Below are 60,948 nucleotides of genomic sequence, written 5' to 3' on the forward strand. Positions count from 1 at the left end.
CACATAAACTAGGAAACCTAGAAGAAATTGATACAGTTCTGGACATATACACCCTCCCAAGACTGAATCAGGAAGAAATTGAATCCCTGAACAGACTAATAATGAGCTCGGAAATTAAATCAGTGATAAGTAGACTACCAACCAAAAAAAACCCTAGGAACAGAATAACTCACAGCTGAATTCCGCCTGATGTACAAAGAAGAGCTGGTACCATTCCTGTTATAATTATTCAAAAAAATTGAGGAAGAGGGATACCTCTCTAACTTATTCTATGAGGCCAGCATCATCCTGATACCATAACCTGGCAGAGACACACACAAAAAAGAAAAATTCAGGCAAATATTATTGATGAAGATTGATGCAAAAATCCTCCACAAAGTACTGGCAAACCGAATCTAGCAGTACATTAAAAAACTAATCTACAATGATCAAGTGTGCTTTATCCCAGCGATGCAAGATTAGTTCAACATATGCAAATCAATAAATTTGATACATTACATAAACAGTACTAAAGACAGAAGCCACATGATTAGCTCAACAGATACAAGAATGACTTTTGATAAAACTCAATATCCCTTCGTGTTACAAACTCTTAATAAACTGCGTATTAAGTGAACATAACTTAAAATAATAAAAGCCTTCTGTGACTACCCCACAGCTAATACGGTACTAAATGAGAAAAAGCTGGAAGCATTCCCCTTGAAAACCAGCACAAGACAAGGACACCCTCTCTCACTTCTCCTATCTAACATAGTATTGGAAGTCTTGGCCAGGGCAATCATGCAAGAAAAATAATTAAAGGGCATCCAAACAGGAAGAGAGGAAATTGAACTATGCCTATTTGCAGATGGCATGATCCTTTATCAAGAAAACCCCATAGTCTCAACCCAAAAGCTCTTTAAGCTAATGAACAACTTCAGCAAAGTCTTGGCATACAAAATTAATGTGGAAAAATTACTAACATTCCTATACACCAACAACAGTCAAGCTGAGAGCCAAATCAGGAACATAATCCCATTCACAATTGCTGCACACACACAAAATACTTAGGAATACTGCTAACCAGGGAGGAGAAAGATCTCTACAAGGAAAACTACAAACCATTGCTCAAAGAAATCAGGGATGACACAAATAAATGGTAAAAAGAAAATATCACGTTCATGGAAAAGGAAGAATCAATATTGGCTGGGCGCGGTGGCTCATGCCTGTAATCCCAGCACTTCGGGAGGCTGAGGCAGGTGAATCACCTGAGGTCAGGAATTTAAGACCAGCCTGGCCAACATGGTGAAACCCCATCTCTAGTAAAAATACAAAAAAATTATCCAGGTGTGGTGGTGTGCACCTATAATCCCAGCTACTAGGGAGGCTGAGGCAGGAGAATCGCCTGAACCCAGGAGGCAGAGGTTGCAGTGAGCCAAAATCGTGCCATTGCACTCCAGTCTGGGCGACAGAGCCAGACTCTATCTCAAAAAAAAAAAAAAAAAAAAAAAAAAGGAAAAATCAATGTGATGAAAGTGACCATACTCCCACAAAGCAATTAGAAAATAGTTTATCAGTTTTCTCTTTCTTTCTTTCTTTCTTTCTTTCTTTCTTTCTTCCTTCCTTCCTTCCTACCTTCCTTCCATTCTTTTTCTTTCTTTCTTCTTTCTTTCCTTCCTTCCTTTCTTTCTCTTTCTTTCTTCTTTCTTCCTTCCTTTTTCTCTCTTTCTTCCTTTTCTTTCTCCTTCCTTCCTTTTTTCCTTCCTTCCTTTCTCCCTCCCTCCCTTCCTCCCTTCCCTCCCTCCTTCCCTTCTTCCTTCCTTTTCTTTCTGCTTCCCCTTCCTTCCTTCCATCTTTCCTTTCTTCCTTCCTCCCTCTCTCCCTTCTTTGTTCCTTCCTTTCTTCTTTCCTTTCTTTTTTCCTCCCTTCCTTCCTTCCTCCCTCCCTCCCTTCTTTTTTCTTCTTCCTTCCTCCCTCCATCCTTTCCTTCCTTTTGGAGACAGGATCTCACTCTGTCAGACAGACTAAAGTGCAGTGACTCACTGCAGCCTCGAATTCCTGGGCTCAAGCAATCCTCTCACCTTAGCCTCCCAAGTAGCTGTGACTATAGGGGCATGCCACCACATCCACCTGATAAAAAACAAAAACCAAAACAAAACAAAACAAAAATTTGGCTGGGCACGGTGGCTCATGCCTGTAATCTCAGCACTTTGGGAGGCCGAGACAAGCAGATCACAAGGTCATGAGATCAAGACCATCCTGGTCAACATGGTGAAACCCTGTCTCTACTAAAACTACAAAAATTAGCTGGGCGTGGTGGTGTGCACCTGTAGTCCCAGCTACTCAGGAGGCTGAGGCAGGAGAATTGCTTGAACCTGGGAGGCGGAGGTTGCAGTGAGCCAAGATCACGCCACTGCACTTCAGCCTGGCGACAGAGCGAGTCTCTGTCTCAAAAAAAAAAGTAGACACTGGGGTCTTGCTGTGTTGTCAAGCTGGTCTCAAATTCCTGGCCTCAATTTATCCTTCCTCCTTGACCTCCCGAAGTGCTGGGATTACAGGTATAAGCCATCATACTTGGCTAAGTTTGGCAGTTTCTTGAAAAACTGAACATTTATTTCCATATGACCCATGAATTATATCCCAGACATTTATACCAGAGAAATGAAAACTCATGAACTCATGCTCATAGAAAAACCTTACACACATGTTCAAAACAGCTTTATTTGTAATGGCCCCAGACTAGAAACAGCAAAAATGTCCTTCAATAGGCAAATAGTTAAGCGAACTGTGCTACATTTAGACCATGGAATACTACTTAGCAATTAAAAAACCGGATTGTCGATATATACAGCAGCTTGCATGGACCTCAAGGGTATTATGCCAAGTCAAAAACACCAGTCACATACTGCATGATTCCATTTAACTAGTATTTTCAAAATGACAGTATTCTGGAAATTAATAGAGAAGAAATCAGTGGTTTTAAGTTGTTAAGGTGATTGTGTTGGGGAATTTGGCTAGAAAGGGAAACACGACAAAGATCTCTGTGATACAGAATAGCTCTGTGCTTGATTGTGGTGGTGGTGACATGAATCTACAAATGTGATAATACATATGCATAAAACTATACACACATTGTATTAAAGTATTATCTTGGTTTTCCTACTGTGCTATAGTTACTTAAAATATAAACATTTGGAGAAACTGGGTGAAGGCGCATGCAGAATGTCTCTGTACTGTCTTTGCAATTTCCCATAATCTATAATTATTTTTAAATAAAAAAATACTAAAATGGCTTTCTTGCTGAAATCTCAAACCCCAGAATACCAAATGCTGGCAAGGATGTAGAACACAGGGACTCTCATTCATTGCTCACAGGAATGCAAAATGATACAACCATTTTGGAAGATATTCTAGTCGTTTCTTACAAAGCTAAACATACTCTTACCATATGATCCAGCAATTACACTTCTATGTATTTATGCAAAATGGAAAACTTATGTCTGCACAAACATCTGTTCATGGATGTTTATAGCAGTTTTATTCATAATTGCCAAAAATTAGAAGCAACCAAGATGTCCTTCAATAGATTAATGGGTAAATAAACCATAGTACATTTATACAATGGAGTATTATTTAACATTAAAGAAAAATAAGCTATCAAGCTATGATAATATATGCAGGAAATCTGTATGCATATGGCTAAGCAAAAGAATCTTATCTGAAAAAGCTCTATACTGTATGATTACAAGTATGTGACATTCCAGAAAAGGCAAAATAATAGTAAATAGCTCAGTGAATGCCAGTGGTTCAGAGGGAGGAGGGAAGGATGAGTAGATGCAGCCTAGGGCATTTTTAGATCAGTGAAGCTATTTTGTATGATCCTGTAATGGTGGATAGATGATATTATGTATTTGTCAGAACCCATATAACTGTGTAATACAGAGTGAACCCTCGTATAACTATGAACTTTAGTTAATAATAATTATCAGTATTGGTTCATCAATGGTAACAAGTGTACCACATTAATACAGGATGTTAAGCATTGTAGAAACTGGGGATGGGGGAGCTCTGTATAAACTTTCTGCAATTTTTCTGTTAATTTAAAACAGCTCTAAAAATAAAAGTCTATTAAAATTGTTTTCTTTCTTTCTTTTTTTTTTTTTTTTTTTTTTTTTTTTTGAGACAGAGTCTTGCTCTGTCGCCCAGGCTGGAGTGCAGTGGTGAGATCTTGGCTCACTGCAAGCTCTGCCTCCCAGGTTCACACCATTCTCCTGCCTCAGCCTCTCAAGTAGCTGGGATTACAGGTGCCCACCACCATGCCTGGCTAATTTTTTGTATTTTTAGTAGAGACGGAGTTTCACCGTGTTAGCCAGGATGGTCTCCATCTCCTGATCTCGTGATCCTCCCACCTTGGCCTCCCAAAGTGCTGGGATTACAGGCGTGATTACACCATGCCTGGTCAAAAATGGCTTTCTTACTTGGTAGTATATGGGTTTACTTTTTGCTTTCTTAATCCATGCTTGTCTAAGTTTTAGTGTATTCTCTGTGTTAAGCTATTTATTTTATAATAAAGTTTGTAGTCATGTGAGAAAGACACTTGTACCTATTCTACCTTCAATAGTCTCAGGATTCTGCTTTCATTCTCTGAACCAACAGTAGAGGAACAACTTTTTTTTTTTTCTTTTTTTTTTTTTTGAGACGGAGTCTCAGTCTGTTGCCGGGCAGGAGCGCAGTGGTGCGATCTCAGCTTACTGCAACCTCTGCCTCCCGAATTCAGGAGATTCTCCTGCCCCAACCTCCTGAGTAGCTGGGATTACAAGTGCCTGTCACCACACCCGGCTAATTTTTGTATTTTTAGTAGAGATGGGGTTTCACCATGTTGGCCAGGATGGTCTTGATCTCCTGACCTCGTGATCCACCTGCCTCAGCCTCCCAAAGTGCTGGAATTACAGGCGTGAGCCACTGGACCCAGCCGAGAAACTTCTTATTTATTAGTGAATCTTAGAAGGTCATGATGCTTTGGTTTACCCTTGTTTTGTTTAGTTTATCTTAGATTTTTATCACCAGGCTGTAGACATTTTGAGAAAAACAACAGAACGTATAATTTTTTGCAATATTTTATTATCACTAAGCATGTATCTAATTACTTTACTTGCGTTTTCATTTTAATTCTGATATTAATTAATGTAGTAAAAATTAACACCAGTATTTTCATGAGTAATGTGAGGCTAAGTAAGATACCAGTGAAAACACAGCTAGTAAATGACACAGCCAAGATGAAACCCAGGCCTAGCTCATTTCAACAGCGTTTATTTGCAGTCTACCACACTGTCATAAATAGTTTATCTTTATGGTTTATGGCAGGTTCTGGAAACCATTTTGGAAATAAGTATCAAGTCATGGCTTTATAGACAAATGAGCAATAGTTCATTGTGTTTCAAATATTCTTTCCTCTCATCTTAATGTCATATTTTTCTCCCCAACCCCAAATTTCACTCAGCTTTTTCACTCAAAGACACATCTTCAAATATAAGACGGTTTCAAGAATCAGTCAGACTACTCTCCCAGTAATAAAATAGGCATCTGAAACTGTGTCTAACAGAATGGGTAAGGTCAATCTTCAGTGTACAATCTCTTTGCTCATTAAGTCTGGAATGAACAACATTGATGTGTAAAATCCTGTAATGTTTGTGGATCCTCCTCTCTTCCTTCTCCCCACTCTAACCCCATCTGCTTCCCTCCATCCCATGCATTCTGAAACCTTGGAGTTTCAGATTCACTCTACTGAAGATACTGTTAGGTCATTGCTCAGTAGAGCTCTCCCAACAAACCAATCCTACTTCAGGTTTTCCTGAAGGACTAGGCCACAACAAGAGGGTTGCCTGCAGATGCACAAAATGAGACTAAGCCCAAATGAACTGATGAATATGTCTGATGAATTCCAGAATTTATAAGATAAATTCAACATTCAGATATTTTACCAGGAAAGGATCACATATATTTCCCAATATATTTCCCAGCACCGACTCCCCACTCCCCACCGCCACCCAAAGAACTGGCTTAAACACCAAAAATTCCACCCAAGATCATCAAAATATTTTATTGTGTTCAGAAAAAATCACAGTTTGAGGAAACCTTAAACAAAAAGTACACAAGAGATGTCCCCGTGGGATGTTCAGAAAGTTCCATAGCCGAGACAGTCTCCAGTATGTTTTATTCCAGAGGCGTTGCATGATGATAATAAAATGTGGGAAATAGAGGAAAATAGATAGCGGAAAAGGCAATAGACAGGGAAGCCAGCTAGATGTTAGAGTATGGAGCAATCGAGGAGGCATAACCACACTTGGGGTGGCTATAGGGCTGGAAAATGCTGAAGATGACTGCCTTCACTGAGGTCAAGGACTGGAATATTGCCAGCTTTGTGAAGTCATTAAAGCAGAAGTTTCTTCAGTGATCTTCTCTCTAAGAAACACCGTCACCTATAGCAAGACACACATAGTTACTAAGGAGTTTAAGATGAGTTCTGAGCTCTTTGCTTCAGATTCCTTCCTCTTCTCTCTTAATCCTTTGACTTTGCAAAAGTCTTTTAATGTTCGTCTAAACTTTCCAACATGAATTAACTGTATACCCTACTCTCCATCTGAACATAATAAGCAACCACGCTTTACCATTTTTTAGAGTTTCTGATACTACATTTGAGACTAAAGGAGCAAAAGCAGGCATTGGCCTCTAAGAGATTCCCATTTCATACAATGGATCTACCCTAAACCCAAAGGAGCCAGGATCTGGAAATGCTTCTGAACTGATGACCTGTCCCATGAAATACAAGCTAGGATGTGCCTAAATCTTGAGGCTTATTTTTCTAGATCCCTAGACTCAGTATTCTAATGTGAAACAATGGTTTTAGGTTCTGGAGATGATTTCTAAGACCGGAGCCATGACTGAAGTGCCCATCTATGGAAAGGGATGACAGATCCTGAAGCTTTGGGATACCAGATGATACCAGTGTCTGATTCGTTCTAGCAAAGAGAAATCAATAGCCACATCTGTTCCTGCCTTGTCTCTTAAATGCATTACATTTCCTTTCCCCACCCTGTTTTCCTCCCTCAGATACCTCCATATATGTCTTCCTCTGGCCACACCTAACCCACCTGCATATGTCTCACAGAGGCCCCCTGCGTTCTGCAGCATTGCTTTTGCGCACACCCTTGATGATGAAGACGGTCCCAACGATGATGCCCACCAGACCCACAATCAGGCCCAGGGCACACACCACGTTCTCTGTAGTCTCTGGGAGAGGGCTTGGTGCATCAAACTCTGGGGGGAAATAAGGCAGAGTACATGGTAATGAGTGTGGGAAGAAGTAACACTCAGAATCAAATGTAGGGTACTTAATAAAGAGAAGAGTTATTCATAGATTAAAGAAGAGGAAGACAGAATGATGTGTTGAGAGAATTACAGATTAAAAAGAGGAGGAAGCTGGGTAGTAGGAGAAGACAGTTATATTAATTGTAGCAGGTATTATGAAACAGTTAGAACACTGAGTTCCACACAAGCATCATAGGAGGAAACTTTGAAATAAAGGAGATTGAGTGATGGTCCATACCCCAGTGCTTGAGAAGAGGCGCATCCAAGCCCCAGTGCTCCACCTTGCAGTCATAAATGTCTTCAGTTGAGGGCAGGAAGGGGAGATAGTGGAACTTGCGGAAAAGGTGGTCTTCCCTGGGCAGGAAGACTGTCTCTGACACTCCTGTGGTGACAGGTTTTCCATTTTTAAGCCATGTAACTTTGACCACTGGTGGAGAGAACTTGTCGATGAAACAGATGAGGACGTTGGGCTCTCCCAGTTCCACAGGGCTGTTTGTGAGCACAGTTACCTCTGGAGGTACTGGGGGACACATGACAGACATGACAGAAATCAGCCATAACTGCTTAGGCTCACCCCTCTCCCTCCCATGCTGAATTGTGTTATAAACCTGTCTAAAAACCCTAAAGCTGAAAAAGTAGTTGAAATTGTGCCCTGAGAAATCTATGTCACATCCTCAGATAATCTCTGACCACCCCTCCTCCCCAAGAAATTGAGCCAATATTGAGGTATAAGATATCCAAGGACTTCCCTTCTGACTCCCCCAGCATGAACTCAGGGCAATGACTTCGTAGGAGACCATGGATGACAGAGACAAGACTTGAGCACATCAAGATAGGAACAAACCCATAAAGTTCTCAGACCTCTGGCTATGAGAATTTGGGGCTTGTTGATGGCAAAGTTAGGCCCCTTAGAGGGAAAATCAGTTACAATAATCTAACACAAAGAGCTGAAGCATCTACTTTCAAACTATGGATTCCCATGTCCAGGAGTGCAGCAGAGAGGGAGGTACCATTGGTGATTGGAGTATTGTTGGAGCGCTTTGTCATGATTTCCAGGTTGGCTTTGTCCACAGCTATGTTGGCCAATGCACCTTGAGCCTCAAAGCTGGCAAATCGTCCAAATTCTTCAAGCCGCCAGACCGTCTCCTTCTTTGCCATATCCACGTGGAAAATCTCATCACCATCAAAGTCAAACATAAACTCTCCTGATTGGTCAGGGTTCAGATAGAACTCAGCCTGGATGATCACGTGTTCTTCTGAAAGCCAAGAAAGGGAGAGAGTTGGGTGGGGGAAATCAGGAGAGGGAAATGAATAACCCACATACATGTAGGCAGGAAGTGGTGGAGAGATATTGGGCCAAGAGGAATGAAAGAATGATGGCGAGTAGGGATGAGTGACAAGAGAAGCTCTGGGTGAAGGACATGCTGTTGAACAAAGCTGGGAGGTGAGAAACGAGAAGGACTGGTTATAAAGAGGGTGGATTGAAGGAGATGAGGGCTAAAGAACCCAGAGTCTTGTGAAGCTGTTATCTGGCTTCATGTTACTAGCTGAGAAATTATTTTCTTTTTAGAAATCCAGCAATAGCCCCTAAAGAGAAATGTTCTCCACTCTCTTTATCCAGGCATTAAATACACTTAGGCAAGAATTCCAGAGCATCTCTTTATCAGAACATTGTACTCTAAGAAGAGAGAAACACTGTTTGAAACAAGGTTGGGTTTTAAAATCCGGGATCAAATAAAATCTTGAATTCTTATTCAGCTACTTACCTAGTTATCCTGAGCAGATTATTCTACCTATTTATGTGCAATTTTCCTATTATGTAGCCCTGCTGTGGTTTTGATCCTGTCAGGGGTTTGTTTTTAAGATTAAATTAGATAAGGTAATTTCTTAATATATCAACAAGCCTATAACAAGTACTGTTTACATTTTAGAGTCAGAAGCTTCTTTTTATTTAAGGGCCAAATCTATGGAAAATATAACTAGGGACTGAAGTACTCCAAAAATTAAGACTGAGACCTTGTAGTGTCGTAGAGCCTCTGCTTCCCTGCATCCAAACCCACATGGTGGTTACCTCTATGAGAAGCGTCACGTTTGGATTGACCTTGGCAATTCCACCTTTTATCTTAATGCTCCTTAAATTGGGACTGTTATTATGGAACATGTTCTATTATGATTGACACTGAGAATAACCAACACCAAGGGAATAATGAACATGAAAAAAGAAAGCTACACTTGGAAAGTATGCTGCCTCTGTGGAGTGTGTCGATCAGTGGGAGATTATTTTCTCTCCTTAGTCTTCAAAGATAAGGTGAGATATTTTGTTTTGGTTTGGTTTGGTTTGGTTTGTTTGAGTCTTGCTCTGTCACCAGGTTGGAGTGCAGTGGCGTGATCTCAGCTCACTGCAACCTCCACCTCCCAGGTTCAAGTGATCCTCCTGCCTCAGCCTCCTGAGTGGCTGGGACTACAAGTATGCGCCACCACACTCAGCTAATTTTTTGTATTTTAGTAGAGACGGGGTTTCACCATGTTGGCCAGGATGGTCTCGATCTCTTGACCTCGTGATCCGCCCACCTCGGCCTCCCTAAGTGCTGGGATTACAGGCATGATCCACTGTGCCTGGGCAAAGTGAGAGATTTTAATGTTTGACTGTGTATTGATAAACCTAGGAATTTATTTACCATTTGCATCTATGCAAACACACACAAATATACTAGCTGCCTCTTTACAAACCAAGGGAAGAGCCTCTATCTTTCCAGGTAAGAATCCCTATGTATGGCTCTTTTTGGGCAATAGAAATCTACAATTGCAACTATGGGTATGGGAGCTGGGTTATTACTTTGCTTATTTCAAGTCTAACTGACACCTTCTGTGGGGGTCACTCTGGGTGAAGAATACTTTTCTACAGTACGTCTTTACAATAGCACAAATGTTGCTCTGGAGATGAAAGAGAGTAATGTCAGATTCCCCACTTCCTTACTTATTTTTCTACTATCTTGGAAATATTACTAAGTTAACATGATACAAGATCTACTGTACCATGGAGATGGGAAGGCAGGGAATGGCTATCACAGTCCCATGGGGCAACTCATATCAGCATGCCTTCCCTGCCCTTTTCCTGAAGTAAATTGTTGTTTTTTGATGGCTTTTCCTTCTAGAAACCTTCAACACAATATAAGTGCTCAATATATACTGACAGGATTTACACTCCAAAAAATAACTACTGTATCATGTATTCAGGTAAGAACAGGGCTAATAACTTTTTTTTTTTTTTCATTTAATTCTAGAAAAACTACGTGTGGTTTTTAGTTTTTAATTTTACTGATTTTCCAGAAAGAATAAGTAAGGCCCAGAGATATAACTTGTTAATGCTTGCCAGAAAATATTCTTCCTCCCCCACCCCAGTTTGGCTTGTAGCAGGACTGTGCTATTCATCAACACACAACTCAGTTTTGATCCTCTAAACAAAATTTGACTTAATTCAATTTGTATTGAGGGAAGAACTCCACCAAACCACAATTTGTTATACTTTCTGTCTAGACTACATAATACCTGTCACACTTTTCTTTCACTCCACACATTATCTTCCAAATGTCCATAGGTCATTTCTCCAATGCTTCATAGTCTATTGTCCCAGATTTTATTCCCTCAGCACCTACCTTTGATAGCCCATGATTCCTGAGCGCTCATCAGCATAGCTATGATGAAAAATCCTAGCACGGGGACTCCACTTACGGCCATTTTCTTCTTGGGTGCTCTGTTGGGAGTCAGTAGAGCTCAGGGGTGAGGCAGAACAGACAAGAATTAAAGAAAAGAGAATGTGGGGTGTAACAGAGTCTGACTATTAAAATGCAAATCAATTACGCATTGGCCAATCAGAAAAATATTTTGAGATGACGCATCTGTTGCTAAGGGAAGGGTTCTTGCAAAGGGTCCAGGATGCAAGATACTCAGTTCGTTGGATAAAGAAGTAAAGTTCTTCATCAAACAAACAGGACAACAACAACAGATCAAGTATTTAAGAATGTTGGTCAATCACGGACAGACTCTTTAATCCCAGTCTGAGTTCTAGACAGGGATATACCTGAAGCACATTAGTGAGAATAGGATCAATGGAAACACCTAAAGTGAGAGCTAAATACAGATCATATGTCTGTGCCATGACAGCTGGAGAGTTGGCATAAGGGACAATAAATTACCCAAATAGAAGGTAAATTGTCAGGCCATGGAGAATGTCTGAATTTTGGCAGTACTGAGGACATAGCTTCACTAAAGAAGCTCTTTCATGTTTCTTGGAGTCATCGACTTCAAGATGACCAACTCAGGCCAAGAGCTTGGGTTGGCTGCCATTGTGCCTCATTTACAGAAAATCAGAGGATAAACTCTTAGGTTCCACAGTCTCAACACTGGAGAAGGATGGAAGGCTATATCTTGAAACACAAGAAGTAGTTAGTGGAAATAGTGGGCTGTAAAGGAGCTACCTTCTTCTCATCTCTGCCACCTTAAATATGACAAGAGATTGGAGTTGACTAATGGACACACCTCATTTGAGGATTCAGGTCAATGAATATGAGAGAGTATAGTGGGCAAAGCCTATTCTTTTTTTTTTTTTTTTTTTTGAGATGGAGTCTCGCTCTGTCACCCAGGCTGGAGTGCAGTGGCCAGATCTCAGCTCATTGCAATTTCTACCTCCTGGGTTCAAGCGATTCTCCTGCCTCAGCCTCCTGAGTAGCTGGGATTACAGGCGCCAACCACCAAGCCTGGCTAATTTTTGTATTTTTAGTAGAGACAGGGTTTCACCATGTTGGTCAGGCTGGTCTCAAACTCCTGACCTTGTGATTTGCCTGCCTTGGCCTCGCAAAGTACTGGGATTACAGGCATGAGCCAGCGCACCTCGCTGGCAAAGCCTATTCTATTGGGAACATTAGAGATAATAACCCACAGAAGGACTTTAATATTCCTTCCCTCATGTCATAAGATTATGAAAGTTTTTCTCTTGTCATATGATTATTAAAGATCTGCTCTAAACAATATATTTTGATGTTCAACATAGACAGTCCTGAAAATTAAGAGACTTCGACTCTCATGTTTTCGAAAATACAATGTTATGAAAAGGAAAATGTTAAGTTCTTTCCATAGAAAGGACTGGAATACAAATACTTCCATGAAGAGTGACCTGGCAGTGAGGGAGCCTATCGGATGGTGAGTCCACTGTTCAACATCAGTCATGACACGTCTGCTTAGGGTGGATTTTCCACACTGTTGTGCTGAGGTCTTATCCCGCCATGCAGCCGTTCTCACAAGTTATGAACACAAATATTCTATACTTTACTGATTATCTGATCACATCAAAGGGCTCTGAACATACTGTGACATTAACTCCTAGATCACTAGAAAGAGACCCACAGTATGGTCTCTCCTGCAATTTTTCAGGAATACCTCTCCTGAAAAGTAAACAGTCAGGAGAACGGGCCAGATGATAGCCTATGGTATCAGTCTGTGCTGAGAGTCTGATCCTATGATTTAAGCTTGTCATCTCCTCTTTTAGAGGCAAAACCATGTATAATTTTCTATGTCTGCCCTTTGCTGGCTGCCATAATGCCTCATTCTTAAATGGTGCTTAAGAAAAACATGGTAAACTCAAAGACATTTCATCTATCATGACAGCACCTTCAACCCAAGTTGTTGCTCAGCAACTTATGACACTGTTTAGTCCTAAAACACTGATTGGTTCTTCTTGTGAGATTACCAAATTTGGGAGACTTGAGAAATGACTTTCAGTTCCCTTTCTCTGTGATAGGAGAGAAGTTCCTATTTGGACGGTGCTCATGGTTCTCCGTTTTCTTTCAAACTCTAATTTCCTGTGTGTTTGAGGGAATTTCCAAAGGCACCTGAATGAGGACTTCTTGGTGATATTAAACGGGGAGGAGCCACTGTAGCCATGAGAATTCAGTCAAGAAACAGGAATCCCTGTAAGCAGTCTAAGCAGAACTGAATATACTACAGGGAATTAGCCCTTAAAACTGTTAGGGGGTCTGGAAGAGCACAGGTCAGTGCAGACCCCTAACTTTAAAAGATCAGGAACCCCTAGGAAGCCTCTGCTGATGTTGCAGATCCTCTAGCACCCCTAGGAGTAAATGTCTTTAGGACACAAGGCTGCTGCCAAAACTCATGTCTATGAGACCTGTCCCTGAGATGGCTGAGGCCTAACTTCCGCCTCCCAAATCTCATAATACTGATTTCACTGGAGAAATGTATTCCACATTCAGAAACCTGGGGCAGAGGAAACCTGGGAGAAGTAATATTCTTTCTTCTATTCCTTAAGATATGGACAGGACCAGAGAAGCAAATGGAAATTTTACAAAAAATTACTAAATGCACATATGTGTGTCTGTGTTTGTGTGTCTATCCACCACAGATCACTCTGGTTCTCCCCACAGTGCCAAGTCTAAATCCAGAGGACACATTCTTCTGGAGAAATAGGTTAGGGCTTTCACACTGGGCCCAGATCAAGTCTGGGACCTCAATACTTCATTTGTTTGTGTCGTTTGAGTTCTGAGAACCTCTAGCCTCTTCTTTTAGCTTCCCTTCCACCACCCCCTACCCCCTTTTCCTTCTGCACTAAGGGTCTTCACAGTGTTTTTCCCCTACTAAGGACTTCCTGCCAGAAGTGCTGAGGGAATATTGATCTAGGTACTTCCTTCTCAATTCACTACATAAGAAATTTTTCTTGTGTCACTTCTTCGCATCCTGAGAGGTCGCAGAAGCTGGTCTGCAGGAATAGATCCCTATCAGAATAAAAACTGTGAACTGTTGATAACAACAAATGCACTAGGACATTAACAAATGTGCTAGGGCAATGGGTTAATGGGCCTTCCTAGAATGTCCTGTGTTAACAGGGGGCTCCATGATGACTGGACTCATCTTTAACCTGGGAGGATGGCAGTTTGAGTTTGATTCATTCTCTCTTCACCTTTACCTGAAACCTGATGCTTTAAAGACCAGAGTTATCTTTATACAGACCTCCTGGGGTGTGAAATTACCCCGCTTTACTTGAGTAGTCTTTGTAAATTAGAAAATGCAGGTGGGGGGTGTGTGTGTGTGTGTGTGTGTCTGTGTGTGTGTATGTGCACATGTTTAGAAATTTCGAATCCACATCTCAGAATATTTTCCTGCCGGCCAACTACAAGTTTCATTGCTATAACTTGAGCACCTATAGTCAGATTGTTCTATAATTCTCTGTGTTCTTGTCTGTTCTAAATGGCACAAGCTAAGCCTTATCATTGGGAGAGTCTGAAGGAAAAGATTAGCTTGACCAATCACCAAAGAAGCCTCAGGGTGGTTGCCTCTAATAGCTGCCCGCATATGGCCAGTCCGTGGCTTGATTCACTCACTCAGCACCTCCTGTTCCTTAGAAATTCTGGCAATTTGTTTTCAGAGTTCCTTCCATTTCTATCACCTTGGCCACTCCAAAGCCAGCACACAGAATTAGGATATAGGACATTCTGATGCTCTCATCTTCTCATCTTCTGAAAAAAATGCATCCTCTCACCTGTGAATCCTTTTTTAGCTATTCTTCCAGGAATAGGGAATGATTGTACTCAACCATCCATGTAAAACACAGTCCAGAAACTTCATTTAAACATGATGTTCTGTTTCATGAGTAAACTATGGAATCTCATCAAGGTCAGAATGATTTTATAGAATTCAGATGTGTTTGTATGCATACGTGTGTGTGTGTGTGTGTGTGTGTGTATGTGTGTTAAAGGAGGAGAACTGGGAAAGTATCAATTTCAATCAATCTAATTCATATAACTTTTTAAATTTACTGATTAATTCTTTAAATACTATATGATCATACTCTTTATTTAAGGTACTTTCTTTTGTTTATTTTTTAAAACTGAATAAATAATTTGTATCTGAAGCATACAAATGTAATTGCTAGGTTGGAAAAGCACTAAATGGAATCCTTAAATCAAACAAAAACTCATTGTGTCTGCTATTGCCTCTTTAGATAATTTCATTAGAGATGCCAATCCCCTGTACTTGGGTAGGAATTATAGCATATTTCATGAATGATTTGCTCGATTCTAATTAATATGCTATTCTACCATTCCCTTAAATTGCACAAGTATATCTTAGTTCAGCAATTAGATTGTTTGGTACTATATAATAATTGAAAGTCCCAACTTGATTTGAGATAAATCTTTTTCTATCTCTGTGTAAACTGCTGCAGTCAGGAATGGGTGTGGTTCTCCTTCCTTCTAACACTCTACTGGCACTTTGAGGCCATAGCCCATCTAGGGCAGGTTCAGGGAAGGGGAGGAAGAGAAAAAGACCGGAAATGTCTTACTGAAAATGAAATATTTGTGTTCTCTGAGCCTGGGTGACATTCCAAGTAAAGCTTTTCTCTTGTGCAAGGTTTGGTAGGCTCCTCAGATTCTCTCACGGCCCATGTCTGGTGTGTAGGGAACACTAAAACATCCTTTGTGTCCACAAACTCCGGGAGTGTGACCATTCCCAATGCATCACTGTTTCAAGATCCAATACCAACTAATCCATATACCCCGCTCTTCAGGATTCTGATGGGAGCAGAAGCCAATTCCATCATCTTCAACCACCCAACTTCATATCAAATAGAGGAAACTCTTGGTCCCCCTAGAAAACAGTTTCACTAAATTCCAGGCAGGTAAGTTGGTCCCTTTCCCATATACATTGGGAGTAGATGGTAGAATTCACAGTAAAGAGCAGATCTATTCAAGGATATCACAAATCTGCTTCATCCTACACTCTCTGACCACCCTTTGGTCAGTAGAGAGACAATAACAGAAACCTGTTTTTCCCATCATTCCTTATTTATTTGTTTGTTTTATTATACTTTAAGTTTCTGGGATACATGTGCAGAACATGCAGGTTTGTTACATAGGTATACATGTGCCGTGGTGGTTTGCTGCTCCCATTAACCCATCTTCTAGGTTTTAAGCTTCTCAAGCACTAGGAATTTGTCTTAATGCTCTCCCTCCCTTTGCCCCCCACCCCCCAACAGGCCCTGTGTCCATGTGTTCTCATCGTTCAACTCCCACTTATGAGTGAGAAAATTCAGCGTTTGGTTTTCTGTTCCCGTGTTATTTTGCTGAGAATGATGGTTTCCAGCTTTATCCATGTCCCTGCAAAGGACATGAACTCGTTCTTTTTCATGGCTGCATAGTATTCCATGGCATATATGTGCCACATTTCTTTATCCACTCTATCATTGAAGTGTTTTCCCCATCATTTCTTTATGAATTCTGCAAAAGAGGTGAAGAACAGTCTCACATGTCCATAAATAGATATCTGTGTCAATGGCCTCTTAGCTAATACTGAGGAAAGACCACAAACATTAAAAACAAAACAACAAACATATGAAAAAGTATAAATCATGGTCATTGCCTGTTACTGGTCACATAGACATAATTATAACACAGTTTAGGAAATGGAGGCAGAACTGGCCATTTAAGCTGTGTTTCCTAGTCCAGTTTTCTTACAAGATAATGGTGAAGAGTATGTATATAACATGCTTTTTGTTAAATTAAGCATCACTCTGTTAAGGAATAAATCTGAGTTACTTTCAACCACTTTTAAGGATCCTGCTCTTTTTTCCAAAGGAAAATTGACATTTGAGGCCTCTGTAAGTTCCATGTTCTGTCCAATTATTCAGCATTACAGTGCCTGTGTACCTCCAAGTGACTAAAGACTTGTACTCTTGGCCATGTGCCACACAACTGAAGATTATTCTTTCAGGTAAAAGTGGCAGGATTCCTATAAGAACCTTAAGAGGCTTTTCCTTTAGTTAGAAGGGAATTTAGGGACTGGAGTTCTGAGAACTGGCCATGTCCAGACCATAGTGCCCCCAGATGACAGTCATTTCTGCCACCTTTTCTCTGGACATAAGCAGCATTATTTGGAAATCTTTTTTCATTAAGCATGATCTCTGCTCATTTCTGAATATCATAAGAATGTCTGTGTAGTAGTCTTTTTCTACTTTTAATTCTTTTCTAAAAAGTATAATTGAGAGTAAGAAACAAAAAAACTAGACGATAGTTTATTTCATGTACACGGTCAGCAATCATAGTAAAGGAGCCGGGTTCCAAACATGTAAAACACTTACTGTAGCGAAGTTAGGAAGAAGACAAGGAGGGTGAAGATGAGAAGTTAGAAGTGTGAAGAATGAATCACTAGAGCCTCCTGATAAGAAAGGTAGTAGAAAATGATTTTTAAAGTACTTAAGTAGGTGAGATTTCAAATCCAAATGCCATGAATGAAGGAAGGAAATTTTCACAAAAAAATAGAAGTCATGAGAAGAAGGTAGCTCTTGTTCACCCTGAGTATAGCATGGGTCAAGCACAGAATGTAAGAGGGGAATTAGTTCTCACAATAAAATAGAAGAGAATATGAGTGGCTAAATGGCACCTAAAAAAAAAAACCATCCCAAAACTTAAGCTAATACAGATGGTCTCTGACTTACGATAATTTGGCTTATGATTGTTCAACTTTATGATGGGTTTATTAGTGTATTAAATGCATTTTCAGCTTAAGATATTTTCAAGTTATAATGGGTTTATTGGGACATAACCCTATTGTTAAGTTGAAGAGCATCTGTACAAGAGCAGTGGTCCATGCTGCAAAATGTTTTTTAAAAACCAACAGTGAGGATAGAGAATAAACTATTTTAGGTTTCTGAGATTACTTATGAACTTCGAACTTTTAAGGTAGAAAGAAAGGTGAGAAATATGCCAGAAGATTCTTACTGCTTTCACTGAAATTCTCTTTTGGGGTACAGTTTCTTTTTACCAATTAAAAATACTACTATTATGACTAAGACACTAAAGTTTACTTCTATGTATTAGATAATGGTTGTATTTCCATTTTACCTGAGAAAACTGGGTTTAAAGAAATCTAATCTTTTGGTCAAGGGCTTACTTAGAAAGTGGCAATTGTGGTTTTCTAAATCAAGTCTCTAGCTCTGTAGCCAATAATATGTGGAGTCCAAGAACCAGTCCACTCAAAACACTGAAACCACTCAAACCACAAACATATCCTTGGGTAGGGATGACAGTTGGTTTTTTCTTGTATACTATGTTTATATCTGACTATTTCAAAGGTTCTCAGGACACATCTTTTTCCCTTGATTTTCTAAGGTATAGTATAAGTGGGACTAGGTTTCCCTCTTGTGGTCAACAGTGTTTAATTCTTCATAAGTGTTTTTAACATTGAGTATTCAGACACCTTACGAATGATCAAGGATTTCTTAAGTCAGGATGCTTCAACTAATTTTTTTCTTACGTGCGTACTCAAAGTGTGCTTGATTTAATTAGGTCACTTAAACGGTTTGTAATTTTAAAATATTTAAAGTCTTTTTATAAGTATTACCATGCCATTTTTGAATAAGCAAACGAAATATAGGATATACTTTTAAATAATTTGAAGGTTGAAATAATCTCTTAAAACGGACAAAATTAACTCTATTTCATTTTGAATCTTGTGGATAAATGCTTTATAACATTCTTTCTACTTCTCCACGATATGTTTAATCTTACGCTAATTTTCTAGTTGTTTTCTGGAAACCTGATGGAGGAAGAACATCAGCTGGATTTTTAGACAACATTGCTTGTGGCACAAATGGCTTCTGATTGGCGTTTTGTATCTTTACCGGGAAGAATATTCGATGAACCATAACAAATGACGGGGACCCATAGTTTGGGTATCTCTGAACGCAATGACCCTTGTAACTAAGCATGCCCTTTACAGGGACTCTGCAAGCTGTGCCCTTCAGTTTGTTATAAGAGGTAGTAGCTCCTAGAGGGCATGGGGATTCTAAGCCGGGGTGGACACAACTTCCACAGGTGTAAATTCAGCTCCTTGTACCTGAGCTGTCACTTGGGGGATAGGGGCAGAGGATGAAACAAGCACCTGGAATGAGTTATAGACTGTTTCAAGAACTTCTCCCACTGAAGAAAAAAACCTGATTCAGCACTTTGGCATACTTTAACTTCTGCCTAATATCCTTCTAAGTGAATCTGAGGGCCAGGTGTGGCCTATGGTAAAAACTTGAATATGAGTATTTAGTTAAACCTGAGAATACTCCCTGCCCCCAGGTATTGATACACGGACAATTTTCATTTTATGTCTTTTTTTTACATGTGTATATGTCACATGGTATAGTGTATACATAGGAGATACACACACACACATTTCCCATTTTGGGGAAAAAAATCTGCGTATTTTTTATGGCTTTAACATAATTGATAGTTTTAGTCTTTTATTTTTGTAAGCAAATTAACTTACATTAAATACACATATCATCTAAGGATAGATGATATGTTTATTTAAGGATCTAAGGATAGATGTACAACATTTTAATATATGCCAAAGACATATTTTTTAAAATATGTTGAGAAATTTCTGGTTCCAAGACAAGATGGAGTAGGTGCAATTCTTCCTATTCCTCCTACTAAGTACAGCTATAGACAGACGTAAGAAGCCCTTGAATGACAGAGAGGAGAAGCAGGTTGGCCTCAGACCACGGGATTGGGGAATGGCGGAGTGGTGAGTTCCATGGGTTTTCTTTCTGCCTAATATATCCAGGAATGAGTGCTGGAGAAACTGGAAAACAGGAAACATCAGTAGTCACAGACGAAAATATCCTAAGGAAAGCATGTTTCTCTATCCAAGGGAATGAGAAAGAGCAACGTACCAGGCAGATAACTGATAGTAACCGCACTATTCCAGTCAAATACAGAAAAATCAGTGGCTCCCAACCCACCTCAGTCAGCAAACGCTGAGTGAGGAGCTTTGTCTTATCCCATTGCCTGGCGATAATGAGATACTTCCTAGACCCATCAGGCTTACGTCAGAGGAAGCCACCTGGGGATTTAGGACTTTCGCCACTGCCCATCAGTAATCAGCCACCTCCACATTTTGGTGTTGCCCACATTGTGGGCATAGTGAAGCCCATGCGAAGAGCCTGGACTTCCACCTGCCCTGTTGGAAGGAAGCACTCCTCACCCACTTTGCCAGGGTGCTGTCAGAGGAGGCCAAGTAGAAAGCTGGGGCTTTCACCACTGCCCAGGTGTAAGGAGGCACTCCTACCCTCCTGGGGTCAGTAGAATCCACGTTGGAGCACCGATAAGACCCTCTCCCTCCCAGTCAGGATTCTGTAAATGGAGGCCTAGTGGGGAGCCTGAATTCCTATACCCAGCCTACAGCCACAAGGCGCCCCTGCCAGAGAGCCTTCAGTTCTAAGTTCACCAGGAATCGAACCTGTCAACACCTTGATCTTTGACTTCCCAGCCTCCAGGACCGTGAGAAACACAGAGGGTCCTCCGATAGCATTGCTTTGTTCAACATTGTTTTGTTGCAATGTTGGTGAGAAAATAAATAGATTCCTGGCCAGGGCCACTGTCCATGTGGAGTTTGTGTGTTCTCCCTACGTCTGCATGGGTTTTCTTTGTGTACTTTAGTTTTGTCCCACATCCCAAAGACGTGCATGTTAGGTTAATTGGTGAGTCTGAATTGTCCCAGCAGACAGAAAAAGCAAAATTGTGCTTCCAAAGATCAGGAACTACAGGAAGCTACTATTGGCATTAAATAGCACTAAACAGACCCACACTCCTAGCAGCTGCTGCTACTTGCTGTCAGAAGCAGAATGACAGCAATTTTCCACTCTCTTCTAATTGCAAGTGAGTGTCTTCCTAAGAAAGGGACCCTAGAAGAAGTGGTGTCCAGGCTTCAACCCCAAGTGATATGGAAAAAAGCACAAAACAGGGGAAAAATTAGTACCAACAGACAGTATCTCCAACTTAAAATATCTGGAATATTTATTCCTGAATATATTACCCTTTTCTAGTATCTCTGTTTACATTTTCCTTATTTGTGTTTACATATCTATTTGATGAATTTTTAGCATTTTTCAGTAATTTACTAAATCTATATTCAATAGAAATATCAAACCTAATATAATGTATGACATTATCAGATATAGAAGATCTTAATGCCATTAATTAAATGTTAGCCTCTTGGGTTTTAATTTATATAAAGCTTAGTTATGTGAAAATACATGAAGATCAACCAAATGAAAAGAGCAAAGATTATTCACAAATGGCTTTAACAAAGGAGTCAGCCACCATTATTTGCATTTTGGCAGAGACTCCAAGGCAGGCAGAGAAGTAGGAAACTTTATAGTGGTAAAAAGGGACCTGACTGGAGGCTGCTGGCCTGGGGAACATTTAACGGAAAACTAGAAGTGGAATATCCTATGTAATTGGTTAGGGAGCAGATTTAGCTTTCCCTGGTTGGTCCTAAGTTGGAAGCAGGCACAAATATTGGGGAAACTGTCAGTTATTAATCAAGTCCTGGCCATATTATACAATTGTTATAAAAGTTATTATTTAGCTTCCTGGATCATCACTAGAGACAGCAATCTGACTTCCTGCACGTCTGACTTATAGCAGACTATCTTGCTGGATTGTTTATTGTAGATAAGGGTATTGGTTCCCTGGGCAAATTGCTATAGGCTGTGGGTCAAAGGTCTTTCAGAGCAACAGGCTGGAGTGCAGTGGCGCAATCTCGGCTCACTGCAACCTCTGCCTCCTGGGCTCAAGTGATTTTCCTGCCTCAGCCTCCCGAGTAGCTGGGACTACAGCTGCACGCCACCATGCCCAGCTAAATTTGTAGTTTTAGTAGAGACGGGGGTTTCACCATGTTGGCCAGGAAGGTCTCGATCTCTTGACCTCATGATCCATCCGTCTTGGCCTCCCAAAGTGCTGGGATTACAGGCTTGAGCCACCATGCCCAGCCAGTCCTATTTTTATATATGGTCTGGTCATTGCCTCTTTCTATATCCAGTTTTTCAGTGAGCACAATTTAAAATCTTATTCTTTTTTCCACCACAGTATAAGATGCATTAGGGTCACAGTAGGACAATTGTTTAGCTAAGAAAGTAAACAGGACTAGATGAACTAAAATTCCAAAGAAGAACTATGCAAATGTAAGCTGATGTTTGGACATCACGTTTTCTTTTGGTAGCATTTGCTGTTTGTAAGTGTGCGCTGCATTTTAATGTCATTTTTCTGCTACAGTTTTCTGCTGTAGGAAAATTTTCTGCTACAATTTTCCTAGTTTTCTGTTGTAAGAAAGAAACCAGCAGCAATTATGGGGTCAGATTGATGTAACTAGAAAACTGAGGCATCTCAAACATTCTGGTTTCCTCAAAACACATTGGTTAACTTCTGATGCTATGGTAAAAGGTAAAACAAAAAAACTAGAGTGTCAACTTCTGAAAAGCAGTGCAAAATCTTTCACTGTCCAGTGGTGTTGAGGAAACAAAGACCTACCATTGATAAGGGGCCTAAAACAAAACAGATGTAAGTTTCAAAAGAACTGGTGAATTGATGCCAAGTAGCAACAACCACTTATCACCTGAGGACACTTACTGATCTGAGTGCTTGTGTGGAGGTAATAATCCAGGTGTGGCCTCTGACAATAGGCTCCTCCAGTGGACTAAGAAATTAGCAAGTGTTGTGTCATTTGATGTGGTGCTGAAATGACAAGATTTGAGAGTTGATGACCTCAAGCGCTTTGTAGGTGTCCTTTTCAAAACACTTGTTAAATGTTGAAGATGTATGGAGTAAAAGACTAATGAACTAAGCTGAAAATTTCTTTAAGTTCAGCTTAAATCTCCTTCAGCCCTTCAGGATTGAGAAGATGAAAACTATTGGGTTTTTCACTGAAAGTCGTGGAGGACCATGCTCTAGAAATGGGGTAAAACTTAAGTCATGCATCACTTAGCTAAAGGGACAGGCTCTGAGAAATGTCATGAGGTGATTTCATCTTTGTATGAACATCACAGAGTGTCCTGACGCAAACTAGATACTATAGCCTACTACACATTTAGGCTACCTGGTACAGCCTATTACCCCTAGGCGACAAACCTGTACAGCATGTGACTGTACTGAATGCTATTGGTAATTGTAACACAATGCTAACTGTTTGTGTATCTAAACATAGAAAAGGTGTAGTGAAAATACCATATGAAAGATTTGTAAGTGGTACATCTGTCTAGGACACTTACCATGAATGGAGCTTGCAGGACTGGAAGTTGCCCTGGGCGAGTCAGTGAGTGAGTGGTGAGTGAATGTGAGAGCCTAGGGCATTACTGTACACTACTGTAGACTTTATAAATACTGTAACTAAGACTACACTAAACTTATGAAAAAATTTTTTCTACAGTAATGAATTAACCTTAGCTTACTGTAATTTTTTAAACTTTATAAACTTAATTTTTTAACTTTTTGACTGTTTTGTAATAGCACAGTTTAAAACACAAATACACTATCCAAAAATATTTTATTTATATCCTTATACTATGAGCTTTTTTCTATTTATTTATTTATTTATTTTTTACTTTTTAAACTTAAAAAAAAATCTAAGAAACACACACATTAGCTTAGGCCTACTCGGGGTCAGGATCATCAATATCACTGTTTTCCACGTCCACATCTTGTCTTACCAAAATGTCTTCAGGGGCCATAGTACACAAGGAGATGCCCTCTCCTATGATAACTATACTTTATTCTCGAATTCCCCCTGAAGAACCTGCTTAAGGCTCTTTTTGAGGAGGTGTCACTCTTCAGAAACAGGTCCATGATGGTTTGTTTGGTTTCTTTTTTTCATCATAGATTTGCTTATAAGCAGATAATTCACCATGAACATTCCTCTTTATTAATGAAAACCTTTTTGTGCTGGGGTTCATGCTTTCAAACTTTTTAAGGAGTTTGTTGAGGTCTGCAAAAGCTCCTGCTAAACCCTGCGTGAATTTTATTTGGGGTTCTTCTTCTCCTTCAGTTTCCTTTTTGTCTCACCACTACTTCAGCTATGCATTCCTGTCTCAGTTCCAACAACTCCTCATTAGTCAATTCCAAGGAACTACCTCTAGGAGCTCCTAATGCCATCCTTATCTATACTCAGTTTAAAGTTGTTTGCCATCTCCACCAAAGCCTTGTAGATTTTTGCAATCTCCTCATCCCTGGCAAACCCTTTGAACTCACAGACAAACCTCCTGAGTGTCTTCTTCCAGATGCCATTCACACACTCCTTGGTGACATCATCCCTCCCAAGCAACGTTCTTGATGTAGCCATAGCTGTTCTTATTCTTCCAGAATTGCATCAGTGTCTTCTCAATGTCTTCCTGAGTTGCCGTAATAACCTGGGCAAAGGCCCTCCTCAGATAGTAAACCTTAAAAGCTGCTATAATTCCTTGATCCATTGGTTGGATTAAAGAGGTAGTGTTTGGAGGGAGAAACACCACTTCAATATTGGGATAAAGATCATTAATAACAGGAGGATGTGCAGGAGAACTAATAACCATAAACAAAATCTTGAAAGTTATGGTATTCTTCAAACAATGCCTCTCTATTTCTCTGGCATAGAAATTTAGGATGTAATCATGGAAGAGGAGATGGGTCATCCATGATGTTTTATTGCACCTGTAGTGCACCGGCAGGGTATACTATATATATACATATATATATACATATACATATACATATATATATATATATATATTTTTTTTTAGATGGATTCTCACTGTGTCGTCCAGGCTGGACTGCAGTGGCACGATCTTGGCTCACTACAAGCTCCACCCCAGGTTCACGCCATTCTCCTGCCTCAGCCTCCCAAGTAACTGGGACTACAGGTGCCCGCCACCACTCCCGGCTAATTTTTTGTGTTTTTAGTAGAGACAGGGTTTCACCGTGTTAGCCAACACGGTCTCGATCTCCTGACCTCATGATCCACCCGTCTCGGCCTCCTAAAGTGCTGGGATTACAAGCATGAGCCACTGTGTCAGGTCTCTTTTTATATTCTTAAAGGAAGGTCCTGGGGTTTTCACCATGCCAGATCACAACGGGCTTTAATTTGTAGCCTGCATCATTGCCCTCGAGCAAGACCATTATCTGTACTTAAAAGCCTTGAAAGCTAGCATTGACTTGGCCTCCTTGTGGATTAAATTCCTTTCAGGCAATGAGAACAAAGACACAAGGTACCAGAATCTCTGGGACACATTTAAAGCAGTGTGTAGAGGGAAATTTATAGCACTAAATGCCCACAAGAGAAAACAGGAGAGATCTAAAATCAACACCCTAACATCACAATTAAAAGAACTAGAGAAGCAAGGGCAAACAAATTCAAAAGCTAACAGAAGGTAAGAAATAACTAAGATCAGAGAAGAACTGAAGGAGATAGAGACACGAAAAACCCTTAAAAAAAAATCAGTGAATCCAGAAGCTGGTTTTTTTAAAGAAGATCAATGGATAGACTGCTGACCAGACTAATAAAGAAGAAAAGAGAGAAGAATCAAATAGATACCATAAAATACAATAAAGGGGATATCACCACCGACCCCACATAAATACAAACTACCATCAGAGAATATTATAAACACCTCTGATAAAACAGACTTTAAACCAGCAAAGATCAAAAGAGACAAAGGAGGGCATTACATAATGGTAAAGGGATCAATTCGACAAAAAGAGCTAACTATCCTAAATATACATGCACCCAATACAGGAGCACCCAGATTCATAAAGCAAGTTCTTAGAGACCTACAAAGAGACTTAGACTCCTACATAATAATAGTGGGAGACTTTAATACTCCACTGTCAATATTAGACAGATCAACAAGACAGAAAATTAACAAGGATATCCAGGACTTGACTTAGCTTTGGACCAAGCAGACCTAATAGACATCTACAGAACTCTCCACCCCAAATCAACAGAATATACATTCTTCTCAGCACCACATTGCACTTATTCTAAAATTGACCACAGAATTGGAAGTAAAACACTCCTCAGCAAATGAAAAAGAATGGAAATCATAACAAATAGTTTCTCAGACCACAGTGCAATCAAATTAGAACTCAGGATTATGAAACTCACTCAAAACTGCACAACTGCATGCAAACTGAACAACCTGGTCCTGAATGACTACCGGGTAAATAACAAAATGAAGACAGGAATAAAGACGTTCTTTAAATTTCCACTCTTAGCCTCACTTTTTGTGTGTCTGCATCCTCGATCTCCATGGCCACGAAACAACGAACCTCAGGTCACCCCAGACAAATGAGGCTGCTTCAATCCCACTTATACGAGATGTCTAGGTAGCCAGTCTCATAGAAACAGAGAGTAGGTTGGTGGTTGCCAGAGACTGGGGGCAAGGTAAATGGGGGAGTCACTGTTCAACAAATATAACATTTTAGTTACGCAAGATGAATAAGTTCTAGAGATAGACTATACAACATTATGCCTATAGTTAACAATACTGTGTTGTAGTTAAAAACTTATAAAGAGGGTATATTTCATGTAATGTGTTCTTATCACAATAATACAATGAAATAAACTGGAAAATGAAGGTGATCCAGAATTTATCATTGTTACCAGCAAGAGGGTTATTTCAATACAAACTACTCCACCAATACCAGAGGCCATAGCTCTCCTTCCAGAGCCTTTAATTAAGACTCAGGTAGGTCTCTGTTCCTACAAATGTCAGTGAGAGATTCAACCCTGAATTTCAGTTCTTGCTGGCCCAGCTCCCTGGCCGCCTCCTCAGGTAGCTCAGGAGCTGGAACATGTGAAAAGGGGGAGACCCACCTTGTGCTCGACAGACCCAGGCTGAAGGCAGTTCTCTGTGTCCTGAACACAAGCAACATGGAGGAGGCCTCATTCTGCCTTTGGAGTTTGGGGCCTGGCTCATAGCTCAGTGCTGCACCAAAGCTCAAGAAATATCTTGTGGGGAAATCTGGCCATGAATTTGAGAATTTGAGAACCTCAAATATCTAATTTCTTACTCAGTCTCTGTGTCCCTTACTTGGTTCCCCTTTCTCCAGCAGATTCCCTCCTGAGCCCATGACACCTCTTCTGTATGAACAATGAGTTGGCAAATGCCCCATGGGTGGCAGGGGAAGAGCTGTGACTGTCAGCTCAGCTCAAAAGGATCACCTGTTCTCTGCTATTGTATTTCATCTAGTGCACGTTGCTTCCACAGCCCTCCTTTTCCTTTAAAGTATGAATTTTGTGTTTAAAATTTTTAACTTTTCTAGCTATTGTACTAGGAGTGTTGAGTTAATCTAGCGATATCCCACAGAGAAGTCAATGTCCTATATTTATTTTCTGTTATGTTTTTCCTGGCTTTTATTATTTTCTGTTTTCTTATTTTTTTAATTGAGACCATGCAGAAGAAAAATATGAGTGATAATTTGAGGCTCCAGGAAATATTATATGTCTCTAGAGGTTATTTAGTTTAGCTTGTGTCAGGCAACGAGGCTAAGGGCATTAATATCTCAAATCACCCGAATCTAGACTAGAATTAGTTAGATAGAGCTCAGGATTCAGTTCCTATGAAGGATGATCGGTTTCTATTTCACCTTATTCCACACATTAGACTTCTAAGGTTTCTATGGAAAGTGTATTTTTATCTTATGGGGCCCTTCCTTTATTTGTGAGGCATGAAATCCAAATTTGCCCCTCTAGCCCTTTGAACATTTTGTGAGGTTTTTGTGCTTAATGGAAGTTGAGCCACATGAAAAGGAACACAGGTATCAAACACCACGTGGAAGCTGAAGCAGCTAGCTGTATTGAACATGTCTCCCCCTCACATAATAGCATATATTCTTATCCAGCTGGAGCTGGCATCATAGGAAGCACCTTTTCTCTTTGCCTTTACATCTTCTGATCTTTGACAGGGAAAGAAAATCTTCTGTATATGTGATTCTTTCCTACTTGGTCATGTTCCCTTACTCCAAGGAAATATCTAGATGTTGGATGATTTGGGGCTGGATAATGATGGATGTGAAGTTGTATTTTACTTGCACATGGTTAGCTGGGACGTTTCCCTCTCCACCATCTACTAAGTAGTTTCCAGGCTCCCTGTATCAGATCAAACAGGTCCAGGTGAGCAGGTACAGAATCCAGAGACACCACATACACTGGGACATGAGGATGTCTGTTCAGTTGTGTTTTGTATAAATTGTGAAAGAAAAATAAAAACTAGGCACCCCAATTCATCGTGCCAAAAGGAAAAAATTAAGCTGAAAGCTGAGTCATGCAAGAAATTGCCTTTCTTTTGGTTTCCAAGCAGATAGCTACAGATAAAAGGTTAAAAATATCCCCACCAGTAGCTATACTACGTTCACCTAGTCATATGCAAAATGACGATTTACTGAACGCAAGATAAATACATAACGGCCTCTTCCCCTACCTGCCCCTTTTTCCTTGCAACATGTGGATTGCCATACCTTCTCTCTTTCCCTGTCAGCCCACTTTTCCCCTTTAAATATCGAGGCCTTCAAAATCATCTTTGGAGAAAGACACAGACCAGATTGCCTGTGTCATTCGATGATTTTTTTCTTTCCAGCATGTCCCTAATCTTGGGAAAATAAACTTCTAAATTGCTTAAGACCTGTCTCAGATACCTTTTGGTTTACAACCTTGACACATATCAGAGTTTCAACCTATGTGACAGTCCAAGGAAGAGTGAAAATTACCAAGGAAAGTACACTATTGGAGCTATTGGTCTGCTTTCTTTGCTTCTAAAGATGGGCATAATTGGATTCTTCCTTTATAATGCCGCATATCTTGTTCTTGTGGCATGGGCTGTAGCTATATGGTGCCTGTACCATACAGGCATCATCAGGCAGGTAAACGCATTGAGATTTCCAACCTTTACCAAAGCTTCTCCCCTTTCAATGGAGCTACAAAAATATATCTTAATAACACTGAGCCTCTTTTTTTCTGTTTTTATACATTTTCTTCTTTGTTTATGCTTTATAAAAATTGGTTTTTATAGCATCTTCAATGGATGGGATATGCCTCTGCCTTTCTGTCCGGCTGCTTCCCAACTCCCAGGCTCTTTATGCTGATTACCAGGGGCACCCACATTTGTCATTGTTACAAAATATGGGGAGAAGAATAACTTGAATCTAGTGATATGTCGTGTCACCCTACATGTCCCTTGCAGACATGCTCTGTGATAGAGCCCTCATGAAGAATTATTCCTGAGACTACCTCAAGCAGAAAAATGAAATATGCTAACCAAAACTTTTGGTTACAAATGACAGTAAATAAAGCAGCTCTGGAGGAATGACAGTGGCTTCATTTATTCTCACATACAGTAATCAAATGGTTGTGGACATAGTCTGGAGTGTGAGAAAGACTGAGAACCCATGTACTGATGTGGGAGATACATCTCTTTATGCCTCCTTCATCCACAAAGGGCTGAAATTTGTAATGTTGGGGAAAATGGTATGAGCATCTTGTTACTTCAGGAATACAACTGTAGGAAAGAGAAATTTCTCTAAAATGACCATTTTTTTGAAGTGAATGAGTAACTGTGATGGCACCCGAGAGGGCAGAAATTCCTGGGAAGGAAATCAAGGTATCAGATGATGTGAGCAGAAACACCCACTGAAGGTCCACCTAAGACTGGGGCATAGCGCGGAATGATACTTGGGCTGAGAAGGGCAAAGCGTGAACCACCTGTAAGGATGCCATCCTCAAAGATGGCATGGGGACCTCCGCCAACTACCTGTGAAATGAAATGACACTGTGGGGAGGCCTTTTCCTAGGTAACTGGTGGAGGTCCTCACACTATCTTTACGGGTGGGGGTAGTCTGTCCCCATCAAAGAATGGAAAGAATTGGTAAAATTATGCATTGTGTACAAAAATAAGGACCATTATGAGAATTTTTTGGAAATCATTAAACATGAGAATTATTTTATTCCCCATTCCTTTTTCCCTCCTTTTGACTCCTTCTTTCCTCCCTCTGTCCCCTCGCTCCCATTTTTTTTTCCTTCCTTCCTTCCTTTTTTCCTTCCTCCCTCCCATTCTTCCTTTCTTTCTTTTATACATCCTTTTCTATTCTTGCTTAATTTTTTGCATTAAAGATCATGTTCAAGTGAGCATCTCAGAAGCTGGTGTTACACTAAGTGACAGGTAGAAACCAGCCAGCGAACTCAATCTCAAGATTGAGATCACTGAACTATGGTTTCTAAGCTCAGTATCAGAAAGGGAAGCATCCAGCTTAAATCAGGAATAACTTGCTAGAAAAAATGAATATTCCTGTCTAGAGGACAAAGGCCTCTATAAAAAAAAGCGAAGAGCCCCAGTCCATGGTCTGCTTTCCCCAAAACCTCCATCTCTCCCTTTAACTATCTGTGAATAAGTATTAGAAGAAACATAATGTGGAAAACACTAGAGGATGAGATTTTCCTTTTTCCTCCTAAAGGAGAGTTTAATACAGGCAGGGCTCAGATCCAGCAGGAGTGAGTCCTCCCAGGAGCTCACACATAGCAGCGTGGGGATGGCACCAACCACAGGCCAGACACCACTGGAACAACTGTGGGACCAGAATCAGGTCACATCAGGCTCACACCTGGAGATCTCCCAAGCTCACCTCCCCCATCCTCATCCAGGCCACCTGAGAATGGAAATGGCCAAACAGCACGTAGGGCAGAGTGAGAAGCAGGACCTGGACCAAAGGGAGAGAGAACAGCCCTGAACTTGCCTTAGAATCAAAGTGCATTGCAGCAGGAGGAATCATTGTAGAGAGAATCAATAGGGTGTAGAAAAAAATGGAAAAGTTTAACTAAGTGGAAAATAAAAAGAAAAGTTGATCTTAGAGAAGTTTTAGGCTTTTTGATTGAAGAAGAGATAAAGCAGATCTCAGAACCTACAATGTTATTCTCACATTCTAGAGTACAAATCCCTGGTTTATTTTAGGGCTGTTCTAAAATCCATTTACTCCCCCAACGAACAGTCTGCCTCAGTTCTACGTCCCCTTCCACTCCTGGCAGAAGGTTTTCCCTGTCAGTATTTGTTTCAAGGCTGAGGCATCAGGAGACACTTACCAGGCAATTCTCAGCTCCAGAAACCTCTCAGGAAATCAATGTGATGAGGGAGCTACACACTCAGCGTCTAAAATGTAGTGACTTGTAGCCAGCAGCCCTGAGGGCCGAGAGCTGCCATGCTCCTGTCAGCTAAAAGGATGGGACTCTGACTGGACAGGGAATTAACTTTTGTTCTGCCTGTAAATTCTCATCCTGCCATCCTCTGACAGTTTCAACCAACTGACACGTGCCCCTCCGAAAGCACTAGAAAAGGAAAATGTGTAACATCTGAGACCGGTGGCATAAGAAAGTCCCTGGCTGCCCTGTAGGGAGGGGTTACAAGTGCCAGGACATGCAGACTCGAAGACAACCGAGCCTGTGTCCCCGCTCTGAACCGCCACCCCCCCCACCCCCAGTGCTCCCTCTGCATGATCTTGGCTCTGTTATCAATTTTAAACGACCTCTCATCTCACCGTCTAGGTCATCAGTGTTACTGAAAGGCCCACTGAAGTGTCTGCTTCTACACTCCCCCAGCTAAGGGCTTCACCAACTTTCCATCTTGCTTTGATTCCTCTTACCTCGCTTTTCCTACTGCAAGACCATAGCCCACACCAAGTTCCTATAGCCATCATTTTGCAATTCACCAAAGTGGCAGGAAGTTGGGGAGTAGCACCCCCATAGGTTCATGATTAAGTCTAATGATCAATGAGCTTAATTTCCATGTGACATTTAACATTTATATTTCTCTAGATTTGCTCCAACCCTCATCACACAAAGACACAAAAAAGCCTATCAGTATTTAAAACCAGGTATTTGAATATACTTGAGGCACTCTTCCCACTATTTAGGCTCATATATTTATTTTCTACATAAAGTCACTCCACTTAACTCTCAGTCCTGCTTTTGGAATCAAGAAATTTTATCATTTTTCTTTATGAATTGCTTAGCTTCTACTTGAAGGGATGGTTTATGTTTTCAATATATGCAGATTGCGGGAAACACTGATTATTTATACTCTTGGTACCTGTTGCCCTGAGCTAGCTGTAAACTTTTGTGAAGGGTTTGGCACCTTGTCATGTGTCCCTGAGAAGAGATCCTCATTCCCTGGACAGCATTCAAATTCTGAATGCATCCCTGACCCTTGAAAATCTGAGGAAGAAGGTGGCACTACCCACCTGCTCAGCAGATGCCAAGGTGAACATCTGTGGCAAATTGGAGCAACAAAGGTACAGAAAGTTAGGGCCCATAATCAGTGAAAGAACTGGTTCTAAGATTGGTTCTGACCCTGAAATCTGCGTAATTGTCCCATAGAATGAATGTTTGGCGGGGGTTGCATAAACATAAAAATGGACCCTCCCTGGTCTTAAAAGTTGAAATTTACGTTTGTCTTATCTGAGTTACCTTCTGACCCTCAGACAAGGAACTGACCCTCAGACAAGGAACTGAAACTCATCAGCTCACCACATCCAGACAATGAGATGCCAGACCCCTCATCCGCCATGATCGCTTCCTTGTGCCCCCCAATTCCTGTTTTCCTGCACGTCATTCTCCTCAGCTGACATCACCCAAATAAAAAGGCTTTTTTTCTGGCAATTTTTGTTGTCTTCGTAACTGATTTTCTCTGTGGTGAGCAACAGCCCCTAACCCCTGGCATTTCAGTCACAATGCACAGGTGGCATGCCAGGGCTGGAGGGAGCTCCAGTACTTTGCTGAACAAAGTTGCCTGCCAGACCTCTGCCGTCACTCTTCCCATTGCATTTTCATTGTTCCCCAGTCCTGCCACAGTGAAGGTTACCCAAAGGAAATGCTGAGCTATTCATTGCAGAATTATGCTCATCCGAAAAGACTAGAAATAGTCCACATGTTCATTAACCAGTGACTGTTGAGTAAATATAGTAAGGTCACACAATTCAGTGCAGTGCAGCTGTTAAAAAGGAACAATCAGGGAAGACGGGGGGGCAGAGAGGCCCTAGAGAAAAGCGCTTGAGGCTTAGGTTTTGTGGCAAATAGTAGCTGTGTTAGCAGAAACTGCAGCTGAAGGTAGAAGCTGGAATTGGTTCTGGAAAGCAATCATGTGACTGAATGTTGGGGAAACCAGCCCCACAGCACCTGGCAGGTACCCCGAGTCCGGCAGAGACAAAGGAGTTAGAAAGAGACAGAATAAGAGTTTAAAAGGTGGGTCCAGGGTACCAGAGCGTCCGAGGCTTGCTCACGGCCCAGAGCTCTCCAGAGCTCTCGCGTTTACAAGCTGGTTTACAAGAGCTTGGTTTACAAGCTCTTTGTTCTTAGGGCAGATGGGAGCGGGAAAAAGGGATGAGGAAAAGGATTAATCCGTGAAGGAGAACTCGTGAGTCATTCAGTAAGATGTACAGCAGTGGCGGTTTCTGTGAATTTCCTTGAGCAAAGGTGTGTGTCTAAACTACTTAAGATCTTTAACTTATTGGGACTGAAACGGGTGGGAGCAGGTTTCAGGAGGAACCAAGTTGTTTGATTATACTCCGCTGCTTCAAGGGAGTGTTACCTCCCTGAGCAACTGTGGCATGCCGCTGAGCGGTTATGCTCTCAGGGCATAAAGACATGAAGGCAATAAGGAGACTTTTCTCCTCAGATGCCACCCATGCTCCCTATGGGTGTCTCACACAGGGGAGACCAACTCATCTGGCACCCCAGAAACTCTCTTTCCCACAACTGAACACTGGAGCAAAAAGCGTAACTCGCCATGGAGAGGTTCCTAGCTTTACCAACCGTTCCTGGATTTCCTGGCGGTTATCCTCTGCTCATTTAGGTATTTCTCCATAATAAACAAACTCAGGATTATTTTCCAACCCTTATTTACCTGAACCAGAGAAAACTCTGGCCATCACTGCAGTCACAGATAATAGTCTCCCTGTGTGGGCATGCCCCGTCCTGGTGAAATGCTTCCTGTTTCTCTGCCTTCTGACTGTGTCGACTACACACCACTCATTGTACAGAGAATTACTTCAAATAAACTGATATTATTTGGGCAAAGAGTGAGGGCTGCGGGACTATTGAGGCCTTCTGGGAGATAGTGACCTCTCTAAGGTGGCTTATGTGCTGCTTACACAGCGTGGTCAGCACAGAAGGTGGTCAGAAAGTGACTGGTTACTGTGGGAGCGTGGCCCTATTGACCTTCCAGCAGCCTCAGTGCTGACACGGTTCTAACCATTCCAAACAAACCAATCCACTTGACTTTTATATTGTGAAAGGAAAATAAAACTTGGGACTCAATTCACTCTGCCAAGAGGAAAAAACATGAAGCTGAAAGCAGAGTCATGCAAGAAGCTGCCTTTCCTTTTGTTCCTAAGCAGATAGCTACATTTAAAAGATTAAATATCCCTACAGGTAGCTACCCTATGTTCACCTTAGCTTATGTGAAGTACCGATTTACTGAGTGCCAGACAAATACACAATAGACTCTTCCCCTACCCACTGCTTTTCTCTTGCATCTTGTGGATTCAGCAATGTGACCTTACCCTCCCCATTCCCCCTCCAGCCTGCTTTTCCCCTTTAAATATTGAAGCCTTCTAAATCATCTTTGGAGAAAGCCACAGACCCGTCTTCTGGGCATCATCCTAAACCCTAGCAAAATAAACTTCTAAATTGATTGAGACCTGTCTCAGATACTTTTTGGTTTAAAGTATTGTAAATATGGGCCGGGCGTGGTGGCTTACACCTGTAATCCCAGCACTTTGGGAGACCAAGGCGGACAGATCACGAGGTCAGGAGATCAAGATCATCCTGGCTAACACGGTGAAATCCCGTCTCTACTAAAAAAATACAAAAAAATTAGCCGGTTGTGTGGCAGGCGCCTGTAGTCCCAGCTACTTGGGAGGCTGAGGCAGGAGAATGGCAAGAACCCAGGAGGCAGAGCTTGTAGTGAGCCGAGATTGCGCCACTGCACTCCAGCCTGGGCAATAGAGTGAGACTACATCTCAAAAAATAAATAAATAAATAAAAATAAAAAAATTTTAAACAGTATTTTAACTATGGTCTTTGTACCTGCCTCACTGCCTCCTCCCCATTTGATTTACCAATGCCCAATGAAGCCATGTTTCTAGCATACAAAACCCAGGAAAGAAATTCTACAAAACTTGCCAAGCAAGAACTCAATGTTGCACAAAACTCATAATGATAGTGCACCAGCACACCGAGAGGGGAGCCAATTCACAAATAAGCACGAGAAAATCTAGGTGAAGGCCATTTTACCAGCCCTAAAAAAGCTATTTCTGTTTATGAATTAAACTATAATTGATATGAAAATATATAAAGTTATTCAGTTGTTAATGGATACTTAAGTTGTTTTGATGTTTTGCTATTAGGAATAAAGTCATGAACTTGCAATAATTCTTCTTGATGTATGTTCAAGAGTAGTAATGTAGTATCATAATGTATATATATTTTCAACGTTACTATGTTATGTTGATTTGTTTTCCAAAATGATTCTAACAATTTATATTTCCTTCAGAGGTCTGTTGGTAGAAACATTGACCCACATCCTTGCTAGGTTTTGATATTTTTATTCTTTTTTCAGTGTGGTGTTTATTTACACTTCTCTGACTTATAATGAAGAGTTTGAAATGTTTTCACACATTCACATGTCATTTATACATGTTGCTATAAAATGTTTCTTCTTGCCTTTACCATTTTTTTTTCTCAGATAAATATAGTCCTTCACTAATTGATTTGTAGGAGGCCTTTCTATGTTCTGGGTACTAATCCTTTTCATGGTTTAATATGTTGCAAGTATCTTTACCCAGTTTACCAAAAAAATTTCCTCTCTCTAGTGAGTGATTCCAATCAGTATATAAACACGCCACCGCATTTCGTTTTCCCTAAATCCAACTTTGCTAATGAATTTTTACTTCTAATCTGAAGGAAACCCTTAAAAATACTGGGCTGCACCTGTTATTTCCATTCCTCCCCATTCTTCTTTCACTCTTCACAGATCAGGCTACAGTTCACATCTTTAACTGAGCTCCTTGTCATCGACATGTGTTAGCTCAATGTTGCCAAATCCAATGGTCATCTCTAGGATGTCATTTTATTCGTCATATCAGAAGCATTTTATGTAGTTAACAGCTACTGCATCATTGATGTATTTTCTTGACTTGTTACTAAACCTTACTGTCCTGGGATTCTGATCACACAAGAATAACAGCCAGGTTTCAGCCTGCCTTGCCAAGTCCCCCATCTTCCCAACCTCTAAATGACTGAGGGCCTAGGACTCAACTCTTGCATTTGTTCCTATGCATCTTCATTCCAGAAGCTCTCATGCATTCCCATAACTAAGCACAATTCTTTGTTAAAGTTGCTCTAACTTACATTCTAGCCTTGACATGTTGCCTGTAGCTTTGAAGCGTCACTTGAAACCAAGCTTTGCATATTTCTTCTGTTCTTTCTCAAATACATTTTGGCTATTGTAGATCCTTTGCGTTTTCATATAAATATTAGAATTGTCTATTGTTAAAAAATACCCAGTGGGAATATTGATCAAGATTGTGTTGAGAATTGGTATTTCAAAAATATTAATTCTTCCCAAATCAAAACATATTTTATCTCTTTATAGATTTAGAATTTTATCAGTTTCTCTCATCAATATTTTATAGTTTCACATCACACATCTTTTGGTTCAATTTCTGTCTAAGTATTTTATGTTTTTATTGGTATCATAATGAAGTGATTTTATATTTTTTATGTGATATTCTGCTGTGGTGTATAGAATTACAATTTGTTTTTGTATTTTGCCATTGTTAAATTCACACATTCTAGGCATTTTCAATAGCTCTCTTAGGGTTTTTTATATAAGCAATCAAGCTTTCCAGGCTACAATGTTTACTCTTTGCCAAAAGAAGTCTGAAATTATGTGAAATCTGCTTGGTTTAAACTAATTTTTAAAATAATATCAGTGTGAGGCTGGGTGTGGTGGCTCATGCCTGTAATCCCAGCACTTTGGGAGGCCGAGGCGGGTGGATCACAAGGTCAGGAGTTTGAGACCAGCTTGGCCAAGATAGTGAAACCCCGTCTCTACTAAAAATAAAAAATTAGCCAGGCGTGGTGGCGGGTGTCTGTAATCCCAACTACTCGGGAGGCTGAAGCAGGAGAAACACTTGAACCCAGGAGGTGGAGGTTGCAGTGAGCCAAGATCGCACCACTGCACTCCAGCCCCAGCAACAAGAGCAAAACTCTGTCTTAAAAAAATAATATCAGGTTGGAATAAAAAGCCAGGTCAATTTAAAAAATAAAGAATATGGCCGGGCGCGGTGGCTCAAGCCTGTAATCCCAGCACTTTGGGAGGCCGAGACGGGCGGATCACGAGGTCAGGAGATCGAGACCATCCTGGCTAACACAATCAAACCCCGTCTCCACTAAAAATACAAAAAAATTAGCCGGGCGTGGTGGCGGCGCCTGTAGTCCCAGCTACTCGGGAGGCTGAGGCAGGAGAATGGCGGGAACCCGGGAGGCGGAGCTTGCAGTGAGCCGAGATCGCGCCACTGCACTCCAGCCTGAGCGACAGGGAGAGACTCCGTCTCAAAAAAAAAAATAAATAAAAAAAATAAAGAATATTTTCAAAATAGTTTCCCATGCCCAATTTTATGCTAAAATACAACCATAGTTAGTTAAATGTTTTATATATGGTCATGAAACTAAATTGTCCCCAATTATTTTCATATTCCAGTTTATATCAATTTAAATGGCTAGGCTATCCTTTGAGGTATAGTTCTCCTTTCATTCTGCTAATTCATTAATTATCCTTTTCTATGTGTCCACAAATGTCAGAGGTGTTTGAACCAGAGCAACTCCATCTTGAACAGGGGCTGGGTACAATAAGGCTGAGAGCTACTGGGCTGCATTCCCAGGAGGTTAAGTCATTCTCAGTCACAGGATGAGACAGGAGGTCTGCACAGGATACAGGTCATGAAGACCTTGCTGATAAAACAGGTTGCAGTTAAGAAACGGGCCAAAACCCACCGAAACCAGCATGGCCACAAGAGTGACTTCTGGTCGTCCTCACTGCTCATTATACGCTAATTATAATGTGTTAGCGTGCTAAAAGACACTCCCACCCACGCCATGACAGTTTACAGATGCCATGGCAACATCCAAAATTACCCTATGTGATCTAAAAAGGGGAGAAACCCTTAGTCCAGAAATTGCCCACCACCTTCCCGAAAACTCCTGAGTAACCCACCCCTTATTGAGCTTGTAATCAATAAATGCTAAACCTACATGAAGTATGAACGATTCCTTACGTTCCATCCCTTGCACCACACCCTCCCTGAAGACTGTCTTGATTCCTTCATAGTTACTGAATTATTATATTAGTGCCTACGTTCTCTACTCTCAAAAGTGCAAATGACATTAAGAATTGAATTTATAATATTTTCTGCTTTGCTACCTTTAAGAGTGCCTGGTATTGCGACGCGATCACAACGAATTTAAGACATTGAAGCAGTCAGTCCTCTCTCCCCATCTCCCTCATTTCCTCTCTAGCTCTCTCTCTCTCTCCTCCTCCTCCTCCTCCCTCTCCCCTGCATTCTCCCAGGGTGGTTCAGGGGCAGAATTCTGTTGGGGCCTTTGAGAGAGGCATATTCAGCAGCAGCAGCGGCAGTTTTCCTATTCCTGCCCCCATCCGCGGCTTTGAACTGCGTTTACCACGAAATATAAAAACACAATTTTAGAAAGAAAGAGATCGACAGTTAAGATTTGAGACGTTTCTGAATGGGACTCTCAGTCCTTCCCGCCACTCTGAAATCGCTGTGCCGTGGTAAAATCTTGGAGGCGGTTCTTGAACAAACCTGCCGTCTACTGGCCATGTGAGGAACTGCAACAGCCCAATGGGAATGCACTTCGCAGAGATGGAGATTCTGTCAGAGCCACCAAGAGGACCAAGTAAAAGAACCCAGGATGAATGGCAGGTTGATGGCTGCAAATGCAGGAGGCTTAGTAGATCGGTGTGCTTTTCTTTAGCCTTCTTTCTCCCAATATTTGGAAGGGTCCCCTATTTCCAGTGTGAGACATGCCCGGATATCTCAGTGAGTGCAGCTTCTTTGGGGTCCTGGGAGGAGTGAGATGGTATTAACACATTCTATACACCCTCTCCCCGCAGTTCCCCAAGGGGGCATCTGCGTTAGTTTAGGAGTCAACTGAGGTGGGCTTCACCCAAGCTTACATCTCTTCCTGGGAACTTTAGTCTTACAGGCTCCCACCTTCAGTAAAATCAATTTTAGGTAATTTCATCATTTTCAAAAAATAATAGATGATCAATGTGATTGTCTTAAACTTCTGTAACTCTTTCATAAAAGTAAATTTAAAAGTAAAATTTTATTGTATTTATTTTTTGAGATAGAGTCCCAATCTGTCACCCAGGCTGGAGTGCAATGGCGCAATCTCAGCTCACTGAAACCTCTGCCTCCCAGGTTCAAGTGATTCTCCTACATGAGCCTCTGGAGTAGCTGGGATTACAGGCGTGCACCACCATGCCCAGCTAATTTTTGTATTTTTAGTGAAAACGGGGTTTCACCATGTTGCCCAGACTGGTCTCAAACTCCTGACCTCAGGTGATCCACATGCCTCGGCCTCCCAAAGTGCTGAGATTACAGGTATTAGCCATCGCACCTGACCTAAATTTTTTAAAATTAAAAGTTTTGGCCGGGCGCGGTGGCTCAAGGGAGCCGAGACGGGCGGATCACGAGGTCAGGAGATCGAGACCATCCTGGCGAACACGGTGAAACCCCGTCTCTACTAAAAAAATACAAAAAACTAGCCGGGCGAGGTGGCGGGCGCCTGTAGTCCCGGCTACTCGGGAGGCTGAGGCAGGAGAATGGCGTAAAAACCCGGGAGGCAGAGCTTGCAGTGAGCTGAGATCCGGCCACTGCACTCCAGCCTGGGTGACACAGCGAGACTCCGTCTCAAAAAAAAAAAAAAAAAAAAATTAAAAGTTTTAGAGGAACTGGTTTGTCAGACACTTTTTGTAAAGTATATGACAGCCATGTATATAGAGAGCTCAACTTAGACTATAGGTCAGCCAGAACTAAGAATACCTCAGTCCTCCATCCCTAAATGTTTGGGCATTTTACTATTCAGAAGTTCTACTGCTTGCCCTTCCTCCCTTCTTCTCTTTTCTTTTCTTTCTTCTTTTTTATTTTCCTTTCTTTTCCCTCCCTTCCTCCTCCCTCCTCACTCCCTCCCTTCCTCCCTTCTTTCCTTCTTTCCTTCTTTTTTTGCCAATCAAGAAAAATGACCAGATGTGCAGATTGAACCGTGGTCATGCTGTGAGGAAAGGCCTCCGTCCCGTGAGCACCAGCCTCCCCTCACTGGCCTCGGGAATCCCAGGCCCCCACTCACATCTGGGGGAGGAGGTGTAGGGCTTCTGCAGGTGCTCTCTCTCCTCCAGTCAGGCAGCAAACCGAGGGGACTGTGGAGGACAAGCCACTGTGCCTCCAGGAGATGAGAGCTGCTGCTTTTTCTTTCCTTTCCCTGAGGAAACGATACCTGTATAAGTCTCACTATTGGGAGACTCCACAAAGTAATCATCTTTCTGGTGAGTTGATCTGAGAGCTCTCAAAACATCTTTCAACCAGGTCCCCAAGAAACAGCTGATGACGTCGCCTGAACTTCTCCATATTCATAGCAACACTCCTAACATTGCTTGGATTGATCTTGTTTTCTTATCTTCAGTTCTAACCTCCTCTATTTTTCTATCCACCTTCTTTCCAAGGCCTTCCACTCCCAGTAATGACACCTTATAGCTATATAGGGATTTTGTATCATGATTATATTCTTACTCTATCCTTACAACGGTACTTTAATGTGAGTCATCCACATACTATTCCTGTGTAAAAACTAAGAAAATTGAGACCCCTGAAAAGAACAGACTTATCCAAAGTAAAGCTTGCCCAAATGTATAGCAAAGCTAGAATGAAAATATCAGTCAGCCTAAACTCAGGGCTTCTTTTGTGGTCTAGGGGCTGAGGGAGTTATGAATGTGGGTCACAGGGGACCGCCGCATTTGAAGAAGGAAGGGTCTGTAGGTGAATCCATGAAGCCGACAGTGAGCCCGTCTCTGCTGCCCTCTGGTGGCCAGGCCGATCCATGACTCCCCTCTCCTGTTCCTCCTGCCCTCGCCGGGTGCTTGTTTTTCCCTCTCCTCAGTTCTAGCAGCTTGTGCCTTGTTTTCCCGCTTCTCCTGGAGGTGGACTCTAGTCAGAATGGCAGAGATTGTGACTCTTTTTCTTCTCTCCCACACACCAACATCTTCCGGCACAAAATGGCCTCCCATAATATGTAGCATAATTTAGGACACAGTTCTCATCTCAGCACAGGCAGACCTCCGAGAAAGTGTATGCAGATGAGTTGTGAGAAAACACGCACACGAGTGTAAACAGAGCTTCTTGACGCGGTGAGTTGGCGCTGACGTGACGGACCATAAACAAAAATTCAAATAATTCCAGCATTTGGTGCCATAGAGATGATACTACAGAATGCCTGCAATGAGCAGCATCTTTTCACACATTCAGGTGTATAAATTAATTTCTATGTTTTCCTATTACAGATTTTAATTTGCATGCCAAGCACTATTATGTCTTCTGACAGAGGAGTTCATCTGGTAATTTCCAGATAAATTCAGTGGCTTTCACACAATTAGTTTAATAGCAGCCTCTCCTTCATCCACCGTGTGATTTCTAAGTTCTGAGGTGGGAGGTGGTGCAGGGCTGGTGTAAAAGTCTCTCCTCATATTTGCACCATCAGCTCCCATAATATGTCACTATCCCGTCGTGTTTCCTGATCGTCACTGTCCTTCCCACAGTGGTGATGATCATTGTTATGTCCTTGATGCCACTCTCCTCTTGCTGGAACATTCCATGCCAGCATTTTAGGCAGCAAACTTTCATCCCACGGTTGGAGCCTTCCAGAGTCTGCCACTTCTTGCCTTGGGGAACTTTTCCTTTGCTGCTACTCTGAGAGGGACGTCTGTGGGCATCGCTACCATTCTGGGAACCAGAGGTGAAGTGGGGTACGTTCCCCTCTACTCTAATTGAGAGAGAACCAGGGTAAAGAGACCCTCCTATCCTCACCCATGTTTAATTATGTTTCTCTTCTCTCCAAACCTCTCATCCTCTACAGTGAAGAGAGGGTCTTTGTCAGGACTGAAGGATGGAGGGGGAAACCCTTACATTAAGAATAGTAACCATAAGTCAGGGGACCCAATTATGGGCTGCTCACAACGGGAGGGAAAGAAACTTCAGGAAAAAATCGGCTCAAACCTTGTAACATCATAATACTGCATATGCTTTTATTATTACATTGACATGAAAATCTGCAATTAAATTAAAAATTGTTCTGGAGAACTCTTGAAATCCTGAGACTATATCTGAGACCCCCTCTAGCTCAAGGAACACAGACTTTAGGGGAATGTAAAGGAAAATCTGGCAGAAACAAAAACACACACAAAATGTGCCTATCATTATACTCTTCATGCCCAGATATTATGCTGAGAAGCTTATTACATTTCTTTGGTAAATATCTGAGAGCAATTAAACCTTTTATTACTCAGCAAAGGGAGATAAAGTACCTGAGTAAAAAGAGCAATAAAGTAGCCCACAAGGGACCTTGGCCCGGTGCTGTGATCCTGGAGAGGGCAGTTCCTTTCTCTGGGCCTCTGTTTTCTCATCAGTGGAATGAGGGGGATGGCACATTTGATATTCCGTTTTGCTTCCAACTCCAGCCCTATGAGTGCCATGCTCTGGTGGAGACTTGGCACTAGTCGGGAATCTTTGATGTGTGGCAAGGGAAGGGTGGACAGCACCCGCACGTGGTGCTGTGGGTCAGTGGGGTCTGCGTGAGGACCTAACTGGGGAGTTGCAGATGAGGCCCCCATAAATGCCTTGGCTTTCTGGGGAAGGTGAGAATTGCCGGTGTCATGATTTTGTCTGCAAGTCTGCAGAATTCACAACCGAACCCAGCCAAAGTCCACTTGTCCCCTGAGTTTCACTTTTGAGAGGATTATAGCTGGTAGGAGGTGAATGTGCTATTCTGATTTTCAGAATGCAATCTCATTTTCAGAGGGCCTCCGGGATTTGGCTCTGTCTTCAGCTTGGGTGAGACGGCTTAAATCCTCCTTCACCCAAAGTCCTGGGGGAGCTGCACCGCCTCCACACTCTCTGGCTCTCCCACAGTTCTGTCTTTGATCAGCACACCCCGGGGCTCTGACCTGTTTTTGACCACCTGCTATGGGAATGAAGATACATCTCACTGCAAACTCCGCCTCCCGGGTTCAAGTGATTCTCCTGCACCAGCCTCCCGAGTAGCTGGGACTACAGGCACCCACCACTGCACCCAGCTAATTTTTTTTTTCTTTTGTATTTTAGTAGAGACAAGGTTTCACCATGTTGGCCAGGCTGGTCTCAAATTCCTGACCTCAAGAGATCCACCACCTCAGCCTCCCAAAGTGCTGGGATTACAGGTGTGAGCCACCACACCTGGCCTATTTTATTTTTTTAGAGACAGTGTCTTGCTCTGTTGCCCAGACTGGAATGCAGTTGCCCAATCATGGTTCACTGCACCCTTGACCTCCTGGGCTCAAGTGATCCCCCACCTCAGCCTCCTGAATAGCTAGGATACATTGTTGCACTGGCATGCCCAGGTTATTTATTTATTTATTTATTTATTATTATTCTTTTTTTTTTTTTTAGAGATGAGGGTCTTGCTATTTTGCCCAAACTAGTATTGAACTCCCAGCCTCAAGTCATCCTCCTGCATCTGCCTCCCAAAATTCTGGAATTACAGACATGAGTCATTATACTCTGCCTAACTCTGTTGAATTTAATATGCCTAACATTTTTCTTTTTACAGATTGGTGTCAAAAGCAAGACCCAATGTCAGACTCCAGGGACCCCAGGAACACCAGGCAACTGGGCACCTGCACAGCTCATTGTGCTTTTCACTCTCTTGTTTGTAGCTGGAGTTGTAGGTATTTTTTTTCTCTTGGGTTCTGGGTTCCATGAATATGTACTTACAAAGTCTACAGTAGTGTACAGTAATGCCCTAGGCTTCACATTTGCTCACCACTCGCTCACTGACTCACCCAGAGCAACTTCCAGTCCTGCAAGCTCCATTCATGGTTAGTGCCCTATACAAGTATAACATTTAAAATATGTATTTTATGGCTGGGCACAGTGGCTCACACCTGTAATCCCAGTACTTTGGGAGGCTGAGGCAGGCAAAACACGAGGTCAGGAGTTCGAGACCAGCCTGGCCAACATGGTGAAACCCCGTCTCTACTAAAAATACAAAAAATTAGCTGGGCGTAGTGTTGGGAGCTGTAATCCCAGCTACTTTGGAGGCTGAGGCAGGGGAATCCTTGAACCCAGGAGGGGAAGGTTGCAGTGGGCCGAGATCGTGCCACTGCACTCCAGCCCTGGTGACAGAGTGAGACTCTGTATCAAATAATAAAATAAAAGATAAAAATATATATATATATATATAATCATATTTATTGCTGTACCTTTTCTATGTTTAGAATACACACACACTTACCATTGTGTCACAATTGCCCATAGTGTTCAATACAGTAACATGTTGTACAGGTCTGTAGCATAGGAGCAATAGGCTATCCATATAGCCTAGGTGTCTGGTAGGCTATACCATCTAGGTTTGTGTAAGTACACACTATGATGTTTCCACAATGACGAAATCACCTAATGCATTTCTCAGAACATATCCCCATCATTAAGTGATGCATGACTCTGTGTGTGTGTGTGTGTGTGTGTGTGTGTGTGTGTGTGTAGAACAACACTATTATACAATGTGATCTAATTTACACTACAAGCACAAAAAAGTGAATCCTGATGTATGCAAGATGTAAAATTCACTTAGGAAGTTTGGGAATCCCTGTCTGGAATCTAGACTATCACCAAAGAGTCTAACTGCATCAGGAATGCATAAAATAACTTCACTGACAAGAGAAAATGGTGCCAATTTGTAGGCAGTGAATTTAAGGATTTGGTGGCTGATCCAGCAAAAAGTTATGTCAATGAGGTGACAGTAGCCCATATGAGCTTTATTTTGGCAAAATTTTGACAAGTTTGTACATGTGGGAAGTCTCTCACAGCATGAAACTGTCCAGGGGCTACAGAGACACCATCTAGAAGGAGAAGAAGACATGAGAATTCAGGGACAGAGCGGGAGATGAAAGGAAGCTCACATTATAGGTGATATTACTCAATAGCACAATGGGGAGGTTCTGACTCAGAGCACTCTGAAGGACAGCAGTGACTTGGGTTTTTGTTTGTTTGTTTTGTTTTTGTCCTAGAGTTTATCTTATCCTGGCTAGCACATGTCAGGTACAGTTTCAAGGTGTATGCAAAGCAGGCAAACTTTAAATAGCTAAAATTCTGTTCATTTGGGTTATATTTAAAACAATTCCATATGTAACATTTTTAGTTCCACACTGGTAGGCTTTTAAACTAAAAGTCTTAGTCTGCTGTGGAAACATAAACAGCCTAAGGGCCAATATATAAGACACATTTTTGGCTCATTTGTATAACACAACTTTGGAAATAAGGACGGTCTATAAGAATAAAGACAAAAGGAACTGCAGATCATTGTACCTTAGTTGGATAAATTATTTCCCACAAGGATATGAATCTACAACTCTGAAAGGATGATATATGTATACTGGAATTAAACAATTAAGTAGGTGGATGGTGATGGGTGGGAGTGATAGACAAGCAAGACACAGATAAGATAGGTTACAGATAAGCAAAGAGAAAAGCTAGAATGACCAGGGTGTTACAAGACTGGATTTGGAAACAGTATGAACTCATACTGAGCTTATGGTTACATAAATAAATATTTATGGATATGTATATATTCATCAGTTAATATACACACATACATTTATTTCCTTGCTCTGCCAGCCAAAAGCTCCTGGAGCAAATGACATCCCAGTAGCAACTCACACACCTAGAGCCGAGATTTTGGTTTTTAACACCATTCTCCAATAAAAGGAACCAGGGCTCCTTGGAGAAATGGCTGGTTCTAGGCTGCAGCGTGTAATACCAGAAAGTAAGAAAATGCTCAAAACAACCACAACAACAAGAATGAAAACAACAATAATAAAAGTAAACACAATGATAGGAATATGTCACAAAAGCACAGGGGTCAGCTGAAAGACCTCCCAATGGACCACATTGGAAAATTTAAAGCAAAAATAAAAGAAAAGTTATTATAGAATTATAGCCCAAGTATAAAATAAATATCAATGATATTTACACTGAAATAAAAATGATTACATAATTTAATAAATTGAGAGAGATTAGACACATCTTCTGTGTAGGAAGAATTCCAAATAATTTATGTAGAAACCGTCCTCTCAAAAAGGTGGAATGTAACTTTCCACTTCTTAAGTGTGGAATGTACATAGTGATTTTCTACCAAAAAGTACAGTATGAGAAGGGGTAGGGGAAGAAGTCATTTTACAGTGAAGAAACCTGACAAACATTTCCTCAGCCAGGTGATCAAGGTTAACATCATCATAAGTCATGTTGATTATAGGTATCCCTGATATTTTGTGATAAGAATTGTCCTACGCATCTGTGGTTTTATCCCCCAAACAAATTGTTCCTGTCTAGCCATTTAAAAAATCAACAAAACCCAAAATGAGAACATGCTATAAAGTACCTTCCTCAAAACTGTCAAGGTCATCAAAATCAAGGAAAGCCTGAGAAACTGTCACAGACGAGAGGAGCCTAGGCTGACATGACAACTAAATATAACGAGGCATTCTAGATGGGATCCCGAAATGAAGAAAGAACATTAGGTAAAAGTAAGAAAAATTGAGTAGAGTACAGGCTTTAGTTAGTCACAATGCAGCAGAATTAGTCCATTAATTGTAACTATTGAACCACACAAATATAAAATGTTAACAATGGGCAAAACAGGGCGTGGGTACATGGGAACTCCTGTACCATCTTTGCAACTTTTCTATAAATCTAAAACTATTCTAAAATAAAATCTGACTTCAAAATACATGTAAATAGACATACATGTAGTGCAGTCCTCAGTTCTTAAAATCAACTAACATTTATTTGTTACATATTTATTTAAAAATTAAGAATTGATTGAAAAATGGGGACAATAAAAAGAATATATATACATATACACATATAAAGAAGTATTCAAAAACCAATAGAAGAGAATCTTCCAGAGATAAGGAAAGTTAGACATCTACAGATTGAAAAGAATCAGAATGGTCAGAGTAATAGGGTCATGGTAGAAATCCTCACCAAATTCATCTCCATGAAAAAGTCATCTATAGAAGAGCATGAATCAAACAGGCATCCCATTTCCCATCAGCATTATTACATAATAGAAACCAGTACAGCAATGCCTTCTAATTTCTGAGGTGATCAAGAGTTTAATATTTAGTTAGAATACAAATAATATTTTGGGAGAAAGAATGTTTTTAGTTACGCATGGTCTCAGAAATCTTACCTACTATATAATCTCTTGGGAAAATATTGAAGATAATACTCCAGAGGAATGAAGACCTAAGCCAAGAGACTGGATCCAGTCTAGTTAAATAGTGATAAGAATTTCAAAGTAACAAATGGCAGGAGATTCGGAAAGTATTCAAGGTTGCAAAAGCTGTGACTCCATTAAAATTGTAAAGTGGAAACTCAAGGATCTATTTCTGTTAAGTTTTAGCTGAAAAGATTTGTATTAAAGGACATCACATGGCATACCAACTATTTGGTAAGCAGAAAGCTAGACACTGACACGCTCAGGCAGTAGTAATATTCCTAAGCATCGTGAGAGTTCTTTAGTGAAGATCCTCCTGCCCTGTCACTGTTTGCAATCAGCTTGGAGAGGAGAGCTCGTAATGTGGAAAAATAACAATAAGTAGGCAGCGTGTTCAAAGAGGGTGGGAGCTCACCAATGACAACTATCTATGGTGTGAGTATAGAAGATTCAGGGAAAAAAACCATCCTGGATAAAGTACACGCAGAGTGGGAAGAGAAAATACTATGAGATAGATAAGTGTTTTAAAGAAGTATGGGGCATGATTTTATGCAATTGCTAAAGTATAAGAACAGATAACTCATTTGGTCTAATTCTAGGAAAATTCTCCTTCAGAAGAAATTTTTATATAATCATATATCTTTTCTGTCAGTATTCAGATTTTACAGATGATCAATGAGCAAAAGGTAGACTCTTGTCCTTTCAGGAAAGAATATCAACACTAATATCCATAACAATATAGAAGTAAAAGTGTAACTGGTGTAAGTAGTTAAGAGTGGACAGATGCTTTCGTAGGAGTGAAGGAGGAAAACGGAGGAATGTCTGAAGCGAATATCCACATAGAATGTGTAAGTCCCAGCAATGCTGATGTGATTTCTATAGGCGATTGCCCTCTGGTGTTTGCAGAGTGTACTGCAAGTACATAAGCCTAAGAGTATTAGCTAAGCACGTAAAAATGTGTTTCCAGTGTGTTTTATTTAACCTGTTGAGAGATGCTAAGAAAGAACCAACTGTTAGAGTCATGCGAGGCTATCTTATATGAATGTATAAATTTAAAATAAATGCACTGTTTAAACTTACTAGTAAAACAGGTGTTACCATGCATGAGGAAGCAGCAGCAGGGAGGAGGGAGCCCCGAAGCTGGTGTGCATGGGAAGGGAATGTCTCATGGGAAGGGACTATACAGGTCTGTCTGGGGCCATGATAGGGAAAGAAGTATAAAATGAAGAATAAGGGACTCTTGTTTGGAAGAAATTGGAAAGCAGACAGAGAATTCCTCCTTAGGGAATAGCACAAAGAGAGGATCATTGATGGGCAAGAAATACTTCAGTAAGAGGATCAGAATTCAAGTTAATTCCACAACCAAATGCTGAAGCACTGTCATTTTTTAAAAAACGTAAAAAATATCAATGGTCACCAGTTGAGACTTCATAAAAACTGTGGAAGTCTAGGTGATCCAACTTATGTATTCAATATAAGAATTCTTTAACTTGAAGTTGAATATTCATCTTAAGTTGAATATATTCAGAAATGTTCTTTTACAGTGATAGGTACACCTGTCCCTTATCCATGTAGGACTACAGAGCAGCTGCTGAGATCTGGAAAGATTCCCTGGACCTTTTGAGTTTGTAAACTCAGTCTTTTTAGTTGGAAAAGAGGCAAAGAAGCTCCAGGTTGCCGAATATATTTTCCAATCTATCTTATTGCACCTTTATGATTCAAGAAATATATTTTACCTATGCAAAGGAGTATCTGTAATAGTCATTTTCAAGTAATGTGGGCAGCTAGACCTGTATGCATCTTATATAGGCCTCTTATATACAAGCACTCTTACAATGTTTGGAGTGTTAAGCCTTTCCTAGGTCTGCATATTGAATTTAACACTCACATATAAGTTTATTCCAGTGAGAAAAAAAAGAAACTTTTTATCAGAGTAATCAAAAAATGATCAGGGCCAGAGAGTCATGTACCATTTCCCCCTTGAGCTAAGTAACCATCTCCTGAAGCTGCTTGCTGTGTGGACACTTGACTGACTGCTACGAAAAGTAGCTATAAATTAACCTAACAATGCCATACAATGGACACCATTACTCACACCTGGTAGTTCAGCAATGTGCAGCCAATCACTAATCAATGTTATTTCTGTAAACCAATGAGAATTCCTAACAATTTTGTCCCAGCCCACTCCTTATCCCCTTTTTGCCTTTAAAAATCAGCTTGTAACAAAGACCGAAGTTTATATTCAAGGTTACTTAGGTCTGAGTCTTCCAGGTAGCTGTCCTCATTTTGGCTCAAGTAAACTCTTTAAAATTATATTTGTGCCTCGGCTTCTTCCTTTAGGTTGACACAAGTCTTCCTTTGAAACTTACGTATCTAATAACCTCATTAAAGATTTGGGTTTTCATCTCCCAAACAGACATAGGTATGCAGGATATTGGGGAATATCTATTTGGTCTTTGGCCTCATTTCCTGGCATAAAACTCCTAAAATCCTTAGAAACTCCAAAGTGGTGTCTTTTTCTATGTTAAGGAGTTGACTGGTAGCTGGCAGCCCCTGCGTAGCTTCTGGATGGCCACTCATTGTTGGAAAGCCCAAGGAAGGATTAGAGGAGTGGGACTTTTAGCCCCACCCTCAACTTCCAAGGAGGGCAGAGGGCTTGTTAGGGTTTGGATATGCTTTGTTTGGACCCACAAAGTTTCATTTTAAAATTTGAACCCCAGTATTGGAGGTGGAGCCTGATGGGAGATATCTAGATTATGGACATGGATCCTTGGTGCCATTCTCATGGGAGTGAGTGCGTTCTCACTCTTAGTTCTCTCAAGAACTGATTGTTAAAAAGAACCTGGCAGCTCCTCCTCTCTCTCTTGCTTCCTTCCTCTTGCCATGGGATGCCTGCTCCCCTTTACCCTCCACCATGAATAGAAGCTTCCTGAGACCCTCGCCAGAAGCAGATACTGGCACCATGCTTCTTGTATGCAGAACTGTGAGCCAAATAAACCTCTTTTTTTATAAGCTAACAAGCTTTGGGTATCCCTTTATAGCAATATAAACAGACTAAGACAGGGCTGGAAGGCTAAGTTGACAATCAATAGCCAGTGATTTATCTAATCAGCCCTGCCTGTGTAATGAAGCTTTCATATAAACCTAAAAGGACAGGGTTTGGAGAGTTTCTGGATAGCTGAACACACGGAGGTTCCTGGAAGGTGGTACACGGGGGAGGGCACATAAACTCTGCACCCCTTCCCCTATACCTTGTCCTGTGTATCTCCTAATCGAGATCCTTTGTAGTATCCTTCATAATAAACCAGTACACATAAGTGTTTCCCTGGATTCTGTGAGCCTCTCTAGCAAAATGATCAAACCTGAGGAGGAACCTCAGTTTATACTTGGTCAGTCAAAAGCACAGGTAAAACAACCTGAGGCTTGTGATTGGCACTGGAAGTTGGGAGAGGGGCATTCTTGTGACACTGTCTTCTCAACCTGTGGGATCTGATTGAGGTAAACGCCACTGGAGTTAAATTGGAGGACACCCAGCTGATTGCTTGTTTGTTGTATATTGAAATAACCCCACACATTTGGTCACAGAAGTCTTTTGTGTGGATTGTTGGGGGTGAGAGCAGAGGAAAAAGCATTTTTTTCCCCACAGTTTGTGTTGATTTTCTATCTCAGTGTGGATGACGTTATTCTATGTTTTTCCCTGTATTTTTGTTTATTTTTATATATTTTTTAAAGTTTTATCTTGCTTTCAGTTGACATATAATAATGGTACATTTTCTGGGGTGCAGTGTGATGTTTCGATACATATATACATTATATAATGATCAAATCAAGGCAGTTAGCACATCCATCACCTAAAAATTTTGTAATTTCTTTGTGATGAGAACATTCAAAATCCTCTCTTCTAGCTACTTTGTAACATACAATACATCATTGTTAACTAGGTCATCCTACTCTGCAATAGAATTCTAGAACTTATTCCTTCTCTCTAACTGTAATTTTGTACCAGTTGACCCACCTCTTTGTACCAGCTCACTCCTTGTCCCCTATTTGGCTTTAAAAACCTGCTTCTAACTTCTCTCTTCCTCATCCTCCCTAGGCTCTGGTTATCATTTTGTAGTCCCTACTTTTATGAGTTCAACTTTTTTAGATTTAATGTGTTAGTGGGATTATGCAGCATTTGTCCTTCTGTGCTTGGCTTATTTTACTTAACATAATGTCCTCTAGATTAATCTATGTGAAATGACAGGATTGTATAATTTTTAATGGCCGAATATTATTCCATTGTATATATACACCACATTTTTTGAAATATATTCATCCATGGATGGAAACATGTCAATTTCCATATCTTGGTTATTGTGAATAGTGTTGCCATAAAAATGGAAGTGCAGACATCTCTTCAACATACTGATTTTTTAAATATATACCCAGTTGTGAGATTGCTGGATCATATGGTAGTTCTGTTTTTAGTTTTCTGAGGAACCTCCATACTGTTTTCGATAATGGCTGCACTAATCTACATTCCTGACAACAGTGCATGAGAGTTCCTCTTTCTTCACATCATCGCCAACATTTGTTATTTTCCGACTTTGGGGTGTTATCCATTATAACTAGGGTGAGGTTCTTCTTTATCTAAGCATTGATACTAATGTTGGAGGGTTATGATGTTGCAGATTTACAAACTATATGTCACAGCTGATAGTAGCAGTTGGCAAACAATGGCCCACAAGTCAATTCTGGTCCACAGCTGATTTCTGTAAGTTTACAACCTAAGTATAATTTTTACATTTTTAAGGGGCTGTGAAAAAAAGAATGATATATGACAGAACCTATGTGTGTCCCAGAAGCTTAAAATATTTATTATTTAGCCATTTACAGAAAAAAGCTTGATGATCCCTGGTCTATAGAATTCATCTCCCCAGAGATACGCAGGGCACTTTCTGAGCAGCTGTACAAGGTCTTCCTAATTGTTGAATGTTTTACATTTTGCATAAGACACCATTAAGATTGGATTTTCTTTCCAGCCTCTGCATTGGATACCTATTTCTCTTTTAAATTAATAAAAATTATTTATAATGAGAAAACCTAATCCAGATTATTCTGATTTATTAATTCATTCCATTTTTACATGATCTCTTGTTTTTCTCCTGTGTAGCAAGAAGTTCTATTCAAAGAAGACCAAAATTAATACCTGTCAATTATTCCTCTAGTCTGTAGTTCTGTACACTATGGTGATTCTTACGTAAATAAAATTACATACCTGAAACATACTATAAAAGTAGCTATATATTGGTTCTTTGTAATATTCGACATATAGGGGTACTAAATCTGCTTCCAGATTTTCCAGGGGTAAATAACTTCTCCTGTCAGCATGAAGCAGACATATCAGTCTAGGCTGACTAAAATACTTTTTAAAAGAACAGTATTTTCCTAAACAGGACTGTTATGGGGCTTGAACTCAAACTGCCAAGTTTCATAAATAGAACCAAGTATAATATAAATATACATAAATCTTCATGAGAGTTATGATACAAAAGGAATTTAAGCCACTTCCAAAAATACTATTATAAACATTTCCAATAAGCTAAGACATAGTGAATACACTTTTATATTTCATTTATTATTTTACATATTTGTATTATTTTATTTTATGATTTGGGAAACAGTAAGTTTTATGACAGGGATTAGCATTTATTAAAATAATATTGGGTTAGGGTTCAATTACAGCATATTCAATTATTTGATGGACTTTTATGTTGCTCTTCTGATATATTCTACTTCATTATTTACTAAAGCAACAGAATCAAGAGAAGACAACCTGGGGCTGACACTGCATCACATCTGGAAGCTACTCAGCTTTGACATTTTTTTCTGTCACAGAGACATTAAACTCATTTTCATCTTTGCATGTGTTAGGCTTCCTATCACTTTTAAAAGGAAAATTTCTAACTTGTACATTAATGTTTCTTATTACTGCTGTTGTTGAGTACCTAATATGTGGAAAGCTGACTTTGGTAACTATAAGGATTTTATTGTTCTTCTACATTTTTCTGACAGCCAATGCCATAGGTTACGGCAACTGCTTCCAGTGATATTAAGAGACTTAGATGCTCTTAAGTTGTCTATGTTCCATATCTCACATGCACGGTCATCCTGTTTTTCTCTTGCATTTCATATACCAAGATTATAATCTTTGCATTTTTGTTTATTTGTGAAAATCATAAATTTTTCCCCTGAAACCTAGATTGTGGTAATGGGATATTTGGCAATTTAAGAGAAAAAAAAAATGGTTAAGTATATATTTTTTGGTAGAAGAGGTCTTGGTTGGTTTATGGAGTTAATTATTTTTTCAATTATTATGAGGACTACCCAGGTGAAGTAAGGATTCATAGTTAAAATTGAAGACTTAGTATTAATAAGAAAGGTTAAAAGAAACCAAAGATGACAACAATATAATTTATCCACGTTAATTGTTTAAATTTATGAATCTTAGTGAGTCAAAACATCAGACTATGTTTAATGGGGTTTTCTTAGTTTTTTGAGATGGAGTCTCACTCACTCTGTAGCCCAGGCTGAAGTGCAGTGATGCAATCATGGCTTACTGCAACCTTCGCCTCCTGGATTCAAGCAATTCTCCTGCCCCTGCCTCCCAAATAGCTGGGATTACAGGTGTGCACCATCACGCCCAGCTAATTTTTTGTATTTTTAGTAAAGACAGAATTTCACCATGTTGGCCAGGCTGGTCTCAACCTCCTGACCTAAAGTGATCCATCTGCCTTGGTCTCCCAAAGTGCTGGGATTACAGGCGTGAGCCACCGCACCTGGCCAGACATACATTTTCAGAACACCACTTGCAAATATGTGTCGGCAGTGTGTGGTAGTTGAACATCAGTGTGAGAAATATGTTAATAAAATTATGAAATATGTTTGAAATACAGTTTAGAGGCATGACTGGGAGAAGATTCGTTAAATCCATTGAGTAATGTACATAAGGATCCAGAAGGTCTGTTTCAAGTGTATTAGAAAAGTTTGGCAAATTCCATTAGTCGTCCATTTTCAGTCAATCCCAGGTTTCCTCATCAGCCCAAGTGCTATCCATTTGCTAATTTATCTTTCCCTTCCTTAATTATGCAAGCAACCAATGAGTATGAGGTGGGAGAGGAAGACATAGGCGTGAAATCATTCTGAATGTTAAATCAATATCTGCAGAAATTATTTTTAAAAGATTTTTACGTGGAAGGTTGTAGGAGCTGATGGGACCCACTATATTTATGAGGCATAATGTCAACTTTTGACAAATATATGTACCTCAAAACTATTTATATATACATTTCATATGTAGCATATATTATGTACAACGTAATGTATATTATATAAATTACATATATTTATATAGACTATAAATGTATATACTAACATATAACTATATATAAACAATATATAACTACATATTCATAGATACATATAACTATGTACGAATATACAAAATATAAAAATAAATCTATATATTATATACAGTGGAATTATTAAATTAAGCTATATAGTGAGTGATTGAATTAAACTGATAAACATAATCACCACTTCATATGCTTATCAATTTTTTTGGTGAATAGACTGAATTTTTCTCTTTGTAATTTGTAAAATATACATTATTATTAGCAATATATTTCAAAAACATATTCCTCTTGTGTAACTGAAACTTGTACTCTTTGACCAACATCTTCTCATCTTCCCCATCATCGCCCCGCTTCCCTGGTCTGTAACCACCATTCTACTCTCCACTCCTATGAGTCTGACTCTTTAGATTCCATGTATAAGTGAGATCACAGTATTTGTCTTTCTGTGCCTGGCTATTTTACTTAGAATAAGAAGAATCAGATTGCACCTAGCTCAGTTTACTCTTTGACACTAAGTATAGAAAAAATAAAAACACAAAAATCAAATAGAAATTATATGTGTGTGTCTATCATCTAGCTATCAAATACCTCTATTTAAATTTAAATACCATCTTTGACATTGCTCTGGAGGATTATTATCCACACCGTGATAATTTAGTAGATTGGCCCAGGGAATAGATCAACATTGGTGTTACCATACAATTTATAAATGTAGTTTTTAAAGAAAATGTCAAAGTATGTGGTTTAATTTGTAAAGTATATATTCTTATTTGGAATCTCTAAATGTAATATGTTTGTTTTCTCAACAGTATTACCCTGTTTCCAAATATTGCTTAAGGAGCCAATATGTCACAGAAGTTTTGAAGCAAGCAAATAAAATAAAACAAAATGTGTATTTATTTTTACTTTAAAAACTATACATGCCTCTTTATTTATAGAGAGCTACAGCTACATCTGGATATCTATAAGACAAAGTTTTTTTACATTTAATCCACATATTTTGAACTTTTTAAAAAGATTTATTCCTAGGTAGTGTGTAATTTTGATGATAATGTGAATTATATTTTCTTTTCAAATTGTATGTTCTCTTCGTGTCTGTCTTATAAAAATTTGTTGGTTCTTGGATATTATTCTTGTATTTAATAACTTTGGTAAACTTATTAATTGCAATAATTTAGCTGTAGAATTTCTTACAATTTCTAAATATACAATAATGCCCCCTGCATATGACAGTTTTATTTGCTCTAGTCCAATATTTGTTGAGAGTCCCCACCTCTGATATGTATCCTTTTGTCAGAGTTTGTTATTGAAACACTAAGATACCCTATATTCCTGTTATTCTAGAAGTTAGGAAACAAAATCAGAGCTAAAACTTGCCAAGTGGTTGGACCCAGTAACCCAGACAGGGGACAGACTTTTCTTGTTAGATCACATCTAAGCCATGTAGGCCTGAGACAGATTCTGGAACCTGTGGGAAAGAAAAATATGTTTGCAGATACAAAATACGGATTTTAAAAAATCACTGGAGAAAGAAAACGTCTATGGCAAAGGGCCTAAGATTAGAATCTACTACACTCAGCTAAGTTGCACTCTCATCTAAGAAGTTCTTATCTAAATAACTGCCCTTTAGAATCGCTCTGTTAATCAATAAACAGCTGTATAATTAGACATTACTTTCTTTTCTGACAACTACTCCCATTTACTCTATTTCTGTTCACCTTTCTTCCCTTCTTTAGTTTTCAGACATTGTCTCAGATGTACCCTTAGACCCTTTAACCCTGGTCTGCATGAAATTCCATACTTATATTTATGCTTTCCTTAATGCCTAAATATTGGCAATCTTTGGGAGTCATTCCCTTATCCCCAGTGGGGAAAATACTGCCACAAATTTAAACACATTTCACCACTTTAGTAGTTCACAAACTAGACAAAGGCACTGTCAAGGATTGCTTGGATAACTAACAGTAGTCTCCTTGCTTCTTCTATTCCTCCTACTACTGTCTTTTCTTAACACAGCAGCAAAATTGTGTCTTTATGCAGACATAGGTAAAAACATGTCATTTAACTACATAATGACCCATCTTATCTCTTTATTTCACTTAAGTTAAAATCAAAGTTCTGTCAGTAGCTCACTAGATGTTACAATTTTTTTTTTGAGGTGGGGTCTTGCTCTGTTGCCCAGGCTGGAGTGCAGTGGAACAATCATAGCTCACTGCAGCCTCAACCTCCTGGGATCAAAGGGTCCTCCCCTGCCTCAGCCTTCTGAGTAACTGGGACTACAGGTGCATGCCACCATGCCTGGCTAATTTTTTTATTATTTTGTAGAGACGGGGTCTTGCCATCTTTCCCCAGCTGGTCTTGAATTCCTGGGCTCAAGGGGTCCTCCCACCTTGGCCTCCCAAAATGCTGGGATTACAAGCATGAGCCACCATGCCTGGCTGATCCATTACCTTTCTAACTTATTTTCCTACTGTTGTTTTCCTGACTCAATTCATATCAGCGACACTGGCCACTTTATATTCCTTGAAAACACCAGGCACATTCCTACCTTATGGTCTTTGCTGTAGTTGTCTTCTCTTCCAGTTGCCTGGAAAACTCTTCACCCAGAAATCCACTTAGATATCCACCCTACTTCCCCCAGGTATTACCGTCTCACAGAGGTATATCCAGAATCTCTATTTAAATTGAAATCCCTCTGCAGCTGCCAGTAGTTGTCTTTCACTGACTTGCTTTTTCACTTTTCACAGCAGTTATCACCTTCTAAGATATTGAAATGGGAAAGGTCTCCTTGTCCCCACCTCACAGGGTTTGCAACAGCGGGAGTGGCTCACTTCTTCAGTGCCCTGCTGCTCAAACCTCTAGGGAAAGCATACAGACGGGCAGGCTGTGGGGCTCTGACCTCATGTCAGCATCTAGGGTGTATGTTTACGGTTCCTGAAGCCCCAGTGGGCGTATGTTACTGTGTGCTCTTTTAGTTTTGCCATGTATAGGCAGCTAGTGTTAACCAGCTCAGTTAGACCCTCTGCCTTATTGCAAGGACAGAGGGCTTTCTGTATCCCAGGTTCTTGCCTTGGTGTACCAGAAAAATCAGATCACATGTGGGCTTGAAGAATGAGTGCAAGGTTTTATTGACTGGAAGTGACTCTTAGCAGATGGGGGAGCCAGAAGGGAGACGGAGTGGGAAGGTGATTTTCTCCTGGAGTCAGGCTGCTCAGCAGCTGGGTTCACCTCCAACTGCCCGGTCAAACTCCATGTTATTCCGCTGGTCAATGGCCTGCCAGCGTGCCAGCGTCTGCTGGTGCCTGTTGGTGTGATCTTTAACCAATGTATCCCTCTTGACATCCAGCCACTTGTGTGTTCTTCCACTGATGTGTTCCTCTCGACATCCAGCTGCTTGTGTCTCTGCCTGCTAGGGTCTCAGGATTTTTATAGGCACAGGATGGGGGCATGGCAGGCCAGGATTGGTCTTGGGACAGGAGTGTCTGTCCTCACCTAGGTCCGTGAGCACAGGCCCAGGGGTGGAGCCCTAGCCAGGGACCATGCCCTTCCCTTACCAGCACTTCTCTGCCCTTCTTCCATATCACTTCCCCTGTCTGAAGAGGTACATCTAACTGCTGTTCGAATATGGACGATGACGGGTCTTAGCTGCTTCCTGCTGATACGGGCATTGTTTTGGGGAAAACAGCAGTCAGATTCTTCCCAGAGGTCTATCTAAGGGTTCCTAGCAAAGGAGAGCCATCATCCAAGGCTCTGGTTCCCTGACCATTTGGAGGTTGATGGCTTCTAGGTGTGAGAGAAGAAACAAGTTTCATAAGGTTAAGTATGCATGGATTATACATACTTGGGTATGTATACCCAAGTTATACATACTATACATACATACATACATACATACTATACATACTATAATAAATACGTGTATTATACAAGGAAAGAATTTAGTGCCAAAGATTACAAAGATAAGAAGTGAAATATACTAAGAATGACATTGTACCCTGAGGTGTTTTACCCTGGTGAAAGAAATTAAACGTTGTATGGAAGTGGATAAACTTTTAGAAAGAGATAACAGTTCTGGCCATATCTTTAATAGTTAACAGGTGTACCCTGGGAATTCTGGGGTTTGTGGGCTTGCCTGGTGGCCATTAAAGCTTCTGTCTCTTTCCTGTATTTCCTCTCTCTTTCCTGGGACTCCCTGTCTGTATTGTAAAAGACTGAGGTGGCCACTTTCAGAAGGTCCTCTAATGTACTATCCAGTCCCGGGGCCTGTTTCTGCAACTTCCTCCTGATGTCAGGAGCTGCCTGAGTAATAAATGTATCCTTTAGGGTTAGCTGTCCCTCGACTGAATCAGGAGATAGACAGGTATGCTTTACCAAGACCTCTCTCAGCCTCTCCAGGAAGGCAGAAGGATTTTCATCAAATCTCTGGTCAGTCATGGAAAACTTAGTATAATTGAAAGGCTTGGTCTTAGTCCTACAAAAGCCTTCCATTATGCACATCTGAAAGGGTCTCCTCTTCTAGTCTTCCACCTGTCATTGGGATCCCATTTAGGGTCATTCACTTTTACCACTTCTCTTCCAGTTGGATAATGTTCGCTCCCTTCCCTGACGCCATATGTGATACAAAGCTCATTCCCAAATCTCTTTGCTGCTTGCAGAGTGGCCTGCTTTTCGGTGTCCATCAGGGTCTGATTCAAAAGTAGCATAACGTCTCTCCAGAAGAGTTTAAATATGTGGGTGAAAGTCTGGAAACCTCTATATATCTATAAGGGTCATCTGAAAGCTTGCCAAGATCCCCCTTGATATGCTTTAAGTCCTGCAGGGAGAAGGTGACCTGGACCTTACTGGGCACAAATTCACTGGGCATTTGCTGGAGGAGCAAGAGTGAGACTGGTTGAATGTTGAAGGTGTTCCTCCACACACACACACACACACACACACAAACAAACACAGAGTTCCTTGACACTGACTAGCATAGCATTTGCTTTTTTGGTTCTAGGCATTGTCTCTGTTCAATCATTAGCTAATGACTAAGCTAACTGGGCAGAGACATCGAATGTTACATTCAGGAAAGAATGGAGACTTTACAAAATTAGATCAGAAAAATCTTTAAACAAACAAACAAACAAGCAGTAATATAACAAATGCAACAACAGCAAACTCTGTAGAGGGAGGAAATCTGGTTTCTAAGTTGCAACATTATAATATTCAAAATGTCTAGATTTCAACAAAAAGTAATGAGGCATGTAAAGAAAAAAGAAATCATGACCCATGCACAGAAAATAATAAAAAGAAACTGTTTCTGAAGAAGCCCAGACATTGGAATTAGTAGAATAAGACATGTCTAAAAAATAAAGTATAAGAATGATGTCTCAGCAATTTGAGAATATCAGAAGGAGAAATTATAGAAATAAACAGCAATTCTGCAGGTTAAAAATACAATAGCCAAAATGAAACACACACACACACACACACACACACACACTAGAGGTGCTCAACAGCAGGAAAATTTCTGCAGGCAGAACAAAGAATCTTTGAACTTGAAGATGGGACAGTTGAAGTTATCCATTCTGAACAACAGAAGAACAAATTTCTTTTTTTTTTTTTTTTTTGAGACGGAGTCTGGCTCTGTCGCCCAGGCTGGAGTGCAGTGGCCGGATCTCAGCTCACTGCAAGCTCCGCCTCCCAGGTTCACGCCATTCTCCTGCCTCAGCCTCCCGAGTAGCTGGAACTACAGGCGCCCGCCACCTCA

General features: G+C 40.5%; 1 protein-coding gene and 2 long non-coding RNA genes across 4 annotated transcripts; 1 reads left to right on the forward strand and 2 right to left on the reverse strand.

The window, feature by feature from the left end:
• Positions 1 to 6,053: 6,053 nt before the first annotated feature.
• Positions 6,054 to 11,150, reverse strand: MAMU-DRA (major histocompatibility complex, class II, DR alpha). 2 transcript variants are annotated; one of them, XM_015135912.3, is made up of 5 exons: positions 11,004 to 11,150; positions 8,358 to 8,603; positions 7,586 to 7,867; positions 7,131 to 7,296; positions 6,054 to 6,458 (listed from the first exon to the last, which is right to left on the reverse strand). In XM_015135912.3, the coding sequence occupies exons 1-4, from the start codon at positions 11,083 to 11,085 to the stop codon at positions 7,142 to 7,144; spliced, it is 765 nt and encodes a 254-aa protein (XP_014991398.3). In that variant the 5' UTR covers positions 11,086 to 11,150; the 3' UTR covers positions 6,054 to 6,458; positions 7,131 to 7,141.
• Positions 11,151 to 40,944: 29,794 nt separating this feature from the next.
• Positions 40,945 to 44,748, reverse strand: LOC144340463 (uncharacterized). The gene is made up of 2 exons (XR_013416576.1): positions 44,483 to 44,748; positions 40,945 to 43,732 (listed from the first exon to the last, which is right to left on the reverse strand). It is a non-coding gene; the product is annotated as an uncharacterized LOC144340463 (long non-coding RNA).
• On the forward strand, positions 43,265 to 56,324 carry LOC144340462 (uncharacterized). Its single transcript, XR_013416575.1, has 3 exons — positions 43,265 to 43,379; positions 44,134 to 44,251; positions 56,009 to 56,324. It is a non-coding gene; the product is annotated as an uncharacterized LOC144340462 (long non-coding RNA).
• Positions 56,325 to 60,948: the final 4,624 nt, after the last annotated feature.

Source organism: Macaca mulatta, chromosome 4 (genome assembly GCF_049350105.2).
Source record: "Macaca mulatta isolate MMU2019108-1 chromosome 4, T2T-MMU8v2.0, whole genome shotgun sequence".
Taxonomy (NCBI): Eukaryota; Metazoa; Chordata; class Mammalia; order Primates; family Cercopithecidae; genus Macaca; species Macaca mulatta.

Coding starts and splice junctions, on each gene's coding strand:
- MAMU-DRA (XM_015135912.3), bottom strand. CDS start 11,085: ATGGCCGTAAGTGGAGTCCCCGTGCTAGGATTTTTCATCATAGCTATG. Junction 7,868..8,357: donor CAATACTCCAATCACCAATG/GTACCTCCCTCT, acceptor TGTGTCCCCCAG/TACCTCCAGAGGTAACTGTG. Junction 7,297..7,585: donor GCCTCTTCTCAAGCACTGGG/GTATGGACCATC, acceptor ATTTCCCCCCAG/AGTTTGATGCACCAAGCCCT.